The sequence below is a fragment of the Hylobates moloch genome, unplaced genomic scaffold (genome assembly GCF_009828535.3).
Source record: "Hylobates moloch isolate HMO894 unplaced genomic scaffold, HMol_V3 SCAFFOLD_17, whole genome shotgun sequence".
NCBI classification, from domain to species: domain Eukaryota; kingdom Metazoa; phylum Chordata; class Mammalia; order Primates; family Hylobatidae; genus Hylobates; species Hylobates moloch.
In genome coordinates this window covers 40,193,855-40,265,943 of record NW_026652292.1, presented here as the reverse complement: position 1 = coordinate 40,265,943, position 72,089 = coordinate 40,193,855, and the positions used below count along the sequence as shown (strand labels likewise).

General features: G+C 37.5%; 1 pseudogene; it reads right to left on the bottom strand.

The window, feature by feature from the left end:
• Positions 1-28,744: 28,744 nt before the first annotated feature.
• On the bottom strand, positions 28,745-30,351 carry LOC131381634 (syncytin-1-like; annotated as a pseudogene).
• Positions 30,352-72,089: the final 41,738 nt, after the last annotated feature.

The following is a 72,089-nucleotide window of genomic DNA, read 5'->3' as shown; positions in this document are numbered from 1 at the left end:
AGTGTAGAATACTCTAATTAAATTCAACTCACAGAGGAGTTCATGATAACACATAATAATAAAACTATCAAAAATGAAAGACAAAGGAAAAAATTCTGAGATCAGCAAGATATAAGAAACACATCACATACAAAGGATTGTCAATTTGACTATCAACGAATGTCTCAGCAGAAACCTTACAGACAAAAAGAGATGATATATTCAAAGTGCTGAAGGAAAACTACTGCCATCCAATAATATTTAACCCAACAAATATGTCTTTCAAAAGTGAGAAATAAAAATTTTCCAGACAAACAAAAGCTAAGAAAGTTTATTATCAGGAGACCCACCTTTTTGATCAGGAGACCCTTTTTGATAAAAGAGTTCTTTTTTTTTTTTTATTTTACTTTAAGGTTTAGGGTACATGTGCACAATGTGCAGGTTTGTTACGTATGTATCCATGTGCCAGGTTGGTGTGCTGCACCCATTAACTCGTCATTTAGCATTAGATGTATCTCCTAATGCTATCCCTCCCTCCTCCCCCCACCCCACAACAGTTCCCAGAGTGTGATGTTCCCCTTCCTGTGTCCATGTGTTCTCATTGTTCAATTCCCACCTATGAGTGAGAGCATGCGGTGTTTGGTTTTTTGTCCTTGCGATAGTTTACTGAGAATAATGATTTCCAGTTTCATCCATATCCCTACAAAGGACATGAACTCATCATTTTTTATGGCTGCATAGTATTCTGTGGTGTATATGTGCCACATTTTCTTAATCCAGATGGATTAAAGACTTACATGTTAGACCTCAAACCATAAAAACCCTAGAAGAAAACCTAGGCATTACCATTCAGGACATACGAATGGGCAAGGACTTCATGTCTAAAATACACCAAAAGCAATGGCAACAAAAGCCAAAATTGACGAATGGGATCTAATTAAACTAAAGAGCTTCTGCACAGCAAAAGAAACTACCATCAGAGTGAACAGGCAACCTACAAAATGGGAGAAAATTTTCACGATCTACTCATCTGACAAAGGGCTAACATCCAGAATCTACAATGAACTCAAACAAATTTACAAGAAAAAAACAACCCCATCAAAAAGTGGGTGAAGGACATGAACAGACACTTCTCAAAAGAAGACATTTATGCAGCCAAAAAACACATGAAAAAATGCTCATAATCACTGACCATCAGAGAAATGCAAATCAAAACCACGATGAGATACCATCTCACACCAGTTAGAATGGCCATCATTAAAAAGTCAGGAAACAACAGGTGCTGGAGAGGATGTGGAGTAATAGGAAAACTTTTACACTGTTGGTGGGACTGTAAACTAGTTCAACCATTGTGGAAGTCAGTGTGGCGATTCCTTGGGGATCTAGAACTAGAAATACCATTTGACCCAGCCATCCCATTACTGGATATATACCCAAAGGACTATAAATCATGCTGCTATAAAGACACATGAACACGTATATTTATTGTGGCACTATTCACAATAGCAAAGACTTGGAACCAACCCAAATGCCCAACAACGAAAAGGGTTCTTTAAGCTGAAACAAAAGACCACATATGAAAGTACAAAACTCAATGGAATAAGTAAAACAGAGCCATATTCATAATACTTTAGGTTTGTAATGTTTATGACAAGCAATTTTATATATAGTATGAGGGTCAAAAGCCAAAACTATTAAAAACAACTATAGCTGAAATAAATTGTCAAGAAATACACTTTACAAAATAATGTAAATTATGATATCAAAACTATAAAATGTAGGGATAGAGTAAAAAAGTGGAGTTGCTCTATGCAACTAATATTAAATTATTAGCTTAAGATACGCTGTTATAGGTATGTTTTATGTAAATCTCATGGTAACCAAACTACCTACACAAAAAGCACCTTCATAAGAACAAAAAATCAAGTAAGTGATTAGAGTACCTGATTCTAACATCATATTTTAAAAAGAGGCACTGAAGAGGGTAGGAAAGACAGTCTCGAATCACCAACACCACTCTTCCTCCCACTCCCCAGCAGTGGAATTGTCTATCACAGTGGTCAGAATCTGAGTTCTAGCAAGCCCCACCACAGCTGGCTAAAGTGCTCTGGGGTTCTAAATAAACTTGAAAAGCAGTCTAGACCATGAGGATAGCCATTTCTGGCAAGTCCTGATGTGCAGGGCTCAGAGCCAGTGGACTTGGGGTGTATGTGACCTAATGAGACACCAGCCAGGGAGGCCAAGAGAGTGCTTGCATCACCCCTCCCCCAACCCCAGACAGCGCAGCTCACAGCTTTGGGAGAGTCTCCTTCCTTACATTGAGAAAAGTAAAGGGGAGAGAAAAGAGGATTTTGTCTTGCTATTTGAATACCAGTTCAACCACAATAGAATAGGGCAACAGGCAGACCAGACCCCAGCTCCAGAATGACATACTTAGATATACTCTGGGCCATGCTTTGAAATGAAGGACCTGGTTCTGGCAGGATTCATCATCTGCTGACTAAAGAGCACTTGGTCCGGCACTAGTAGCTGGGCAATACTTACCGTGGGCTTTGGGTGAGACTCAGAGCTGTACTGGTTTCAGATGTGACCCAGAACATTCCCAGTTGTACTAGCTATAAGGCACCAGTGGCCAATACTGGAGAGAAAGAGATATGTGACCTTTCAGACAGAAAATTCAAAATAGCTGTTTTGAGGAAAGTCAAAGATATTCAAGATATTACAGAGAATGAATTAAAAACCCTATCAGATAAATTTGACAAAGAGATTGAAATAATTAAAAGGATCAAGTAGAAATTCTGGAACTCAAAAATGCAACTGACATACTGGAGAATGCATAAGAGTCTCATGACAACAGAATTGATGAGGAAGAAGAAAGAGTTAGTGAGCTTGAAGATAAGTTATTTTAAAATACACAGAGGAGACAAAAGAAGAATAAAAAAGAGTGAAGCACACCTACAATATCTAGAAATAGCTCATGAATTCTTTCTTCTTCCTCATCAATTCTTCTGTCATGAGACTCTTATGTACTTTTCAGTATGTCAATTGCATTTTTGAGTTCCAGAATTTCTGCTTGATCTTTTAAATTATGTCAAAAGGGCAAATCTAAGAGTTATTGGCCTCAAAGAGGAGGTACAGTGAGAGAGAGAGAGACCAGGTAGAAAGTTTATTCAAACGGACAATAACAGAGAACTTCCCAAACCTAGAGAAAGATATCAATATTCAAGTACAAGAAGGTTATAGAACATCAAGAAGCCTTAATCCAAAGAAGACTATCTAAAGACATTTAATAATCAAATTCCCAAAAGTCAAGGATAAGGAATTATAAAAGTAGCAAGAAACAGGAAGCAGATAGCATATAAAGAAGCTCAAATACATCTGTAAACTAGCGTCTCAGTGGAAACTCTACAGACTGAGAGAGTGCCATGACATTTGCAGTTTGTTTTTTTTTTTTTTTTTTGAGACAGAGTTTCACTCTGTTACCCAGGCTGGAGTGCAGTGGCGCAATCTCGGCTCACTGCAAACCCAAGAATGGGTTCACACTGTTCTCCTGCCTCAGCCTCCAGAGTAGCTGGGACCACAGACGCCCACCACCATGCCTGACTAATTTTTTGTATTGTTTTTAGTAGAGACGGGGTTTCACCTTGTTAGCCAGGATGGTTTCAATCTTCTGACCTTGTGATCCGCCTGCCTCAGCCTCCCAAAGTGCTGGGATTACAGGAGTGAGCCACCATGCCCAGCTGACATTTAAAGTTTTTATAAAACAAAAAGTTTTATCCTACAATAGGATATTCACTGAATACAAAAATTATGAGTAATAGTAGTGCATTAAAAAAACACAAAATAATCTAAAAATATAATTGTGTGTAGAATATTCATATCTTGAGTAGAAAGACTAAAAGATAAACCTATCAGAAATAATAACTATAATTCTTTGAGACATTGACAGTATAATAAGATATAAATAGAAACAATGAAAAGTTAAAATGTATGGAGCATGAGGGTAAGGTGTTGAGTTTTCTTTTTGCCTTTTTCTTTGTTTATGGAATCAGTGTTCAGTTGTCATCAGTTTAAAAATAATGAGTTATAAGATACTATTTGCAAGCCTCATGGTAACTTCAAAACAAAACCTTTAGCTAATCTAAAAAAAGGAGAAAAGATCCAAATAAATAAAATCAGAGATAAAAGAGGAGACATTAAAACTAATACCATGGAAATTCAAAGGATTATTACAGGCTACTATGAGCAACTACATTTCAATAAATTGGAAAACCTAGAAGAAATGGATAAATTCCTAGGAAAATGAAATCTGCCAAGATTGAACCCTGAAGAAATTGAAAGCCTATACCAACCAAAAACAAATAATGAGATCAAAGACATAATATAAAGTCTTTCATCATAAAAAAATCCAGGGCCTGATGGCTTCACTGCTAAATTTTACAAAACATTTAAAGAAAAACAAATACCAATTCTACTCAAAGTATTCCAAAAAATAAAGGAGAAAAGAATACTTGCAAACTCATCCTATTATCCTGATACCAAAACCAGACCAGGATACATAAAAACAGAAAACCACAGGCCAATATTCTTGATGAATATTGATGCAAAAATCTTCAACAAAATACTAGCAAACCAAATTCAACATTACATTAAAAAGATCATTCATCATGAAGAGGGATTTATCCCAGGGATGTAAGGATGGTTCAACATACACAAATCAATCAATGTTACACATTATATCAACTAAATGAAGTTAGAAAACCATAATCATTTCAATTGACACTGAAAGAGCATTTGATAAAAGTCAACATCCCTTCATGATAGAAGAAAAAAATAACTCAAAAGACAGGGTAGAGAAGAAACATATACTTCAGATGCACAGCTAGTATCATACTAAATGGGGAAAAAATGAAACCATTTCCCATAAGATCTGGAACAAGACAAAGACACACACTTTCAATACTGTTATTTAATATAGTACTAGAAGTGCTAGCTAGAGCAATCAGATAAGAGAAAGAAATAAAGGATATCGAAATTGGAAAGAAGTCAAATTATCATTGTTTGCAGATGATATGATCTTATATTTGGAAAAAACACAAAGACTCCATAAAAAAACTGTTAAAACTGATAAATTCAGTAAGTTTTCAGTATACAAAGTCAACATACAAAAATTAGCAGTGTTTCTGTATGTCAAAAATGAACAATCTGAAATATAAATCAAGAAAGTAATCTAATTTACAGTAGCTACAAATAAAATAAACTACCTAAAAATAAACCCAAATGAAGAAGTGTGAGATCTCTACAATGAAAATTATAAAACAGTGATGCAATAAATTAAAAAGGAAACAAAAAAATGGAAAAATATTCCATGTTTATGGATTGGAAGAATCACTATTGCTAGAATATCTAGCAAGCAATGGTAGAATACTGTCAAAGCAATCTACAGATTCAATGCAAAACTACCAAAATACCAGTGAAATTCTTCACAGAAATATAAACAATAATCCTAAAATTTATGTGAAACTACAAAAGAACTAGAGTAGCCAAAGCCATCTGGACCAAAAGAACAAAACAAGAGGAATCACATCACCTGATTTCAAATTATACTACAGCACTATACTAACCAAAACAGCGTAGTACTGGTATAAAAACAGAGAGACCAATAGAACAGAGTATAGAATCCAGAAATAAACCCATTTATCTACAGCAAACTCACTTTGAACAAAGATGCCAAGAACATATTTGGGGTAAGGACAGTCTATTCAACAAACGGTACTGGGAAACCTGGATATACATATGCAGAAGAATGAAACTAGGCCCCTATCTCTTATCATATACAAAAATCAAAATAGATTAAAGGCTGCAATCTGAGACCTCAACCTATAAAACTGCTACAAGAAAACATTCTGGAAACCTTCTGGAACATTGTTCATGGAAAAGATTTCTTGAGTAATACCCCACAAGCACAGGCAATAATAGCAAAAATAAACAAATGGGATCACAACAAGTTAAAAGGTTCTGCATAGCAAAGAAAACAATTAACAAAGTGATGACACAACCCACAGAATGGAAGAAAATATTTGCAAACTACCCATTTGACAAAGGATTAATAACCAGAATATGCAAGCAGCTTAAACAACTCAATAAAAAAAATCTAATAATCTTTAAAAATGGGCAAAAGATCTAAATAGACATTTCTCTAAAGAAGACGTATGAATGGCAAACAGGTGTATGAAAAGTTGCTCAATACTACTGATCATCAGATAATGCTAATCAAAACTAAAATGAGATACCACCTCACCCCAGTTAAAATGGCTTTTAACCAAAATTCAGGCAATAATAAATGATGGGGAGAATGTGGAGAAAAGGGAACCCTCAGACACTGTTGATGGGAATGAAAATTAGTAAAGCCACTGTGAAGAACAGTTTGGAGGTTCCTCAAAAAAACTAAAAATACACTGCTGGTAAGAATGTAAACTAGTACAACCACAATGAAAAACAGTGTGGAGAATCCTGAAAGAACTAAAGCAGAACTACCATTAGATCCAGCAATCTCATTACTGGGTATATACCCAGAGAACAAGAAGTCATTATACAAAAAAAATACTTGCACATGCATGTTTATAGCAGCAGAATTTGCAATGGCAAAAATGTGGAACTAGTCCAAATGCCCATCAATCAACAAATGTGTTCCTGTCCTTTGTAGGGACATGGATGAAGCTGGATACCATCATTCTCAGCAAACTATCGCAAGGACAAAAAACCAAACACCGCATTTTCTCACTCATAGGTGGGAATTGAACAATGAGAACACATGGACACAGGAAGGGGAACATGCCACACCGGGGCCTCTTGTGGGGTGGGGGGAGGGTGGGGGAATAGTATTAGGAGGTATACCTAATGTTAAATGATGAGTTAATGGGTGCAGCACACCAACATGGCACATGCATACATATGTAACTAACCTGTACGTTGTGCACATGTACCCTAAAACTTAAAGTATAATTAAAAAAAAAGAATGGCTATAATTTAAAAATCAAAAAATAATAGATGTTAGCATGGATGTGGTGAAAAGGGAATACTTTTACACTGTTAGTGGGAATGTAAAGTACTACAATCAGTATGAAAAACAGTATGGAGATTAAACTAAAAAAGACCTACCATTTGATCCAGCAATCCCACTACTGGGTATCTACGCAGAGGAAAAAAAAGTCATTATATGAAAAAGACACTTACACACGTATGTTTATAGCAGCACAATTTGCAATGTAAAAATATGGAATGAGCATAAATGCCCACCAGCCAATGAGGAAATAAAGAAAATGTGATGTTAAATAAAAAAGTAAATTGTGGTATATATATTTTTTCTTTATCCATTCATCTGTTGGAAATACATATGTGATGGAATACCACTCAGCCATAAAAAGGAACAAATTAATGGCATTTGCAGCAACATGGATGGAGACCATTATTCTAAGTGAAGTAACTAGGAATGTAAAACTAAACATCATTTGTTCTCACTCATAAGTGGGAGCTAAGCTATGAAGATGCAAAGGCATAAGAATGATACAATGGACTTTGGGATCTCTGGGGAAAGAATGGGAGGGGGTGAGGGATAAGAGACAGACTACAAATTGGGTTCAGTGTATACTACTTGGATTATGGATGCATCAAACTCTCACGAATTACCACTAAAGAACTTATTCATGTAACCACATACCAGTTGTTCTCCAAAAAACCTATGTAAATAAATTTTTTTAAACAAACAAACAAAAAACTACCATGATATTAATCAATTCCACTGCTAGGTATGTACTCAAAAGAAAGGAAATCAGTATATAGGTAACAGACATATGCACTCCCATGTTTATTGCAGCACTATTCACAGTAGCCAAGATTTGGAAGCAATCTAAGTGTTCATCAAGAGATGAATGGATAAAGAAAATGTGGTACATATACACATTGGAACACTATTAGTCATAAAAGAGAATGAGATAGTCATTTGCAATGACATAAATAAAACGGTAAGACATCGCATTAAGTGAAATATTTCAGGTACAGAAAGGCAAACTGCACAGGTTCTCACTTATTTGTAGAATCTAAAAATTAAAACAATTGAACTCATAAAGAAAGAGAGCAGAATGGTGATTACCAGAGGCTGGGAAAGGTAGTAAAGGAGAGTGGGAATGGCTAATTGGTGTAAAAAAATAGAATAAATAAGATGTAATATTTGATAGCACATCAGGGTGACTACAGTCAACAATAATTTATCGTACATTTTAAAATAACTAAACGAGTATAATTGGATTATTTGTTACACAAGAAGAGGATAAATGCTTGAGGTGATGAATACCATCTTATGTATTTATTACACATTTTGTGTTTGTACCAAAATAGCTCATGTACCCCATAGAAATATTATGCACCCACAAGAATTAGAGGTAAAGAAAAACAGTTCCAACAATATGCTTCCTACAAGAAACTCAACTTATTTTATGGATACACATAGACTGAAACTGAAAGAGTGAAAAGAAAAATTCCATGGAAATGGAAACCAAAAGACAACAGAGGTAGCTACACTTATTTCGGACAAAATAAGTTTACTTTTAAAATTGTTTGATACAAATTAGACATTATTTAACAATACAGAGGTCAATTTATCAAGAGGATGTAACAATTTTAAATATTTATTCCACCAACATAGGAGCACCTATATATACATAAAACATATTTAAAATGATCTGGGGGAGAGATTGACTACAACACTATAATAGTAGGGAACTTCAGCACTCTATTTTCAACAATGGACAGATTATCCAGACAAAACTTTAATAAGAAAACATTAGACTTGAACAGTACTTTAGACCAAATGGATCTAATAGACACAGGCAGAACATTGCAACCAATAGCAACAACCTACAAATTATTCTCAAACATACACAGAACTTTCTCTGGGATAGACCCCATATTCAGGGAACAAAAACGCCTTGGCAAATTTCAGAAGATTGAAATTATAACATGTATCTTTTCTGATTATGATGGTATGAAACTATAAATAAAATATAGAAGAAATTTCAGAATATTCACAAGTACATGGAAATTAAACAACATGCTCCTGAACAACTAATGGGTCAATAAATAAATTAAATGAAAAATTAAAATGTTGTTGAGACTACTAATAAAATAAAAACACAACATACCAAAGCTTATATGATATAGCAGAAGTAGTTTTCAGAGGAACGTTTATAGCAATAAATGTCCACATCAAAAAAATAAAGCTTTCAAGTAAACAACTGAATGTTATTCTTTAAACGTCTAGAAAAGGAACAAATTAGAGTCAAAGTTAGCAGAAGAAATGAAATAATAAATATCAGAATAAAAAGAAATGAACTAGAAACTAGAAAAACAATACAATTAATCAATAAAACTGAATCAGTTTTCAAACATAAAGAAACAACAAACCTTTAGCTAATCTAAAAAAAAAAAAGATGAATAAATAAAATCAGAAGTGAAAGAGGAGACATTACACCTGATACCACAAAAATACAAAGGATCACAAAAATTAGTATGAACAATTATACTCCAACAGATTAAACAACCAAGAAGAAATGAATAAATTACTAAAACATACAACCTACCAAGCCTGAATCAGGAAGAAATAGAAAATCTAAACAGACCAATTGTGAGTAAAACAATCAGATCTGTAATAAAAAATCTCCCATCAAAGAGAAGCTCAGGATCTGATGGCTTCATTTCAGAATTCTACCAAACATTTAACGAACTAATAACAATACTTCTAAAACTCTCTAAAAAAATTAAAGAGTAGAGAATACTTCCAAACTTTTTTTGGCCAGCATTACCCTCTGACCAAAGCCAGACAAGGACATTACAAGAAAAGAAAATGACAGGCCAATATATTCAATGAACATAGATGCAAAAATTAACAAAAAAAAAACAACTAGTAAATCAAATTCAACAACACATTATATTTTTTAACACAAATGTATTTTTTAAATGCTCAACATTGCTAATCATTACAGAAATGCAAAGGAAAATGACAATGAGATATCATTTCACACCGGTCAAAAAGCTGTTGTTAAAATATAGAAGATAACAAGTGTTGGCAAAATGTGAAGAAAAAGGAAACCTTTTACACTGTTGGTGGGAATGTGAATTAGTAACATTTGCATATGATATTGAATGCATACACTTTAAAGTATCAATCACATATGAAAATGATACTATAAAGTATCAATATTTACATCTCTTCCTCCCCATTCTTGCTATGATCACTTTATTGTTTGAGGCTAAAATAAATATTTTAAGTGATACCTGAAGGAAATGTCAGGTCTTGTGCTAGAACATAACAGTAGCTATAAATATATTTCTCTCAGTTTGCTGATTTGGCGTCTCTCATTTTAATTTTTTAAAATAGAGAGCATCGTCATCAAATTTTTTTTCCACAAAATTACAAAGCCCAAGCTTAAGGTTTGGGGGGATTTTTAAAAAAATGTTCTGCTGTGGAATCTAGAACTCTCTCTCTCTATCAAAAATAACAACTTTTAAAAGCAGTTAAGATGAGAAATAAATACAACTCAATCTCTGCATAGTAACTTAAAAATCTAAGGAAGAACACAAATTTGCATCACAATTATAAATGATTTTGCATTTTTCCTTTAAATTTTTACATATATTTACTTCCGACTTCCGGCATCATTTGAGACACAGAATGCTTAATTCATCAAAATAAGATTATCATTTTCTTCAAGTTAATAATGTATGAATCTCAGATCACATAAAGTGTATGTGCCTTACAAGGGAAAAACTAATATTCTTTTATATCTTGGACTTGGCTAACACAAACCAAAGATGTTGCAACAATGAGCCTAACTTCTGAAAATATTTTAAAATAACAGTAGTATTTCAGTCCTACTGCATGTCTACCTTATGGCTTTGAAAAAAGAATGGAAGGAGGAGAAAGAGGAAGATAAGTAGGAGGAACAGAAATAGAGCATGACAGTTGAATAAACATATTGTCCTCAACTGTCACTGGACCAAGAGTCAGACAACTTGAACTTACTCAAGAGTAAGCTCAAAAATTTCAGTAGACGTAACACACAATATTTGAAATAGATAATTCCCAAGGACATTTCTATTAGGAGACAATTCTCCATGGGTCTAATTGAGTGTCCAAGGACTTTCCACTGGGAGACAATTCTCCAAGGATGTCTCATGTTTATGCACATGGATATGGTTTGGATGTCTCGCTGGAATCGCACGTTGAAATGTAATCCCCAAAGTTAGTGGTAGGGCCTAGTGGGAGGTGATTGGATCATGGGGACAGATTTTTCATGAATGGTTTAGCACCATCCCCTTTGTACTGTCCTCATGATAGTGAGTGAGTTCTCATTAGATTTGGTCGCTTAAAAGTGCGTAGCACCTCCCTGCCCTCTCTTGTTCCTGCTTTCATCGTGTGAAGTGCTTGCTCCCACTTTGCCTTCCGCCATGAGTAACAGCTCACTGAGGCCTCCTCAGAAGCTGATCAGATGCTAGCATCATGCTTCTTGTACAGCCTGCAGAACCATGAGCCAATTACATCTTTTTTTTAAAAATCAATTACCCAGTCTCAGGAATTTATTTATAGCAATGTAAGGAAGGCCTGATACATAAATCTTGCAAGAATAGGCACTGTATTAATCTATATTCATGCTGCTAATAAAGACATACCTGAGACTTGATAATTTATAAAGGAAAGAGGTTTAATTGACTCACAATTTGGCATGGCTGGGGAGGCCTCAGGAAACATACAATCATGGTAGGAGGGTAAGCAGACATTCCTTCTTCACATTAAGAAGTGGCAGTAACAAGGAGAAGGGCAGAGTGAATGGGTGGGGGAAGACCCTTGTAAAACCTTCAGCTCTCATGAGAACTCACTCACTATCACAAGAACAGCGTGGAGGTAACAGCCCCCATTATTCAATTACCTCCCACCGGGTCTCTCCCACAACACGCAGGGATTATGGGAACTACAATTCAAATTGAGATTTGGGTGGGAAGACAGCCAAACCATATCAGGCATCAACAGACTTTGTTCCAGATTTTTTTTTTGTCAAGAATGTTTGTACAATGAACAGTTTTAAAGGATTATGATAGTATCTATCCCCAGAATAAAAAGGCAGTTTTGCTTATAGTCTGGAAGTAAGAGACAATGCCTCCTTTTGGAGAAATAGACAGAGAAATTTACTGCCCATTATTAAAGATTCAGGTTTTTTAAACTCAGGGTTCCTCCCTGTAGCACAATCCATACATGTATAGATATCACTGACCTTCCATGCATCACCCTGTAGGAATTTGGTTACAGGAATCTGGTACCAAAAAAATGTTGATACTCTGGCTACTACTATTAATAATGTCCTTTGTCTCTGACCCAGGAGCCTGGTGTCTTCTGCCAGTGTGCATAAAACTGTGGCAAGTCTAACTTGCTATCTTACAAGTACATATCTCAAGCTTTTCAGAGTTCTTGACACATTCAGTTCTCCTTTCTTTCACAAAAAGTAAAGACCAAACAAGGGTAACACAGATGTGTCAATTGTCTACAGGTGCTTGGCCCAGTTGCCACAATAATTCATTGGAATGCCAATAACCCCATTTAAACCAATATTGTCAGAGTTGTCTAATTTTTTTTGAGAAATTAAATTTTTGTTTTTATGAGTAGAACCTAAAATTTAAATGTTGGTTAATTCATCAAAAAATTCTAAAGCCTGTTGTGGGATCAATAAAATATGTCTATGGATCAGTACTGTCATGGGTATTGCTACCGTAGTCTAGATGTTACATGTCAAAAGTCAAAGGTCTAGATTCTTCTACTTGTAGACTGCATAAAGTAATTCATTTATAGACTTTCTATAGTTTCCCTCATTTTAAAATAAGTTTCTCATTTGTAGGATACATAGAGTGGTACTTTCACAATTTGTTCTTAAGAATCAACCAGACTTTTTGAGCAACTTTTGGGAGAGAACATGACAGGAACCTATAGGACAATAGAGAAATTCAGGAAAAAGAAACTAAACACTACAATTCTTAGAATCAGATATAATTTTGCCTCCATGATCTGCCTTTGCCGAAATGAGGCCTGCAGTTTCAGAGGAAATTAAATACTGTATCTTGTTTATTGGTTATTCAATCAGATATGCACCACTGAGTCTTTAACATTGTGTTTTAACTGCTCTGTATTTGCTGGCTAAAGATAAAGAAAAAGTATATTAAAATAAGATGTTAGTAAGAACATCAAAGGTTGAGTGAAAATTTGGGCTGCTATATTTTGCAGTATAAAAATGCCTAACTCTAGAATTTTCTCACAATTTGAATGTCCTATTTCGTATTGATGCTTTTTGTATAATCATCTCCCACATAACACATGGAAATATTTGAGAATTTCATGAAAACCTATTCAGACTCTCAATCTGTAGAATTTAACAAAAGTATGCTATCACTCTCCATGATTACTTATTTTATTCCCAAAGCCCTAAAGTCAAAAAGTGATATTTATAAAAAAATAACAAACAGGAAGAATGGCATGGGAAATATATAGTTTCCAATAAATGCTACCTACCTTAGGCAGAAAATTCAAATTCAGTGAAATTAAAGGTTTTGTTTTTAATATAATCTTGTGATCTGAGTTGTCATGTATATGAATGAACCAGCAAAATGGGCTTTTGAAAATACTTTCAAGTATACTTTTTTCCTTCCAGCTGCACAGCTGCTGTTGTACTCCTCCTTGAAATTTTCTTCTTTCCCCTCCCTACATGTGCCTGCTCTTCCTTCAGATCTCAATTCAGTCGAGATCCCTGTTACCAGAAAGTCTTCTCTGACTTCCCTTATCCGCCCAATGCCTTTAATTCTTACTACTCCCTGTCTTCTTTGTAGAACTTATCACAGTTGTGGTTATTGGAATAATGTCTCTTATTCTCTCTAGACTGTAAGACCCAAGAAGACAGGATTTATTTGTTTTGTTTCTCATTGAATCCTTAATTCTGAGAATTATTATTGACATATAGTAGGTACTCAATTCAAAGTTGTAAAATACAGAATATGAATAAGCAGAGCCGAGAGTCTAAGGTTCCAGTCCTAAATCTTCCACTAACAAGTGACCATGGCCAATCGCTAAGTGTCTTCAACTGAAAAATAAAGAGTAAAACAATAGTGATGTTTTGATGTGCATCAGCATTTTAAACAAGATAACAGTTGATGTCTCTTTAGTCTCAGGCTGATAATTATATTTTTATTTTGTTCCTGTTGAATGTTTTTAATATAATAGTGGTTTTATTATTTGCAACTAGTAAAAAGATTTTGCATTTATATTAAAATTCTAGGATACAGTTCTATCAAACTAATCCAGAAATTTGAAAGAGGAGTACTAGAAATTTTATACAAAATTAAATCACCTGACTATACTTTAAAACTGAATGTGTTTCTCAATTGGTTAATGTTCAATTTAGAAGTTCCGATTGAATAGGCCTTTCTGTTTAAATTGACATTTGGCAAAAATTACATTTTATAATATTATGAAACGTTCAATAAGGACATTTACTTCAGATATTCACTCAATATCATTATGTTTAGCATGGATTTGCATTTTCCACATCATCATTGATGCTCAGCTTGTAAGCATAAATGCAGGAATTGGTAACCTTATATTGTCAAATTAAACTCATTCATTTAAATTTTCAGCAAAGTTGTGTAACCATATTATGTTTTAAAGACATTTAATTTTAATCAGGAAAAAAGGTGTTTTTTTAGTATTATTTGAAGGGTTTGTACCAGCACCTTGCCTCAAGATAAGCTAATTAACTTCAATAACAACAACAAAAAAAATTACTCACTGTTCATATCATTAAACAATAACTGAAAGTCTCTGATTTAAAGTCATTCTTTAGTAAAACTGTCAATTAATTAAAGAAAAGTGAGCTGAAGGATTTGAGAACAAGTGCAGCCTCCGAACTTCTACACAAGTAGAATTGTGTGTAGAGGAATGGGGAGGTAGAATATCATTGGAAAAATGTAACCAGGGATTTTTTTCCTTGAATTTGCTTTCATATATCAAGTGTGTTTTTATTTGCATTATGTATTTACTTGAGAAAAAAATAATGGAGATGGGACTATTTTATCTTTCAAAAGCAACTCCATGGCTCTGGCATTGTACTAGTATCTTAATATGCCTATATTGATGAGACGTACTCTAGTGACTTGAACACATTGCAGTGAACTTTTAAAATAGCTTACAGATATAATTAACAAATAATATAATTCATCCATTTATGAAGTGCACGATTCAATGGTTTTTAGTATATTCAGAGAGTTGCATAACCATCACCATAATTTTAGAATTTTTGTGTCTCTATTTCCTTCAGTTCTGCTCTGATTTTAGTTATTTCTAGCCTTCTGCTAGCTTTTGAATGTGTTTGTTCTTGCTTTTCTAGTTCTTTTAATTGTGATGTTAGGGTGTCAGTTTTGCATCTTTCCTGCTTTCTCTTGTGGGCATTTAGTGCTATAAATTTCCCTCTACACACTGCTTTGAATGTGTCCCAGAGATTCTGGTATGTTGTGTCTTTGTTCTCGTTGGTTTCAAAGAACATCTTTATTACAACTCAACTCTGTTGTTTTTGTTGTTTGTTCTTTTTTCTTTTTCTTTTTTCATTTCCATAGGTTTTTGGGGAACAGGTGGTGTTTGGTTACATGAGTAAGTTTTTTAGTGATTTGTGAGATTTTGGTGCACCTATTACCTGAGCAGTACACACTGTACCCAGTGTGTAGTCTTGTATCCTATGCCCATCCCACACTTTCCCCCAAGTTCCCAAAGTCCATGGTATTATTCTTATGTCTTTTCATCCTCATAGCTTAGCTCCCACTTATGAGTGAGAACATATGTTTGGTTTTCCATTCCTGAGTTACTTCACTTAAAATAATGGTCTCCAATTCTATCCAGGTTGCTGCAAATGTTGTTATTTTACTCCTTTTTATGGCTGAATAGTATTCCATTGTGTGTGTGTGTGTGTGTGTGTGTGTATATATATATCTCACAATTTCTTTATCCACTCATTGATTAATGGTCATTTGGGCTGGTTCCATATTTTTTCAACTGTGAGTTGTTGATGCTATAAACAGGTTGTGCAAGCATCTTTTTTGTATAATGACTTCTTGTCCTCTGGGTAGACACCCAGTAGTGGGATTTCTGGATCGAATGGTAGTTCTACTTTTAGTTCTTTATGGAATCGCCATACTGTTTTCCATAGTGGCTGTATTAGTTTACATTCCCACCAGCAGTGTAAAAGTATTCCCTTTTCACTTCATCCCTGTCAATATCTATTTTTTTTATTTTTTTGATTATGGCCATTCTTGCAGGAATAAGGTGGTATTGCATTGTGGTCTTGATTTGCATTTTCCTGATCATTAGTGATGTTGAGCATTTTTTCATATGTTTGTTGGCCATTTGTATATCTTCTTTTGAGAATTGTCTGTTCATATCTTCAGCACAATTTTTGATGGGATTGTTTGTTTCTTTCCTGCTAAATTGCTTGGGTTCCTTGTAGATTCTTGGATATTAGTCCTTTATTGGATATATAGATTGTGGATATTTTCTCACACTCTGTGAGTTGTCTGTTTACTCTGCTGATTGTTTCTTTTGCTGTGCAGAAATTTTTAGTTTAATTAAGTCCCACCTACTTATCATTGTTTTTGTTGCTTTTGCTTTTGGATTGTTGGTCATGAAGTCTTTGCCTAAGAAGGGTTTTTCCAATGTTATCATCAAGAATTTTCATGGTTTTAGGTATGTCATTTAAGTCCTTGACCCATCTTGAGTTGATTTTTGTATAAGATGAGAGATGAGAATCCAATTTTACTCTTCTGCTGGTGGCTTGCCAATTATCCCAGCACCATTTGTTGAATAGGGTGTCCTTTCCACACTTTATGTTTTTGCTTGCTTTGTCAAAGATCAGTTAGTTGCAAGTATTTGGCTTCATTTCTGGGTTCTCTGTTCTGCTCCATTGGTCTATGTGCCTATTTCTATCCCAGTACCATGCTGTTTTGGTGACTATGGCCTTATAGTATAGTATGAAATCAAGTAACATAATGCCTCCAGATTTGTTCTTTTTGCTTAGTCCTGCTTTGGCTATGCAGGCTCCTTTTTGGTTCCATATTAATTTTGGGATTATTGTTTCCAGTTCTGTGAAGAATGATGGTGGTAATTTGATGGGAATTGCATTGAATTTGTAGATTGTTTTGGCAGTATGGTCATTTTCACAACATTGATTCTACCCATTCATGAGCATGGGGTATATTTCCATTTGTGTCATCTATGATTTCTTTCAGGAGTGTTTTATAGTTTTCCTTGTAGAGGTGTTTCATCTCCTTGGTTATGTATCTTCCTAAGTATTTCATTTTTTTGCAGCTATTGCAAATAGGGTTGAATTCTTGATTTCATTCTCTGCTTGGTCACTGTTGATGTATAGAAGAGCTACTGATTTGTGTACATTAATTTTGGATCCAGAAACTTAGATGAATTCTTTTATCAGTTCTAGAAGCTTTCTGGAGGAGTCTTTAGTGTTTTCTGTGTAAACAATAATATCATCAGCAAGCAGTGACAGTTTGACTTCCTCTTTATCAATTTGGATGTCCTTTGTTAGTTTCTCTTGTCTGATTGCTCTGGCTAGGACTTTCAGTACTATGTTGAATAGAAGTAATGAGAGTGAGCATCCTTGTCTTGTTCCAGTTATCAGAGGAAATGTTTTCAACTTCTGCCTGTTCAGTATTATATTGGCTGTGAGTTTTTCATAGATGGCTTTTATTACATTAAGGTGTTTCCCTTCTAGTCTGATTTTGCTGAAGGTTTCAATCGTAAAGCAATGCTGGATTTTGTCAAATGATTTTTTCTGTGTCTCTTGAGATGATCATGTAGTTTTTGTTTTTAATTCTATTTAGGTGGTGTATCACACTTATTGACTTGAGTATGTTCAACTATCCCTGCACCACTAGTATGAAACCCACTCGATCATGGTGTATTATCTTTTTGATATGCTGTTGGATTCAGTTAGCTAGTATTTTGTTAAGGATTTTTGCATCTATATTCATGAGGGATATTTTTCTGTACTTTTCTTTTTTTGTTGTGTTCTTTCCTGATTTTGTTATTAAGGTGATGCTAGCTTCATAAAATGATTTAGGAAGGATACTTTTTTATCTTGTGGAAAGGTATCAATAGGATTGGTACCAATTCTTTAAATGTCTGATAGAATTCAGCTGTGAATCCTTCTAGGGTTCTGGACTTTTTTTCTTGGCAATTTTTAAATTACAATTTCAATCTCACTGTTTCTTATTGGTCTGTTCCAGGTTTCTAATTCTTCCTGGTTTAAGTGAGGAGGGTTGTATATTTCCTAGAATTTATCTGTCTCCTCTAGGTTTTCTAGTTTATGTGCATAAAGGTGTTCATGGTAGCCTTGAATGATCTTTTGCATTTCTATTGTGTCAGTTGTATATCTCCCATTTTGTTTCTAATTGAGCTTATTTGGATCTTCTGTCTTCTTTTCTCAGTTAATCTCACTAATAATCATCAATTTTATTTATCTTTACAAAGAACTGGCTTTTTGTTTGATTTATCTTTGTATTTTGTTGTTCTTTTTGTTGTTTCCATTTCATTTAATTCTGCTCTGATCTTGCTTATTTCTTTTCTTCTTCTGGGTTTTAGTTGTGTTTGTCCTTGTTTCTCTAGTTCCTTAAGGTGTGACCTACAGTTTGGCTCTCAGGTAGCCACACCCCTAGGAAAAAAAGGAGAGTACTACATCAAGGGAGCCCCCCATTGGACTAAAGAATCTGAACAGCAGCACTTGAGCCCCAGATCTTCCCTCTAACATAGCCTACTCAAATGAGAAGGAACCAGAAAAACAATTATGGTAATATGACAAAATAAGATCCTTTAACACCCTTAAAAAATCACACTAGCTCACCAGCAATGAATCTAAACCAAGAATAAATGCCTGATCTGGCAGAAAATGAATTCAGAAGGTTGATTATTAAGCTAATAAAGGCAGCATCTGAGAAAAGTGAAGTCCAAATGAGGGAAGAAATATTTAGTGAAATAGCATAAATAAAAAACAATCACAACTTGTGGAAATCAAGAATACGCTTATAGAAATGCAAAATGCACTGGAAAGTCTCAGCAATAGAATTGAACAAGCTGAAGAAAGAACTTCAGAGCTTGAAGACAAGGCTTTTGAAATAACCCAATCCAACAAAGACAAAGAAAAATGAATATAGGCTGGGCACGGTGGCTCATTCTTGTAATACCAGCACTTTGGGAGGCCAAGGCAGGTGGATCACGAGGTCAGGAGCTCGAGACCATCTTGGCTAACATGGTGAAACCCCATCTCTACTAAAAATACAAAAAATTAGTCAGGCGCAGTGGTGAGCACCTATTGTCACAGCTACTTGGGAGGCTGAGGCAAGAGAATGCCATGAACCCAGGAGGTGGAGCTTGCAGTGAGCTGAGATAGCACTGCTGCAGTCTGGCCTGGGCAAAAGAGCAAGACTCCATCTCAAAAAAAAAAAGAATATAAACAAATCTACAAATCCTCCAAGATGTTTGGATTATGTTAAATGGCCAAACCTAAGAATAATTGGCATTCCTGAGGAAAATGAGAAATCTAAATGTTTGGAATACATATGTGGGGGAATAATTTTTAAAAACTTCCCTCCTATTGCTAGAGATCTAGACATCCAAATACAAGAAGCTTAAAGAACTCCTAAGTAATTTGTTGCAAAAAAATCATCATCTAGGCATATAGTTATCAGATTATTTAAACTGAAGAAGGAAAGAATATTAAGAGCTGTGAGGCAAAAGCATGAGGTAACCTATAATGGAAAATCTGAGATTAACAGCAGATTTCTCAGCAGAAACCCTCTAAGCTAGGAGGGATTGGGACCCTATCTTCAACTTCCTTAAACAAAACAATTATCAGCCAATAATTTTGTATCCAGCAAAACTAAGCTTCATAAATGAAGGAAAGATACAGTCTTTCTCAGACAAACAAGTGCTGAGACAATGTGCCACTACCAAGCCAGCACTATAAGAACTGTTAAACGGAGCTCTAAATCTTGAAGCAAATCCTCAAAATACATCAAAATGGAAGCCCCTTAAAGCATAAATCTCATAAGACCTATAAAACAACAACACAATAAATTTTTAAAAAATGCAAGGTATTCAGACAACAAATAGCATGATGAGTAGTACAGTACCTCACATCTCAGTACTAATGTTGAATGTAAATGGCCTAAATACTCCACTTAAAAGATACAGAATGGCAAAATAAATAAGAATTCACTAACCAAGTATCTGTTGCCTTCAAGAGACTCACCTAATTCATAAGGGCTCATATAAACTTAAGGTAAAGAGGTGAAAAAAAGACATTCCTTGCAAATGGACACCAAAAGCAAGCAGGAGTAGTTATTCTTATATCAGACAACACAAACTTTAAAGCAATGGCCGTTTAAACAAGTCAAAGAGGGACATTATATAGTGACAAAAGGCCTTGACCAACATAAAAGTATCACAATCCTAAATATGTATGCACCTAACACTGGAGCTCTCAAATTTATACAACATTTATTGCTAGACCTAAGAAATGAGATAGACAGCAACCCAATAATAGTGGGGGACTTCACTACTCCACTGACAGCACTAGACATGTCATCAAGACAGAAAGTCAACAAAGAAACAATAGATTTAAACTGTACCCTAGAACAAATTGACTTAACAGATATTTACAGAACATTCTACCCAACAACAGCAGAATATAAATTCTATTCACCAGTGCATGTAACATTCTCCGAGATAGACCATATCATAGGCCACAAAACAAGTCTCAATAAATTTAAGAAAATTGAAATTATATCAAGTACTCTCTCTGATCACAGTGGAATAAAATTGAAAATCAACTCAAAAAGGAACCTTCAAAACCATGCAAATACATGGAAATTAAATAACCTGCTCCTAAATGATCATTAGGTCAACAATGAAATCAAGACGGAAATTAGAAAATTCTTTGAACTGAATGATAATAGTGACAAAACCTATCAGAACCTCTGGGATACAGTAAAGACAGTGCTAAGAGAAAAGTTCATAGCCTTAAATAATTTCATTAAAAAGTCTGAAAAAACACAAATAGACAAGCTAAGATCAACCCTATTTTTCAACATTAGAGTAGCCACTCCAACTTTTTATCATTGCAGTTTGCATGATAAATCTGTTTCCATACATTTACGTTCAATTTATTTGTATTTTTGAATCTAAAGTGTGTCTCCTATGGAAAACATATTGTTGGATCTTGATCCAATTAATTTGGTCTCCTTTACAAGGATTGTTTTTGAGGTTTCTTATAATTTAAAGAAGGCTTTTTCTAGCAGCATAATCCCCTGGTTTTCTTTGGTAAACTTTCTGGCCCATGGTTTAGCTCATATCTCTGATGAAGCTAACAGTCTCATCTTAATGCTTTTTCCCACAAAATCCACTGTTTTGAGAGCATCCTTAGGCTTGAATTTTCTCACACTCTGTTGCAAATAATTTCAGTTCCTTTGGAACAGCTGGAGCTCTTTGTCTGCCTTCCCCCTATGTAAAAATGTCTGGCTCACAAATCTGGACCTGGGAGCAAGGAAAACAGCACATTGCTCTGAGTGACAACCCTACTTTAGGAAGTGGGCACTAAATATTGGAGAGTAGTGGTGTCCTCTGTTTTTTCAGCTTACTTCTCCCAGCATGAAACCTCCACCATAAAAACAAGCTGAGGACAGAGAAATCAGGTCTCATTATTCTTCACACATGTGCCCAAGTTACAGCCTGCATTATATGAATGAAGGCTGGGTAAAAAAGAAGAAAGCCTACATCTTTTAGTGGCACTATCCAGGAACAAACTCTACAATAAGTAGCTGGGGATTGGGAAGAGAAATACTGATGTTCTGTCCTTTTTTTTTAGGAATATGCTGTAATCCTCCACAGGGCCTTATGTTCTTGGCTGCATCCACCTGGAGGGGAGTTTCTCTCCCATTGCTCTTAAAGAGGTGAAGGAGGGAGTGGGTTGTGATTCAAATGCCACAGGCTTGCTATTTCTGTTTTAGTTGATATTTTTGAATAAATATTACTTCACTTGCTGTATTCCCATAAGACCATTCCAGAGACCTTAACTGATTGTATTTTTCATAGTTTTAATCAGTTTCTCTGGTGAGTGAGTCTGTGATTTCCTTGTACTGCCAGTTACAGAAGTGGAGCTTACAGTTAAGTTTTATTTCCTTTTTTTTTTTTTTTTTTAGAGAGAGTGAGTCCTTAGTTGCCTAGGTTGGAGTGCAGTGGCATGATCTTGGCTCACTGCAACCACTGCCTCCCGGGTTCAAGCAATTTTTGTGCCTCAGCCACCTGAGTAGTAGTGTCTAGGATTATAGGTGTAAGCCACCATGCCCGACTAATTTTTTGTATTTTTAGTAGAGTTGGGATTTCACCATGTTGCTCAGGCTGGTCTCAAACTCCTGGAATCAAGTGATCCAATTGCCTCAGCCTCACAAAGTTCTGGGGTTACAGGCATAAGCCACCACACCTGGCCCACAGTCAAGTTTTCCATGACTCAAAATATTTGTGGTTCTCCTTGTCATCATTTATTGTACCATCAGTACAGATGATTACCAACTTATTTAAATACTAAGAATTTTACTTTTCATTTGTATGTATTTCAAATGTTACATAAAGAATTATTTTTCTTCACAGTTGTTTTCATGAAAATTCTATACCATGAAAATTTTAAAGCATACAGCTGCCAAACATTAAAATTTCAAATTATCTTATTCTTCAATGCATAAAATACATGGATGTGTATTTATTCTGGCATTTGACTGTGTTATCCTATGTATTATGCAATGGTACTAATTAAATTTTGAAGTAGCTTATGAGATGGGAGTGTTCCCTGTTCCCCTGTGGAATTTGCAACTGGTGGGTGTCAGTCCTGAGAACCCGAACCTGCACATATACATCCAGATGGCCTGAAGCAACTGAAGAATCACAAAAGAAATGAAAACGGCCAATTCCTGCCTTAACTGATGGCATTATCTTGTGAAATTCCTTCTTCTGGCACCACTACCTACACAAATCCTATAAAACTGCACCACCCCTATCTCCCTTTGCTGACACTCTTTTTGGACTCAGCCCACCTGAACCCAGGCGATTAAAAAGCTTTATTGCTCACACAAAGCCTGTTGGTGGTCTCTTCACAGGGATGCACCTGACATTTGGTGCCATGACTCAGATCGGGGGACCTGCCTTGGGAGATCAATCCCCTGTCCTCCTGCTCTTTGCTCCGTGAGAAAGATCCACCTATGACCTCAGGTCCTCAGACCAACCAGCCCAACGAACATCTCAGCAATTTTAAATCAGGTAAGCGGCCTCTTTTTACTCTCTTCTCCAACCTCTTTCACTATCCCTTAACCTCTTTCTCCTTTCAATTTTGGCACCACCATCCAATCTCTCCCTTCCCTTAATTTCAGTTCCTTTCCTTTTCTGGTAGAGACAGAAGAGAAGCATTTTATCTGTGAAACCAAAACTCTGGCGCTGGTCACAGACTCGGGAAGACAGTCTTCCCTTCATGTTTAATCACTGCAGGGATGCCTGCCTGATTATTCACCCACATTTCAGAGGTGTCTGATCACCTCAGGGATGCCTGCCTTGATGCTTCACCTTGGTAGCAAGCACCATCTCCCCTGGTGGCAAGTACCAACCTCCCCTCTCTGCCGTGCCTCTACCCTCTCTTTTCTCTGGGCTTTCCTCCTTCATTATGGGCAAACTTCCACCCTCCCTTCCTCCTTCTTCTCCCTTAGCCTGTGTTAAAACCTCTTCAACTCACACCTGACCTAAAACCTAAATGCCTCATTTTCTTCTGCAATCCCACTTGACCCCAATAAAAACTCGACAATGGTTCCAAATAGCCAGAAAACAGCACTTTTGATTTCTCCATGCTATAAGATCTAGATCATTCTTGTCATAAAATGGGCAAATGGTTTGAGGTGGCTGACATCCAGGCATTCTTTTTTACAGTGGTCCCTCCCTAGTCTCTGCTCCCAATGCAACTCGTCTCCAATTTTTTTTCTTTCTCTCCTGTTGGTTCCTTAGTCTCCACCCCAAGCTCTGAGTCCTTTGAATCCTCCTTTTATGGACCCTTCTGACCTCTCCCCTCTTCCCCAGGCTGCTTCTCACCAGGCTGAGCCAGGTCCCAATTCTTTCTCAGCCTCTGCTCCCTCACCATATAATCCTTTTATCACCTCCCCTCCTCACACCCAGTCTGGCTTATAGTTTGTTGTGCTACTAGCCCTCCCCCACCTGCCCATTGATTTCCTCTTAAAGAGGTGGCTGGAGCTGAAGGCATAGTCAAGGTTAATGCTCCTTTTTTTTTTGTCCGACCTCTCCCAAATCAGTTAGCATTTAGGCTCTTTTTCATCAAATATAAGAACCCAGCCCAGTTCATGGCCCATTTGGCAACAACCCTTTACCGCCCTAGACCCAGAGGGACCAGAAGGCCGTCTTATTCTCAATATACATTTTATTGCCCAATCTGCTCCCAACATTACAAAAAGTTCCAAAAATTAGATTCCATCCCTCAAACCCCACAACAGGACTTAATTAACTTCACCTTCAAGGTGTAAAATAATAGAGAAGAGTTGCAATTACTTGCCTCCACTGTGAGAGAAACCCCAGCCACATCTCCAGCACATAAGAACTTCAAAACACCTGAACCAGAGTAGCCAGGCATTTCTCCAGGACCTCCTCCCCCAGGATCTTGCTTCAAGTGCTGGAAATCTGGCCACTGGGCCGAGGAATGCCTGCAGCCTGGGATTCCTCCTAAGCCATGTCCCAGCTGTGCAGGACCCCACTGGAAATCAGACTGTCCAACTTGCCTGGCAGGCACTCCCAGAGCCCCAGGAACTCTGGCCCATGGCCCTCTGACTGACTCCTTCCCAGATCTTCTAAGCTTAGCAGCTGAAGACTGACACTGCCCGATCACCTCAAAAGCCTCCTGGACCATTGCAGACACTTTAGGCAACTCTTAAAGTGGAAGATAACTCTTAAAGTGGAAGGTAAGTCTGTCCCCTTCTTAATCAATACAGAGGCTACCCAATCCACATTACCTTCTTTCAAGGGCCTGTTTCCCTTGCTTCCTTAACTGTTGTGGGTATTGACGTCCAGGCTTCTAAGCCTCTTAAAATTTCCCAACTCTGGTACCAATTTGGACAACATTCTTTTATGCACTCCATTTTAGTTATCTCAACCTGCCCAGCATCCTTATTAGGTCGAGACATTTTAACTAAATTATCTGCTTCCCTGACTATTCCTGGGCTGCAACCACACCTCACTGACACACTTTTCCTGAGTTCAAAGCCTCCTTCACATTCTCCCTTTGTGTCTCATACATTAATCCACAAGTATAAGCTACCTCTACTCCTACCTTGGTGACTGATCATGCATCCCTTATCATCCCATTAAAACCTAATCACACTTATCCCACTCAATGCCAATATCCCATCCCACAGCAGGCTTTAAAAAGGTTAAAGCCTGTTATCACTCACCTGCTACAGCATGGGCTTCTAAAGCCTATAAAGTATCCTTACAATTCCCCCATTTTACCTGTCCAAAAACTGGACAAGTCTTACAGGTTAGTTCAGGATCTGCACCTTATCAACAAAATTGTCTTGCCTATCCACATTGTGGTGCCAAATCCATATACTCTCCTATCCTCAATACCTCCCTCCACAACCCATTATTCTATTCTGGATCTCAAAGATGCTTTCTTTACTATTCCTTTACACCTTCATCCCAGCGTCTCTTCACTTTCACTTGGACTGACCCTGACACCCATCAGTCTCAGCAACTTACCTGGGCTGTACTGCCACAAGGCTTCAGGGAAGTACTTACTTCAGTCAAGTACTTTCTCATGATTTACTCTCTTTCCATCCAACTACTTCTAACTTTATTAAATATTTTGATGACCTTCTACTTTATAGCCCCTCCTACAAATCTTCCCAACAGGACGCCCTCCTACTCCTCCAACATCTATTCTCAAAATGATATCTTGTATCTTCCTCCAAAGCCCAAATTTCTTCCTCATCAGTTACGTGTCTTGGCATAATTCTTCATAAAAACACACATGTTCTCCCAGCTGATCATGTCTGGATAATCCACCAAACCCCAACTTCTTCTACAAGGAAACAACTCCTTTCCTTCCTAGGCATGGTTGGGTACTTTTGCCTTTAAATACCTGTTTTGCCATCCTGACTAACCCATTATATAAACTCACAAAAGGAAACCTAGCTGACCCCATAAATCCTAAATCCTTTCCCCACTCCCCTTTCCATTCCTTAAAAAAACAGACCTAAAAGCTGCTTCCAAACTAGCTCTCCCTAACTCATCCCAACCCTTTTCATTACACACAGCCAGAGTACAGGACTGTGTGGCCAGAATTCTTACACAAGAGCCAAGACTGCACCCTGTAGCCTTTCTGTCCAAATAACTTGACCTTACTGTTTTAGCCTAGCCCTCATGTCTGCATGTGGTGGCTGCTGCTGTTTTAATACTTTTAGAGGCCCTCAAAATCACAAACTACGTTCAACTCACCCTACAGTTCTCATAACTTCCAAACTCTGTTTTCTTCCTCACACCTGACACATATACTTTCTGCCCCCTGGCTCCTTTGACAATACTCACTCTTTGTTGGGTCTCCCACAATTACCATTGTTCCTGGCCCAGACTTCAGTCTGGCCTCCCACATTATTTCTGATACCACACCTAGCCCCCGTGACTGTATCTCTTTGATCCACCTGACATTCACTCCATTTTCCCATATTTCCTTCTTTCCTGTTTCTCACCCTGATGACACTTGGTTTATTGGTGGCAGTTCCACCAGGCCTAATTGCCACTCACCAGCAAAGGCAGGCTATGCTATAGTATCTTCCACATCTGTCCTTGAGGCTACTGCTCTGTCCCCATCCACTACCTCTCAGCAAGCCAAACTTATTGGCTTAACTCAGGCCCTCACTCTTGTGAAGGGACTATGCATCCATATTTATACTAACTCTAAATATGCCTTACATATCCTGCACCACCATGCTGTTATACAGGCAGAAAGAAATTTCCTCACTACACAGGGGTCCTCCATCATTGATGCCTCCTTAATAAAAACTCTTCTTAAAGCTGCTCTACTTCCAAGGAAGGGCCATCAAAAGGTATCAGATCCCATCACTCAAGGCTATGCTTATTCTAATAAGGTAACTAAAGAAGCAGCTAGCCTTTCAACTTCTGTCCCTCATGGCCAGTTTTTCTCCTTCTCATCTTTTCACTTTACATTTCCAGCTTTGCCTTACAAAAGGTCTCTTCTTCCTCTGTGACTCCTCCACCTACCTGTGTTTACCTGCTAATTGGACAGGCACATGCACACTAGTTTTCCTTCTCCCAAAATTCAATTTGCAAATTGAACCGAACAGCTTCCTGTTCCCCTCATGACACCAACACTTCACCATTATTTTGTTTTATTTTTCTTATTAACATAAAAAGACAGAAATAGGCCTCGACTTACTCACTGCTGAAAAAGGAGGACTCTGTATATTTTTAAATGAAGAGTGTTGTTTTTACCTAAATCAATCTGGTCTGGTATATGACAACATAAAAAAAAAAACCTCAAGGATAGAGCCCAAAAACTCACCAACCAAGCAAGTAATTATGCTGAACCCCCTTAGGCACTCTCTAATTGAATGTCCAGGGTCCTCCCAATTCTTAGTCCTTTAATACTTGTTTTTCTCCTTCTCTTACTCAGACCTTGTGTCTTCCGTTTAGTTCCTCAATTCATACAAAACTGCATCCAGCCCATCACCAATCATTATGTTACTGGGGGATCCTTGCCCCCAGAGCTCCCAAGATGGTGGCAGGCCACTTCCAAGATGGTGACAAGCCTCACATTCTCTGACCTGGGGTTCTTGACCTCACAGATTCCAAGGAATGGAATCTTGGACCATGCGGTGAGTGTTATAGCTCTATTAGAAGCTGTGGGTCATGGAAGAGAACCGTGGAACCCAGTGACTAGTGTTCAGCTCTATTAGGACAAACCCAGGCACTTAGCCATGCAGGAACAATGGCAAGCCTTTAGCCTGATCGGGAGTGGCAATGGGTGCCTCGCTGGATCAGGAGCACAGTGGACACCCTGCTGAATCCAGAGGGATGGAAGTCAGCGGCGGGTCTGTGATGGCAGCAAACAGCAGTGGTGGGTGGCAAGCAAAAGCTCAGCTCAAGCCATAACAAACACGGGCCAGAAGAGTGCAGTTGAAAGATTTAATAGAGTGAAATAGAGTGAAAACAGAGCTCCCATACAATGGGAGGGGACCCAAAGGGGGTTGCCATTGCTGGCTCAAATGCCTGGGTTTATATCCTGATCCTTGTCCTTCCCACTGTGCTCTCAGGCAATAGATGATTGGCTATTTCTTTACCTCCTGTTTTTGCCTAATTAGAATTTTAGTGAGCTCTCTGATTGGTCAGGAGTGAGCTAAGTTGCAAGCCCTGTGTTTAAAGTTGGATGCAGTCACCTTCCCAGCTAGGCTTAGGGATTCTTAGTCAGCCTAGGAAATCCAGCTAGTCCTGTCTCTCAGTCCACCCTCAACAGGAAAACCCAAGTGCTGTTGCGGAGGTTGGCTGACGACTGCTCTAACTGCTTCCTGCTGAATTGGATTATAGTAGGGGTTGTGCAGTTGAGGTTTCCTTGGGAGGGGTGCCTTCGATGTCATTAACATCAGAGCATGGGCTAGCAGGCTGGTCCAGGGGTCCATGGTAGATTTTAGTCATGGACTGCATCTGGGGTTCCATTTGAAGAACGATTTGTAGCTTTACAGCTTCAATTCTGGAAGAGACAAACTTAAAAAGGAGGTTAAAGATACAGGGTTCAAAGAGGAGTAAAAATATTATAGCTGCTAGAGGTCCTAAGAACCCAGGGCATCCATTGGCTGAGGAGGCCCCAGTGTCCAGTGTTTTGAAGGTCCTCTGCTCTACATTATATTCGATCTGAAATTTCTTTAACTTTCTCAGTGACGATTCCGGATTGATTAACATACTAACAGCATTCTTCCCCTAAAAATAAACAGGTTCCCCCTCTTTTGGTGACTAGCAAATCTAAAGCTCTTCGATTTTGAAGGACTACTGCTGCCAGGGAGTTCATCTTGCAAAGTAGCCAGGGAGTTGGTGACCTGTTCCATGTCACCATTTAGTTCTTGAGATGGTTTGTAGTAGAACTGAGTAGAGGTTGCGATACCACCAATCCAGTACCTAGTCTACCTAGCACTCCTGCTCCAATAACAAAAGGAAGAATGGGTACTCTTTTGTTGTAAGGCTTAGGTATGACATTATTGTATAAATCTTGTTCAGTGTAGATGGTCATAGGGGCCAGTAAGAATGAGAGGAAGCACACAGATTCTGAAGAGTCATTCAAACAATGATAGGCTGAGGTACCACAGACAAAAAAATATTCCTGAAGGTAGGCAGACTGTTCGTGTGGGAGGAGTTACCCACCTGATGCATTGGGAGTTGGTTGTGTCTATAGTATTGCTAAATTTTACATAGGTGAGGTTTGAGGTATGGGTTATTTCCAGATTGGAAACAAGAGATCCTACTAAAATGGAAGTGGTGTTTATTTCTGGGCTGAAGTTGTTCTATTGTTCAGGTACAGGGATTGAAACTTACGACCTGAAGTTCAGGTGGAGGCACATCCAAAAGTTAGTAGGGTTTTGGGCCGAGACCTCATGGACCCCAGTGAGAGTGGTATTAAATAGGCTTACCAGGCGAGTATGGGTATGGAGAGTTTCATGTAGTTTTGAGAGATCTAGTCCTTTGTAGGGGCTAGGGGTGATATGTACCCAGGTCAGTTGGGAGATTATTTCCTTTATGTGTTTTTCTCTTGCCTGATCTTGAACTCCACCCCCATCAGACATACCAGTATGAGTCCAACTGACAGTGGCTCCAAGTCCTCCAGGACAACCAGGATTAATCATTTTTCCCGTCCAATAATGAGTATTTGCATACAGGCAAAGAGTGTCATAGTTACAGCAGTTGCAGGGCATATGGGTGTGGGCAGTGAAGGTGGGGGTTCCCTTAGATAAACTCCTATACAATGAGGCATCAATATTTCCAGGACGCTGCATTCTCCACAGAAACTCTTGGTAGGGGGAGCTACTGGTCATACAGCAGCATGCAGTTGGTGCAGTGAGAGTGAAAGGGGGTAAGAGAACAGTGAAGAGAAAAATATGATAAGGGAGGGCCATGGGGATTTACGATTTTAGTTACTTTCCTCCTGGTTGTCATTTGAAGAGCAGGCACAGATCCTCTAGAGATTCACAGGAAGAGCTAGCATTGTCTCCTGGATATTCGGGTTCCTTTTGCAGTATCCAGGGTTTGACTCAAGTGTGATGTATCCAAAACTCCACTCCAGCCACTTTAACTGTGGTTGGGGTAGAAAAAATGACGGGTAGGGTCCTTCCTAGGATGTATCTAGGGATGGGGAATTAGGGGGAAGGGACTTGACTAATACCATGTCACCAGGGTGGAATAGTTCCTTTCCCTCTTCTCTGGGAAAGGCTCCTTGTAATGTTTTAAGAACTTGTTGACCTTTGGCTAAGGAGGTGATGTCTGCAACTAAGCTGGCCATCTTTCGGTCAAGCACAAGGTCATTGGTTAGGAAGGGCTGTCCATACAGCATTTCATATGGGCTAAGTCCTGCTTTTTGGGGAGAGTTTTGGATTCTTAGTAAGGCTATAGGCAACAGAGCAGGCCATGCGAGGTGGGTTTCCTGGGTTAGCTTTTTTAGATGTCATTTGAGTGTTTCATTCATTTTCTCGACCTTCACTGAGGACTGTGGCCTCCAGGCTCAGTGTAAGTGATATTGTATACCTAACACCTGGGATACTCCCTGGGTTACTGTAGCCTTGAAAGCAGGGCCATTGTCACTCTGTAAGCCTCAGGGAAGTCCTAATCTGGGAATTATTTCATGAACTAGTGCCTTTATTATCTCTTGGGCCTTTTCTGTCCTACAGGGGAAGGCCTCTGCCCAACCAGTGAAGGTATGTACCCAGACTAGTAGATACTGAAATCCCTGAGATTTGGGCATGTGGGTAAAATCTAGTTGCCAGTCTTCTCTTGGGTAATTGCCTGTTCTTTGTTCTCCTGAAGGAGCTTGGCGATAAGGCAGGGGATTATTTCTTTGGCACACTTCACAGGCCCTGACTATCTGCTTGGTAGTTTTGAAAAGGCCTGGTCCAGTAAATAATGATTTGGCCATCTGATGGGTTCTGTCAATGCCTAAGTGAAAGGTTTGGTGAAGGGTTTTAAGTAATTTCCACTGGTTAGCTGCAGGCAAAAGTATTTTCCCTTCTTCAGTGGCTAGCCATCCTGAGGGGAGAAAACTATGTCCTCGTGAGGTTCCCCATTCTATTTCTCCTGCTGAGTACTGGGGCTTGGTTTCCTGGAGGGGATTACCCTATACTAGGGGTCCTTCTATAAGCATTTCTAATGGAGGGTCCTGCCTTGTGGCTCTTTGGACTTCGATATCCCCTTGGCAGTTCCCTTCTATTTCTCTCTCCTTTCCTTTCTGATGACCCTGGCAGTGTAACACCGCCACCTCTTTAGGTTTCTGTACAGCCAATAATAATCTCCTAATGGCTTCCTGATGTTTGATAGGTGTTCCCTCAGAAGTTAGGAATTCCCTTTCTCTCCATATTGCTGCATGGGCATGGAGGACTAGGTAAGCATACTTAGAGTCTGTATATATATTTACCCTTTTTCCTTCTCCTAATTCTAGTGCCTGAGTGAGGGCTATTAGTTCTGCCAGCTGAGCACTAGTTCCTGGAGTGAGGGGATTACTTTCAAGTATTCTATTATCACTGACCACTTCATACCCCACTTTTCAAAGTCCTTTTTCTACAAAGGAGCTTCCATCAGTATACAAGTTGAGGTTGGGATCAGTCAAGAGAACCTCTAAAAGGTCCCCTGAAGTGGCATAGGTTTGAGCAATTACTTGCTGACTGTTATGCTCTATCTTTTCTTCATTGTCTGGAAGAAATGTGGCTGGGTTAAGAGTTGCACAAGTGCGCAGTCACAGCACTCACTCTTCAAGTAATAGAGCCTGATATTTAAGTAAATGGTGGTCTGACAGCCACAGGTCTCCTTTAGCAGTGAGTATGCCATTCACATCATGAGATGTGCACACAGTAAGATCTCTTCCCTGTATTATTTTAACTGCTTCAGATACTAAGACTGCTACTGCTGCCACTACCCATAAATCACCTGGGAGGAACCATCTATCATCCTGTCCTGAAGGGAGTTCCTCCTAGGTCTGGTCAGACCCTTGTATGGTAATTCAGATTTAAATCCCCTGTTAGGAAATCTGCTGGGTTAAGGTAATTATCAGTGGTTGGAGTTACAGTACCCTTTTCTAACAGAATAGCCCATACTTTAAGATTTTTGAGTTAGTAAGCTACCTTTTTGCTTTTTTTGACTTAGAATAATTCTGAACTGGTGAGGTGTGCTCACAATGAGGTTTCCTCTAAAAGTTACTTTTCTACTTTTAGCAAAGCAGTTGCCGCTACCGACTGAATGCATTTGGCCCCTCTATGGGTTACTGGGTGAAGGATTTTTGATAGGAAAACTACGATTTGTCAGTGGCCTCAGGTGCTTTCAGGCTATGCCCTTATTTACACTGACAACAAAGTGGTATTGGAGTGTTATAGGGTCATGGACAAGACTTTCAATTATCAGTTACAGGTTTTAAATTTACTCTGGCTTTTAGAGGAATAGGGCACACTTCTTTTTTACTATTTCTATCTTTTTCTTTCTTTTTCTCTTTGACTCCTTCTTTGTCTCTCTCTCCCTCTCTCTCTCTCCATCTCTCTCTCTCCATCTCTCTCTCTCTCTCCATTTCTTTCTCTCTCTCTCCATCTCTCTCTCTTAGCCATTACAAACTTGGGGCCCTGGCAAGGGTGGTGGGGAACAGGTCGCACATAACTGCCCATGTCGAGAGCTGTATACCTAAATAAGGAGAGACACCAGGGATAAGACCCCTGGGTTATAGCCTAGGTGCCTAAGGATGCAGCGTAGAGCTTCCTTCAATCCTTTTGGAGATACAATTTGCTTGAGGAAATGAAAGTCTGAACCACTAGTATCTCAGAGGCAGGGATCAGAGGAAGTAGATTCAGAGGTAAGGAGAATTTCGGGGCTACACTTTCAGGAAAGTCATGGTCGAGATCCAGGAGGTATGGGTCAGAAGGAAAGGTAGGGGTGCACACACGGGTGACTGTTGAGTAGAGGCTTCTGACTGTTCCATGATCGCAACCGGCTACTGCGGGGAGTTTGGGATGACAGCTTTCTGCCTCTAGTCAGCCCTCAGCTTCCCCAAGAAAATTGAAAGTGGGAGCTGGCTCCAGGCAGACCAACATCCCCAACCCAGAAGGGTTGAGTGTTGTTAGAAAGCCCTTCCCCAAATAGCCTCACACCTGAGTCTTAAGTCCAGCGGCCACACTAATCGTTTTTAACTGGCCGAAAGGTGCCTGGTATTTTCCTCCAGTTCTAAGGAAGAATAGGACAGAATAGCAAGTGAAAGTGGCCCAATATTACTCATTGCTTTGGAGGTCCCTTCATGGTCACCAAAATGTTACTGGGGGCCCTTGCTCCCAGAGCTCCCAAGATGGTAGTGGGCCACTTCCAAAATGGCAGTGGGCCACTTCCAAGATGGTGGCAAGCCTCATGTTCTCTGACCTGGGGTTCTTGGCCTCACAGATTCCAAGGAATGAAATCTTAGGCCATGCAGTGAGTGTTATAGCTCTATTAGAAGCTGTGGGTCATGAAAGAGAACTGTGGAACCCAGTTACTAGTGTTCAGCTCTATTAGGATGAACCCAGGCACTTAGCCATGCAGGAACAATAGCAAGCCTTTAGCCCAATTGGGAGTGGCAATGGGTGCCTCGCTGGATCAGGAGCACAGTGGACACCCTGCTGGATCTGGAGGGATGGAAGTCAGCGGTAAGTCTGTGACGGCAGCAAACAGCAGTGGTGGACAGCGAGCAAAAGCTCAGCTTGAGCCTTAACAAACATGGACCAGGAGAGTGCAGTTGCAAGATTTAATAGAGTGAAATAGAGTGAAAACAGAGCTCCCATGCAAAGGGAGGGGACCCAAAGGGGGTTGCCATTGCCGGCTCGAATGCCTGGGTTTATATCCCAATCCTTGTTCCTCCTGCTGTGCTCTCAGGCAATAGATGATTTGCTATTTCTTTACCTCCTGTTTTTGCCTAATTAGCATTTTAGTGAGGTTTCTGATTAGTCGGGTGTGAGCTTAGTTGCAAGCCCCATGTTTAAAGGTAGATGAGGTCACCTTCCCAGCTAGGCTTAGGGATTCTTAGTCAGCCTAGGAAACACAGCTAGTCCTGTCTCTCAATTGTATATGACAAATGCTCCTTATAACAACCCCACAGTATCACCCCTTACCCCAAAATCTTTCTTCAGTTTAATCTCTCCCACTCTAGGTTCCCACGCTGCCCCTAATCCTGCTCGAAGCAGCCCTGAGAAATATCGCCCATTATCTCTCCATACCACCCCCAAGAATTATTGCCACCCCAACACTTCACCATTTTGTTTTATTTTCCTTATTAATATAAGAAGACAGGAATTTCAGGCCTCTGAGCCCAATCCTGCACGTATACATCCAAATGGCCTGAAGCAACTGGAGAATCAAAAAAGAAGTGAAAATGGCCAGTTTCTGCCTTAGCTAATGACATTATCTTGTGAAATTCCTTCTCCTAGACAATGAGTCTAAGAAGCTCCCTGCCGAGCACCTTGTGACCCCCACCCCTGCCCACCAGAGAACAACCCCTTTGACTGTAACTTTCCACTACTTACACAAATCCTATAAAACTGCCCCACCCCTATATCCCTTCACTGACTCTCTTTTCAGACTCAGCCCACCTGCACCCAGGTGATTAAAAAGCTTTATTGTTCACACAAATCCTGTTGGTGGTCTCTTTACATGGACACACATGACAGTGGGGGTGGGAGGTGGTGGCTCCTTTCACTCTGCCAGAGCTCAAACCCTTTGCAGGATGGTGAGCATGCAGGTGAGTGGGTACAGGAGCCCAGGAAAGTGCCTTTAGGTGCCAGCAGGAACAAATCCCATATGGCCCACAGCATCGTCTAGCACTTGCTCTTGACTTCTGAAGCCCCACAGGGCATGTGTTACAAACAATGGTCTTTTAGCAGTTACCATCCATAGATGGCTAAGGGTTAACCAGTTCAGTGGAGAGTCAAGGTGACAGCCTTTTACACCCTGCCATCTTGGTACCCAGTTCTTGTTCAGTGTCCAGAAAGAACCACGTTGCATGAACAATTTGAAAGGTGGTGAATGTGGAGGATTTTATTAATCAGTGGAAGTGGCTGTCAGCTGAAGGGGAGCTGGAAAGGGGATGGTGTGGGAAGAAAGTGATCTTTCCCTGAAGCTGAGCTGTCTCCTCCCAGGCACCTCTCCAAAGTTGTGCTGTCTGAAGTTAAGTCATGTGTGTCTATAGTCTCTGATGTTCAGTTGCTTATTCTCCACTCAATGTTCAACTGCTTCTCTCTCTGCCAGCTGAGGTCTGGGGTTTATATGGGCACAGGATGTGGGGAGGGGCAGGCTAAAAATGTAACATTTGGGCAGGAAAACAGGGATACATGTTCTCATTTAGAACTGTGGCTTCCAGGCTTGTGGGTGGGGCTTTTGCCAGGGAACGACCCTCTTCTACCCAGTATTTCCCTGCCTCCTGTCTGTATCACTTACATGTTTAAGATATTTGTAGCAAAGTGATCAGTTTAAGATAACTGCCTTTGTTATATCTGTGACTTACTTTGAATTTTTAAAAAAATTTCATTGCCATATTTAAATTCTTGATGATAGTAAGCTCTTCAGTTTACAAAGAAAGAAGCTGTGAAATCTGCTTTTATGCATTCTGTTTTGTTTCTAATTGAAATTGTAGTTTTGGAGCAAATGACCTCAGAATTATTTTGCAAAATTTTGCTGCATGAAATACACGAAATAATTGGCTATTTGATTATATAATAATTGACCTACAAAAATGAACCCCACACACAAAGTGAAAATTATCTTTGACTTTTGCATGATACATTTTTTTTTAATGGAGTGTGGATTGGTTGGTTGATTTTGTTCCATTTTCTTGTTGCTGTTGTTTTGTTTTGTCTTGACACAGAGACATTATTTTTTACATGGCTGTCAGTCTGGTCCACACTAATTGAAGAATCAGTTTATCTTGAGCTGATTAGTCATATCACATTGACTTTCTAATTTTTTTTCAAAGTTCCTCTTCTTAATCAGTTTTCCATTTATAAATTGAAAGGTATTTTATCTCACTTGAAATAAAATAAACATGCATAAACAAAATGAGACAAAAATAAAAAATGTGTAACCAAAAAAGATTAAAAGACAAACAATCAAATAAAGAATGAGCAAGGGTGGCTGGCAAGATGGCCAAATAGAAACAGCTCCGGTCTGCAGCTCCCAATGAGATCAACACAGCAGGTGCTTGACTTCTGCATTTCCAGCTGCAGTACCTGGCTCATCTCACTGGGACTGGTTAGACAGTGGGTGCAGCCCACAGAGGGTGAGCAGAAGCAGGGTGGGTTGTTGCCTTACCCGGGAAGCACAAGGGGTTGGGGAACTCCCTACCCTAGCCAAGGGAAGCCATGAGGGACTGTGCCATGAGGAACAGTGCTATCCAGCCCAGATACTATGCTTTTCCCATGGTCTTCACAACCTGCAGACCAGGAGATTCCCTCACGTGCCTACAACACCAGGGTCCGGGGTTCTAAGCACAAAACTGGGTGGCCATTTGGGCAGATGCTGAGCTAGCTACAGGAGTGGTTTTTTTTTTCATATCCCAGTGGTGCCTGGAATGCCAGCAAGACAGAACCCTTCACTCCTCTGGAAAGGGGCTCAGTGGATCCCACCCCCAATGTAGCCCAGCAAGCTAAGATCCACTGGCTTGAAATTCTCACTGCCAGCACAGCAGTCTGAAGTCAACCTGAAATGCTTGAACTTGGTGGGGGGAGGGGTGTCTGCCATTACTGAGGCTTGAGTAGGCAGTTTTCCCCTCACAGTGTAAACAAAGCCACCAGGAAGTTCAAACTGGGTGGAGCCCACCCCAGCGCCTCAAAGCCAGTGTAGCCAGACTGCCTCTACATTCCTCCTCTCTGAGAAGGGCATCTCAAAAAGAAAGGCAGCAGCCCCAGTCAGGGGCTTATAGATAAAACCCCCATCGTCCTGGGACAAAGCACCTGAGGGAATGGGTGGGTGTGAGTGCAGCTTCAGCACAATTAAACCTTCCTGCCTGCTAGCTCTGAAGAGAGCAATGGATTTGCCAGCACAGTGCTTGAGCTCTGCTAAGGGACAGACTGCCTCCTCAAGTTGGTCCCTGACCCCCATGCCTCCTAACTGGGAGACACCTCCCAGCAGGGGTCAACAGACACATCATGCAGGAGACCTCCAACTGACAAATGGTGGGTGCCCCTCTGGGAAGCTTCCAGATGAGAAAGCAGGCAGCAATTTTTGGTGTTCTGCAGCCTCTGCTGGTGATACCCAGGAAAACAGGGTCTGGAGCAGACCTCCAGCAAACTCCAGCAGACCTGCAGCAGAGATGCCTTACTGTCGGAAGGAAAACTAACAAACAGAAAGCAATAGCATCAACATCAACATCAACAAAAAGGACATCCATGCAAAAACCCCATCTGAAGGTCACCAACATCAAAGACCAAAAATAGATAAATCCACGAAGATGAGGAAAAACCAATACAAAAAGGCTGAAAATTTTAAAAACCACAGTGCCTCCTCTTCTCCAAAGGATCACAACTCCTCACCAGCAACGCAACAAAACTGGATGGAGAATGAGTTTGATAAATTGATAGAAGTAAGCTTCAGAGGGTGGGTAATAACCAACTCCTTTGAGCTAAAGGAGCATGTTCTAACCCAATGGGAGGCAGCTAAGAACCTTGATAAAAGGTTACAGGAACTGCTAACTAGAATAACCAGTTTAGAGAAGAACATAAATGACCTGATGGAGCTAAAAAACACAGCATGAGAACTTCATGAAGCATACACAAGTATCAACGGCCGAATTGATTAAGTGGAAGAAAGGATATCAGGATTGAAGATCAACTTAATGAAATAAAGCATGAAGATAACTTTAGAGAAAAAAGAATGAAAAGGAATGAACAAAGCCTCCAAGAAATATGGGACTATGGGAAAAGACCAAACTTACATTTGATTGTTGTATCTGAAAGTGACAGGGAAAATGGAACCAAAATGGAAAACACACTTCAGGATATTATCCAGCAGAACTTCCCCAACCTAGCAAGACAGGCCAACATTCAAATTCCGGAAATACAGAGAACACCACAAAGATACCCCTCAAGAAGAGCAGCCCCAAGACACATAATTGTCAGATTTACCAAGGTTGAGATGAGGAAAAAATGTTAAGGGCAGCCAGAGAGAAAGGTCAGGTTCCCCACAAAGAGAAGGCCATCAGACTAACAGCAGATCTCTCTGCAGAAATCCTTCAAGCCAGAAGAGAGTGGGGGCCAATATTCAACATTCTTAAAGAATTTTCAATGCAGAATTTCATATCCAGCCAAACTAAGCTTCATAAGTGAAGGAGAAATAAAATCCTTTACAGACAAGCGAATGCTGAGAGATGTTTGTCACCACCAGGCCTGCCTTACAAGAGCTCCTGAAGGAAGCACTAAATATGGAAAGGAAAAACCAGTACCAGCCACTGCAAAAACATACCAAAATGTAAAGAACATCAACACTATGAAGAAACTGCATCAACTAATAAGAAAAATAAACAGCTAGCATCGTAATGACAAGATCAAATTCACATGTAACAATATTAACCTTACATGTAAATGGGCTAAATGCCCCAATTAAAAGACACACACTGGCAAATTGAATAAAGAGTCAAGACCCATCAGTGTGCTGTATTCAGGAGACCCATCTCATGTGCAAAGACACACATAGGCTCAAAATAGAGGGATGGAGGAATATTTACCAAGCAAATGGAAAGCAAAAAGAAGCATGGGTTACAATCCTAGTCTCTGATAAAACAGATTTTATACCAACAAAGATCAAAAAAGACAGAGAAGGCCATTATAAAATGATAAAGGCATCAATGCAACAAGAAGAGCTAACTATCCTAAATATATATGCATCCAATACAGAAGCACCCAGATTCATAAAGCAAGTTCTTAGAGACCTACAAAGAGATTTAGGATCCCACACAATAATAGTGGGACTTTAACACCCACTGTCAATATTAGACAGATCAATAAGACAGACAGTTACAAGGATATTCAGGACTTGAATTCAGTTCTGGACCAAGCAGACCTAATAGACATCTACAGAACTGTCCACCCAAAATCAACAAAATATACATTTTTCTCAGCAGCACATCATAGTTATTCTAAAATTGACCACATAATTAAAAGTAAAACACTCCTCACCTAATGCAAAAGAACAGAAATCATAACAAACAGTTTCTCAGACCACAATGCAATCAAATTAGAACTCAGGATTAAGAAACTCACTCAAAGCTGCACAACTATATGGAAACTGAACAACCGGCTCCTGAATGACTACTAGGTAAATAACGAAATTAAGGCAAAAGTAAATAAGTTATTTGAAACCAGTGAGGACAAAGACACAATGTACCAGAATCCCTGGGACACAGCTAAAGCAGTGTGTAGAGGGAAATTTATAGCACTAAATACTCACATGAGAAACCTGGAAAGATCTAAAATCAACACCCTAACATCACAATTAAAGGAACTAGAGAAGCAAGAGCAAACAAATTCAAAAGCTAGCAGAAGAGAAGAAATAACTAACATCAGAGCAGAAGGAGATAGAGGAATAAAAAACCCTTCAAAAAAAAAATCAATGAATCCAGGAGCTGGTTTTTGAAAGATTAACAAAAGAGATAGACTGCTAGCCAGACTAATAAAGAAGAAAAGAGAGAAGAATCAAACAGACACAATAAAAAATGATAAAGGGGATATCGCCACCAATCCCACAGAAATACAAACTATCATTAGAGAATACAATAAACTTCTCTATGCAAATAAACTAGGAAATCAAGAAGAAATGGATAAATTCCTGCACACACGTACCTTCCCAACATTTAACCAGAAGTTGAATCCCTGAATAGAGCAATAACAAGTTCTGAAATTGAGGCAATAATTAATAGCCTACCAAACAAAAAAAGTCCAGGACCAGACGGATTCATGGGCAAATTCTACCAGAGGTACAAAGAGGAGCTGGTACAATTCCTTCTGAAAGTATTCCAAGCAATAGAAAAAGAGGGACCCCTCCCTTACTCATTTTATGAGGCCAGCGTCATCCTGATACCAAAACCTGGCAGAGAGACAACAAAAAAAGAAAATTTCAGGCCAATATCCCTGATGAACATTGATGTGAAAATCGTCAATAAAATACTGGCAAGCAGAATCTAGCAGCACATCAAAAAGCTTATCCACCGCAATCAAGTCGGCTTCATCCCTGGGATGCAAGGATGGTTCAACATATGCAAATCAATAAACATAGTCCATCACATAAACAGAACCAATGACAAAAAGCACATGATTATCTCAATAGATGCAGAAAAGATCTTCAATAAAATTCAACACTCCTTCATGCTAAAAACACCCAATGAACTAGGTATTGATGGAACATATCTCAAAATAATAACAGCTATTCATGAAAAACCCACAGCCAATATCATACTGAATAAGCAAACACTGAAAGCATCCCCTTTGAAAACCAGCACAAGACAAGGATGCACTCTCTCACCACTCCTATTCAACATAGTATTGGAAGTTCTGGCCACGACAATCAGGCAAGAGTAATAAATAAAGTGTATTCAAATAGGAAGAGAGGAAGTTGAATTGTCTCTGTTTGCAGATGACATGATTGTATATTTAGAAAACCCCATCATCTCAGCCCCAAAACTCCTTAAGCTGATAAGCAACTTCAGCAAAGTCTCAGGATACAAAAGCAATGTGAAAAATCACAAGCATTCCTATACACCAATAATAGACATAGAGAGAGCCAAATCATGAGTGAACTCCCATTCACAATTGCTACAAACAGAATAAAATACCTAGGAATACAACTTACAAGGGATGTGAAGTCAGGAAACAACAGATGCTAGTGAGGCTGTGGAGGAACAGGAATGCTTTTACATTGTTGTTGAGAGTGTAAGTTAGTTCAACCATTCTTGAAAACAGTATGGTGATTGCTCAAGAATGTTGAACCAGAAATACCATTTGACCCAGCAATCCCATTATTGAGTATATATCAAAAGGGTTATAAAGCATTCTACTATAAAGACATATGCACACATATGTTTATTGAAGCACTATTCACAATAGCAAAGACTTGGAACAAACCCCAATGCCCATCAATGGTAGACTGATAAAGAAAATGTGGCAGATTTATACCATAGAATACTATGCAGCCATAAAAAGGGATGAGTTCATGTCCTTTGCAGGGACATGGATTAAGCTGGAAACGATCATTCTCAGCAAACTAACACGGGAACAGAATACTAAACACCACATGCTCTCACACATTAGTGGGAATTAACAATGAGAACCCATGGACAAAGGAAGGGGAACATCACACTGGGGCCTGTTAGGGGGTGGGGAGAAAGGGGAGGGATAGCATTAGGAGAAATATCTAATGTAGACAACTGGTTGATGGGTGCAGCAAACCACCACGGCACATGTATACCTATGTAACAAACCTGCACATCAGCACATGTATCCTAGAACTTGAAGTATAATTTTAAAAAAAATTAAGGCAAAAGCCTTAATAGGTGCCTTACAAAAAAAGGTATGGTATACAAAATGTCATATGCTCACATGCAAATGCTCAACATTATCAGTCAGAGAAAAAATGCAAGTTAGAACCATGAGATACTAACACATCCTCAAAAATGGCTAAAATCAAAACATTTATTTGACATAATAAAATGCTGGCTAGGGTGTGGAACCACCAAAACCCATGTATATTTCTAGTGGTAGTATAAACATTTTCTAACACATGTTCACTTAAAACAAATTAACAAACATTTATTTAGCAAAACTTATATGCCAGACACCATCCTGGTCATTGAGAATACAAAGTTAAAACGTTGACTTTAGGGTAACAAACAAGATAGAAATAAAAACATGTGGTAATAGTATAGATTGATAAGTTCTGTGATGTGGTGAGTATAGGAGATTGTGGAAGCTATTTTCTGGGGAAAAATGCTTAAGATTCATCCTAACTATCACTTAAATGTTTGATAGAATCCCCAAGTAAAGCCATCTTGGGTTTGAAATTTTTTTTGTGGGAAGATCTTTAATTACAAAGTTAATTTCTTTTAAAACTAAAGGAACTAAAGAGCTATTTGGATCTTTCTACATTCTATTATATAAGTCTTGGTAATTTGTATCTTTTAAGAAACTTGTTTACTTTAACTAAGTTATCAAATTTATTATAAAATTTTTCATAATGTTCCTTATTACCCTCTATGTCATTAGCTCTAAAGTGGTATCTCTTCTTTTATTCCTGCATTACTAACTTATATTTCCTTACTTTTTATTTATATCTGTCTAGCTAGGAGTTCTCTAGAACTTTCTTCTTTGATAAATGGCTTATTTAGAAGTGTGTTGTTTGATTTTCAATTATTTGGGGATTTTTCGTATGTCTTTTACTATTAATTTCTAACAACATCATTGTAAGAGATTTCAATCTTACAGAGCATGTTCAATTCACTAATGCTGTTAGTGAATGTTTCACTTGAAAAAAAAAAACATATTCTGCAGTTGTGTGGCTGCAGTGGTTTATGGCAATTTGGTTGAGCAGGTTGATTATGTTGTCCAAGTCTTCTATATACTTACTAATTTTTTTTCTACTTCTTCTACTAATTACTAAGAGAAGAATGTTAAAATTTTCAACTGTAATTTTGGATTGTTTTATTTTTCCCTTCAGTGCCCTCAGTTTTCCCTTTGTGGATTATACAATTAGAATTATTATATCTTCTGGATGAATTAGTATAGTCAGTCTCTTTTTTTAACATTAGTGTTTGTATGGTGTATATATATATAATTTACTTTTTACTTTTAATCTGTTTTTTTTCTGTTTAGTGGGTTTATCTTATAAACCACAAATAATATGGCATTTTTTCAAATTAAAATGTCTTTCTTTTAGTAGGAATGGCTATGTCATTTACATATAATGCAATTATTGGCATTTATTTAAGTAACACTATGTTGAAATTTGACTGTAATTGTCTCAGCTATTCTTTATTCCTTTTTTCTCATTTTCTGACTTTTTTAGATTAATTGAATTATTTATGTATTCCATTTTATGTTCCCTATTTATTTTTAAACTGTACCTTTTTGTGTCTTTGTTTTAGTTATTATGCTGAGTTTCACAACATATATCTTAAATGTATCATAATTTACCTTCAAATAATATTATATAACTCTGCATGTAAGAACTTTGTAATAATACACTTTCATTTATCCCCTCCCCATTCATTTTGGTAACGTTTTTATAATTTTTTTCTACACATGAGATAAATCTTATACTACATTGTTACACTAATTATCTATTAAAGAAATTAACAACTCATACAAATATGTTATTGCCTGCATATTGACTATGTCTGGAATTATTTATTCCTTCGCGTAGTACAAGTTTCCATCTGGTATCACTTTTCTTCTGCCAGAAAAACATTCTTATTTTTGTTTTTGTTTGTTTGTTTTGTTTTGTTTGAGACAGGGTCTTGCTCTGTCACCTAGGCTGGAGTCTAATGGCATATACCACCACACCAGGCTAATTAAAAAAAAATTTTTTTTTGTAGAAATGGGGTCTTCTTATATTGCCCAGGCTAGTCTTAAACTTATGGGCTCAACTAATCCTCCCACCTTGGCCTCTCAAAGTGCTGGGATTACAGGCATGAGCCTTTACTCCAGGCCAGAACTTCTCCTTTAACATATCTTTTAGTGTAGCCCAATAAGAAAAAAATCTTCACAGGTCTTGTGCATTTAACTATGTTCTTATTTCAATCTCATTTTTGCAAATCATTTTTGCAGAAAACAGACTTCCATGTTGACACATTTTTTTTTCCTTAGGACTTTAAAAACTTATTATCTTCTGGCTTGCATAGTTCTTGATGAGAGGTCAGTGGTTATATTTACTGTTATTCTATTCTGCATAATATATCTTATTTCTCTAGCTGCTTTTAGGATTTTTATCTTTGTCACTGATTTTTAGTAGTTTAATTATAATGTACATTTTTTTAGTTTGCTTTGTGTTTATGCAGCTTGGAATTTGTTGAGATTCTTGAATTAGTGAGGTTAGTTTATAGTTTTCATCCAATCTGGAAAATTTTAGCCCTTATTTCTTCAAAAGAATATTCTGCTACAATCTCTGTCCTCATTTTCTCATTGCAATTACAGATACAATATATGGCTTGAGATTGTCTTATGGGTCATTAAGACTTTGTTAAGTTTTTTTCAGCCTCTTTTCTCTCTGTCATTAAATTTGGATCATTTCTGCTGCCGATCTGCAAGTTCAATATTCTTTTCTTCTGCAGTGTTTAATCTAGTAAAAATGTCAATTCAGATATTGTTTTACAGTTCTAGAATTCCCATTTAGTTTTTTTATTATATATAAATTCCAGTTCTGTACTGAGATTTCCTATGTGCTCTCTTATTATTTTCATGTTTTCCCCTAAACCCACGGACAAATTTAAAGTCTTATCTTCTTACTCTATCATTTCTCTCATTATTTCTGAATCCATCTTTATTGACTGATTTAATCCTAAGATTCATAATTTTCTGCATCTGCCTTGTAATTTTTTAGTAGTTACTGGATGTTATGGTGCTACATTGTTGAGTGTCTGGATTTTTGTGTTTCTTAATGGAGTGTTCTATTTTGTTCCATCAGGCTAACAATTTACTTACACATCAGCTCAATCCTTTCAAGACTTGTTTTTAACTTTGTTAATGTAAAATTAGTATAGGTTTTACTCTAGGGCTATATTAGCTCTACTATCTAGGTTTTGTCTCTCTGGGACTCTACTAAACACCAAGCATTTTTAATGATGATTCTTCACTCATCCAGCCTTGTTTGAGCTCTATAAATTGTTCTTCATCACTCCTCAGTGGATGTTTTTTACTCAATACTAGGCTCTTTCCCTGGCCTCATGCTACCTTACCCTGTGTATGCAGAGCTTAATATTCAGCCAAAGACTCACTGGGTTCTCCTATGTAGATTTATAAAGCTTCTTCTTATCAGAGCTCCTTTATCCTCACTACCTTGCCCTGCAAATTCTAGCTGCCGCTGTGGCCTGGAAGTCAGATCTCTGGCTTCATCTTGGTGAGATTACTATATTCCATTTGATGCCCACTCCCAGAAATTTTCTGTAGGTAAAAAGCCAGATGATCATGTTGCTTAGCTCATTTGTTTTTCTCCTCTCAGAAATTCCAGTCCCTCACTGCCTGTTGCCCAACATCTTAAAACATAATTTGTTGTCAAGTTTTCTACTTACTTAAGGGAAGGGCATAGTTGGGTAGTAGTTACGTCTTCAGGCCCAAAGCCAAAGTCCCTTGAATTGTGTTGTAAGAAAACTAAAGAGCCTGGTAAACTGGGTGAAAAGTCTGGATTTCCTCTATGAAAACAGGGAAGCCCCAACCAGGGCTTCAGGCAGGGAAGAGACATGAAATTACTATATTTTAAAAATATCAGTCTGTTACAATAAGAATGGATTACAGATGAGAAATCATGGAAGCAAATAGATCAGTTAGAAGGCCACTTCAGTATTCCAGACAACATATTGTAGTTTTAGACTTTCTTTTTTTTTTTTTTTTTTTGAGACAGTCTCGCTCTGCCACCCAGGCTGGGGTGCAGTGGTGCGATCTGGGCTCACTGCAACCTCTGCCTCCCGGATTTAAGTGATTCTTCTGCCTCAGCCTCCTGAGTAGCTGGGATTACTGCTACTATACCTGGCTAATTTTTGTATTTTTAGTAGAGAAGGGGTTTCACCATGTTAACCAGGCTGGTCTCGAACTCCTGACCTGAGGTGTTCTGCCTGCCTCAGCCTCCCAAAGTGCCAGAATTACAGGCATGAGCCATCACGCTTGGCAGGCTTAGACTTTCTAATAGTAGTGGTAATGAAGAAAAATGATGATAGTTGAGAAATAATTTGCTGATAGTTTCTATGTGGAAAATAAGGGAAAGGAAAAACTCAAGAATGATTCTCAGGTTTTTGTTAGCCAACTAAATGGAAGGTGGTGCCATCTACTGAAATACTGTTGTACATATTTCTATATAAAATAAGAACTGTGTTTTATGAGCATACTTAGTTTACCAGGACAGCAATAAAGTATCACAGACCAGGTGGCTTAAACAACGTAAATATATTGTCTCACAGTTCTGAAGACATTCCTTCTGAGGGTTGTGAGACAAGAATCTGTTCCTGGCCTCTCTGCTTGGCCATTTTCTCCCTATGCCTTTCCACATTGTTGTCCCTCTATGCACGTCTCTGTGTCCAAATTTCCCCTTCTGTTAAGGACACCAGTTCTATTGTATTAGGGCCCATTCTAATGACTTCATTGTAACTTGATTACCTCTAGAATGAACCTATCTTTGAATAAGGCGATATTCTTAATACTAGTAGGACAGTCTTCAATATATGAATTTGGAGGAGCACAATTCAATTCATAACAATAGATAAGTCTGAAAAAAAGACCCAAAGCTAAAATGTTTCTAATTAATGACACTTTATAAGATATTCAAACATATGGACACTGATGGCAATAAAAGCCTTTTTCCAAGGTCTGCAGAATACAAAACATAATATATACATTAATATTCACTACGTTAAAATTTTGTGTATGATTTTATATGTGACTGTGTGATATTTCTAAATTATAATGTGTGGTGTATATGTGTGTATATTAATAACTGACTCAAATGTCTCTTGGTAATATTCTTGGTGATTCATGCTAACACTAGATTTCCAAAAGCATGTTTAAAAAAACATCTCAGCAAGGAATTTGTATGGGGATGCATAATGAACTAAGATTGCATAATTCAGGTGAAGAGAAGAAAAAGAAGATCTTGAATACAAAAGGAAAAAATAACTAAAAATTCTACATGATAGCAAACAAGGAATTGCTTTCATGAGCAGAGTCTTTACATAATGAGAAAAGTTATACAAATGGGAGAAAAAGTATTTCATGCTTGGTAGTAATAAATACATGAGAATGAACAACACTCAGAAAAAGAGACCACACAAGGAAAAATGTCACTAAATGAAAATGTGTCTCCCAATCTTCAATGAGGGGGTGGTAGCTTTCTGAACGAATACAAAGAAGTGATGATTAGCCCTATAAATTTTTCTTATACACTGAAGCTGTAATATAAATAAATATCTTGAGAGCAGACAATACCCTAATATGTTTTACGTATGTTCCAACTTTAAGTTATTACAGATAATAATTTATATACTTAAAACTCCTCATAATCATTAGTTTATTATTCATTCAGCCAAAAACCTTGTGAGATTTCCCAATTTAGAGAAGAGAGAAGCAAGACAGGAAAGCATGAATTCATTACTAAATCAAATACGGAATCAGGTCTCTACAATGTCAATACAGAGCTTTATGTTAAGATTCTCATTCCAGGATTTAGCTCACCCAGACATTTTTTCCCATTATATGTTTTCAAGCACTTTATGTTACGCATGCTTTTAAAAACATATTACTGTGGAACTATATAGTAAATTCTAATCCTTCCAAGTCTATTTTTTTATTCCAAGAACTTTGAGGTATTCATGTTTCCTCAATCAAAGACCCAGCTCTTTGGAAATAAGAAAGAAGATCTTGTGTTATACTTATTCCATGAGCCTAAATTAAATATTCCAAAATTCTTTAGCTTCACATATGTTATTTCATTTGATTCTCACAACAACCTTTGAATCAAAGTTATCATTTTTTTATAGTTCAGAAAGAAATTCAGAAGATTGAGCAATTTGCACAAAAGAAGCCAGTTCTAACTAAGTAGAACTTAAATTAAACCAATGTATTAGGATAAAGGCAATGTCACAAAGACAAGGAGGCTTACTTTTCCTTTTATCCTTTTCCCTGCCCCAAATAAAATAGGTGACTTAAAGAAGATCAAATCTACTTTTCTCATATAACAATCCAGAGGTTAATGGTTCATGAACAGCAGGATGGCTTAGAGCCTTAAAGTCTATTTTCTACTCTTAGTTCAAGATTTCAATTGTTTCCTTTTCTCAGTCATAAGGAAGGGGAAAAGAGGAGATAGCAACAACTGCTTTATTTGTAAGTGTTTTATTTTTAACACGGCTATACTCCAGCTCATAGTCCAAGAACCAGAACATGATCATACCTAATTGCAACAGAAAAAATTCTAGTTTTAGGCCATGTATTCGGGAATGAAATATAATCAGAGTTTATTAGTAGATGCAGAATGTGTTAAGTACAATAATTTAGAGAAACGTATGGGGATCAGCCAGATGATGTGCAAAAAAAAAATATGGCAATAAGGAGGGGACTAAATAGTATCTACTTCTTTGCAAAATGAGAGTTTCATGAACCAAGAACTTGATTGAGAATGTATCAAGTAAAAATGGGGTAAATGCTGTCCTTCACATGCACCATTCCCAGTTACGTAGCAAATATGTTCCCTTTGTGGTAATGATGTTATATTAAGAATATTTTATGCATACAGATTATAGCAAGCAGAGGATGATTAACAAGTGAGCTCCTTGTTGGAAGAAGATCTGGGGAGGGTTTTGAGAGAGGCTTTAGCATCTGGCAATGATATGACAGCTAACAAGGGACTTAATTGTAGATAAAAGAGACCTTCTTGCATTCTGCAGAGTTGTTAAAATGCCCTCTGACTAGTTCATGGTCCAAACAAATGTAGATTTTGCATTGCCTTCAAGAGTGTTATTGCTGCATGGCAGAAAGTCCTACAGTGAGCACATTTAGGAGAGTTGCATAAGCCCATTTGTTCCAAAAACAATGAAAAAAAATGCTCTGCCAGGTAGATCATTATAGAACACATAGGTACTTAAGGTTCTCAAATGCAGCTTAATATTAATTTGACATTAAACACAGACTTAACTAATCATCAGTTTGGATTTGATTTACAAAGGCTTGCTGGAACCAATTGCTTTCATTAAGATCTGAAAGTATGTGCCTGAAATATACAGTATAAGGAAAATAAAGCTACAACATGCATCCTAAGAGGGAATTTCAGAAACAAAGAACATATGCACTAGAAGTAACAATGTACGCTCAAAGATATTATCTCAATTCTAGTCAAGGAATATATTCAGAAGAAATAGGGATATAGTTGAAAAGGAGGAGAGCTGTTTGGTGAAATAACTTAGATTGAGTATAGATGAAATCAATTAGGTAATAGGTAATCTCAACAGGTTTTGATGAAAGCATTGCTTGAAGCAGATGTGCTATGGACTTAAATATAAGTAAATGTATCATTTATAACTATAATTCAAGTAGCAAAAGTCCCTTTTACCTCATCTCATTTATGCTACTGAAAAACTCACCATTTTTATATTTATGGTCAATAGTATTCACAGAAGTGCTTTCCTTGTCTTCACATATCACCCATTCTGCCATTCTGATGGCAGAGCTACTTATTACCCACTTTGCTTTTCTTTCTGATGTACATCCCATTTATCCAGCTAAGTGACACTTTACACCTGAAAGATTTCAGACTCTCAAGCTCCTTGAGCTTTTGGATACACTTTCTTTCATAAGAACAGGTGAGCATTGTCCATTGAGTGGCAGGAATCAGGAAGAGAATGTGCAGCAAAGAGGTAAGTGCTGGGAATGGATAGACGAAGAAGTAGGTATTAAAGATTGTATTAGCATGGTCCGTGTAATCTGTCAAGTGAACAAATACTTATAGAATGTGTATCACGTGTTGGAACCAAAAAGTTATTCCCTTAAGGGGTTTAGAACAGATGTATTAGGCAGAGATAGCTAGTTGCCTATCCAATATCCCTTCTTCACTTTTTCATTGGTAGCAGAAACCATGTATATCCAAAGTGGTAATATTCCTAGCCTCATTTGCAACTAAGAATGGCTTTAAGATTAAGTTCTTGCCAAAAAGATGTAATTAAAAGTTTTACCTTGGTGCTCTAAGATAGCTCCTTTAAAGAACCACAGATGATTGTTGCATGCCCGTTTTTGCTATGCTCCCCTTCCTGCCAATTAACTGGATAGCTGATGTGATGGATGGACCTCTAGCAGCCACATTAAACTGTTAGGCAACCATAGGAATGGAAACCACATGTTAAGGTTGAGAAAGGCAGAATGGAAAGAGAGACAAATTTAGACCCTGATGAGCTGTCATGCCAGTTCTGAACTATCTTCACACCTATCTTACTTGAGAGATTATTGCTCAAGTCACTTTTCCAAGTTACTGTTAAATGTGTGGAATTTAATCCTAATACAATATAAACTCTTTTCATTAGATTATTATAGGGGAGATCAGAGGGAAGGGAATCCAATAAATTAAAGATTCTACAAAGCCAATGGTAATTATTTAAAAGTTTACCAAGGCCCGTATTATTGTAACTTGTTATATTTTCCATATTTTACTTGTGTGATACACTGTCGCGCTTACTCAAGCACTAATTTATCTTCTTAAGTTTTCTTCTTTGAAAGATAATTCTCACTCTTCAGAGGCATTATTCTTATATCTACTTTTCAACATTATTACACAAATGAAAGATAAAAATGGGCAAGGAAAATGTTTATAAAAGATTGTTTTATATTAAGGCTGGGCATGGTGGCTCACCGCCTGTAACTCCAGCACTTTGGGAGGCCGAGGCACGCAGATCACTTGAGGTCAGGAGTTCGAGACCAACCTGGCCAATATGGCAAAACCCTGTCTCTACTAAAAGTAACAAAAATTAGCCAGATGTGGTGGCACACACCTGTGGTCCAGCTACTCGGGAGGCAGAGACAGGAGAATCACTTGAACCAGCATGTGGAGGTTGCAGTGAGCTGAGATCACACCACTACACTCCAGCCTAGGTGACAGAGCGAGACTCTGTCTCAAAAACAAAAAGAAAAGTTTTTTTTTTTTATTAAGAAGAAAGTGTTTTATTTATTTTGTTTTGTGTTTATTATTGTAGGTGACTACTTGCTGTTTTGTTTCAGAAATAATTGAGCAACCAACCTTATCAAATTTTATAAAACATAAAATTACGATTTCTTAAAAGAATTATTTTACTCAGAAAGCATAATTCTGAAGGAACTGTAATATTTGTGAACAAAGAACTCAGTTGGATTCTCATTGTCCAAATATGACACACACTTCTTGAACATCTTTTAGTCCTCAAAGTAAACATTGAAATAATGTGACATTATTATGTCCACAAACTGCAAATACCTGAAAACTTTATAAGAGAGGGGGAATAAAGCATTTGATCTCCAGTGGCATATGTTTTGAATTGTACTACATGAATTAATGTTTGCAAACAACTTTGAATAAGTAAAGAGATTGGGGAACGAAACAATATAATCTACACTGTAAAAACATACATATCCTAAGGCCGAAGAAAAAAGTTTTCCTTTTTTTGTACCATAGCAGAAATATTTGATGTAGGAGGTGAGTTTTTTGCCATTGGGGTTTTTTCCTTGCTCCGTTCTCACAAGTGGCTTATTTTCTATAATGTACATCCTCCTCCTCACCACAAGACACAATCAGTGCATTTCAACAGCTTGAAGAAATTACCTTCTCTCCTGCATTAAATTCAAAATTTTTCTCTTTCTTCCTTCTTCCTCTTTCCTATTTAGAGTCATGTGTTATGAAATTGGCAACTGCTAATGAGGGATAAGCATCTTGGCCATCTTATTAGGTCTAAAAACTGGTCAAAGTCACTTGAGTTTGAGTTGTTTCCCATATTGTCATCAGGAGATGCCCCAACCAGAAGCACATCCAGTAGTGAGCTCCCCAACCGGCTACTTATGAATTCTCTCCTGCACGTTCCTTTTGCTGTGTGTCTTGTCCTCAAAATATTTTCTCAAAGTTCCACTTCAGAAACATTTTGAAACACTACTTTATCCAATAAAAAAGTCAGGAAGTACAAAAGTTAAGGTTCTCACAACATCCATAACTCACACATATTGCACAGATTGTATATATTAAGCTTGAATTTTTGTCACCTAACCTGTGACCAAAAATATTATATGCATTCAATGTTGAAGAGCTAATGTTTCTCTGACATTCTATAATACCCAATGTTTCTATTAAAATTTAGTCTTTATATTCTTTCAACATTCAAAGTAAAAACAACATTTTAAGATTAGCAGAATTAGTTCATCTATATCTATGACTCCTTTTTCCAACACAAAAATGGTAGTGAAAAAAAATTGTTTTTCAAAGTACTATTCCAGTGTTGTTCCTGAATATTTGCTTGACTAAGAGTAGGTATTTTTATAAGCTGTGGTTTGTTTTTGTTTTTGTTTTTTAAATAAAGATCATAGGTGTTTTGAGTCTCATACCAAAAAAAGAAAATTTTTTCTCCTACCCTTACCTTGAAAACAAATTTTCAAAAATGCAGATTTTATGTTACTAATCTACACTGTAAAACATACATATATATTATGTATTATGTCCAGCATCTAATTTCAATGTCTGTTTTTTTTTTCCCAATATGCTTTATTTGACCTGTCCTCAAGGAGCATAAAACATTTTCACAGTTCTGAGAACTGCTCTTAGTATTATAGGATGAAAACACTGAAGTGAAATATGTGGTATCATGTAAATAAAGTCATTTTTCAAACTTCTTCCATCCCTTATATACTTCTTCTATCATATATTTTATGAATATATAAATTTATTTTTATTTTAATGAAATACATTTTCTTAAACAGATAACTAATGGTTTACAACAATTAAAAATGTTGTCTTATAAAAAAGGTAATGCTTGAGACTTAATTAAAATTTGTAAATTTGAAAATATAGTTTTCTGCCTATCAAACTGACAAAGATTTTCAAAATGTATGCTAAGCTGTGTTGATGACGTTGTAGAAAATTTGATATTCTCAAATATTGCTGCTAAAAAATAATTGCTCTAGTTTTTCCAGGGGGGCAATTTTCTAATTTCTATTAGAAAAGTGGATAAACAAATTGTGGTATAACCACGTATTTTAATATTATATAACAATTAAAGATCATACTTCTAAAGAATATTTAATAGGTAAGTTCTCATACTATAATTCTATAAGTGAAAAATGCAGGATACAGGCTGGGCATGGTGGCTCACGCCTGTAATCCCAGCACTTTGGGAGGCCGAGGCAGATGGATTGCCTGAGGTCTGCGGTTCAAGACCAGCCTGGCTAACATGGTGAAACCCCGTCTCTACAAAAATACAAAAAAATTAGCTGGATGTGGTAGTGCACACCTGTAGTGTCAGCTTCTCAGGAGGCTAAGGCAGGAGACTCACTTCAACCCAGGAGGTGGAGGTTGCAGTGAGCTGAGATCGCACCACTGCACTCCAGCCTGTGTGACAGAATGAGACTCTGTCTCAAAAAAAAAAAAAAAAAAAAAATGCAGGATACAAAGCTGTATATAGATTATAGCCAAGTTTATTTTTTTGTAGTGTTTGCAAAAATGGCCACAATAAGTGCCTTTCATATTGATGACGTTTGAATCATATCTTCCCGTCCGACTCTGAACTTGGCCATAAGACTTGCTGTGGCCAACTAGGCATTAGCTCATGAGAAGAAAGCAAAGGCTTAATAAGGGCTGGCATGTGTAAATTCACCTTCATACTGCTTTTTGGAACTTTGGGACCACCATGTAAAGAAGCCTGAGATCATGTTCAGGAAAGTGGGAGGCTCTATGAAACAGAGACAAGCCATCCCAGCCGCTGCTCCTAGAACAACCAGAAGCCAGTGCCTAGCACAGGAATGAGGCCACCCAAGGGCGGCCAGTCACCTGCCAACTTGCCAGTAGATTGAAAGAGTTGTGAGCTAAAGGACTATTTTTGTTGTTGTTGTTGTTGTTTGTTTGTTTTTGTTGTTGTTTTTTAAGCCACTAGGTTTTGGGCTTGGTTTATAACAAAGCAAAAACTAGACAGTAAGACGACTACAGACATTGATCTTTTCCTTTCACGCCTTCAAAGTTTTCTAAACAGAATATAATTAGTGTGACCTTGGTTTATAATCAGAAGATTATCTTAATTTATAATGAGCAAAAAAATAGATCCAAACAGATCAACTAAAAATGGTTGAAGAAAAATTAGAAAAAATGAGTTATATTTCTTATGAGTCCTCCTCAGTTATCAGCTTTCCCATACAGCAGTGTGGTCAGCTCTGGGAATGCTTTTTTATTAAACTGTTATTTATATATTTTCTTTTTGGTTTCATTCCAGTGACTGGTTTTATCATAGCTCCTCTCTGTGGTATTGGTGTCAGTAACAGACAAGTTTAAAGTCACCATTAAAAGTCTCATTACAAAAATCATTAGGCAGAAAATGACTAACCTATTATCTTCTTTTGTTAAAAAAATGCTATCATACTCACATTAATTATAGAATATTTTCAAGAAAATACCATTAGAAAATCAACTATTGTGTAATTTTTATCGTTTAGTATATGCTCAATGTAGATTTTATAGAAATTGAGATTAACATGATTACAACCAAATATTCACAAATATCAACACAGGTTCTGTGTAATATGTATGTTAAAAAAAGACACATTGTCTTTTTATAAAAGTAACTAGATGAAAAACAAATTTGGCTTAAAAAACTTTACCTTTTACAGAGTTAAATATTTATTTGGTAGAGGTAACTTAATAGCTAATCAATAAATTCAGTGTTTATTTGGTAGATAGAATTCAGCAGATATTAGAAGATAGTTGGTAAACTGCTACACATGATGCTAGATCACCGCATATGCTAAGTGACAAGGAAGAGGAAGAATAGTGGGGAGACGGAGGAAAAAAATCCAGTGCAGATGGTGACATTCTGTGTATTGCCCTGTGAACCTTCCTATAATTGACCCCACATATTCACACTGCTTCCTCCCCTCCACTGTCCATCCCACATACCATCCCTCACCTATAAAACATTAGTAAAATTCTCCTGAAACTATCCAGTGCTTGATATGGGAGAAACTTTTCAATAAAACTGGGTTAAATAACTGCATGTTACACCAAGGTAAAGTGGCAGATCCAGATGCAGAAGCCAGATGGACGGTGACATCTGCAAGGAACATTCACCTGCAATAGCATACCCAATGAGCTAACTGCAGGTGCAAACACAAAACTCACTAATCCCCAAACTAGCCCCTTCTTTGCATCAACAACACAGTGGAATCAGCTCACTACAGCTTGTCCTCTCTGGCCTCATTTCTCCAAGCAGGGAAAACGAAAAACAGCCAAGCTGAAAAAAAAGTCTCTGGGGAGAAGACCAAGGGGAAAGCTAGGAAGCACAAAAAGTTTTCTTGGGCAGCTTTCCCTACTTGTGCTCGCTCAGTGGCATGCTCCTCCTGCCCCACGACCTGTGTCCCTGCCACTCTGGCAGAGTGATTTTTTTTGTCCAATTTTTGCCTCATTTCCCCACCTGCATCAACTGGAAGTCTTGACCCTTCAGTTCTCAGTGTCTGCAAAATGATTTATGTTAGATTTTTGTGCTTTTCTGGGAAATCATTTTTCCTCTTATTGTTCCTAAATACCCTGTTTCCCCTTTCCCTATAGGCATGCTCCAGCTGCTTCCTGATGAAAGAAAGCTTCCAGATAGATGCTTGCTGAAAGCTGAATCCAAAGAAGCTGACACCACTGTCCTTAGACTAATAGCAAGCCAAAAATTAAACTTTCTCTTCCCTGAACTATGACCAAGGCCCTCTCACAGTTTGGAAATTCTTAAAACCCCCAGATCCAGACTCTGTGTGTTGGAAATTGCACCATATAATCACTGGGTCTCCAGTAGAAACCTAACTTAGGTCAGTGGGATAAGGTTTATCTTCCTCCTAGCCCTCTGTAGACGGACCTGCTGACACCCTGAGTAGGAAGGCCGCTAGTAAACCTTTATACTCCACCCATACACATCAATCCCTTTACAACCCAAATGGCTACCCCAGCTGGCCTCAGAAATATTTGTAGAACTGTATGAATTTACTGTGAGCTAACTTTATGGCAGTCACTTTTTCTGCCATAAGAACAAGAAATTCACATGTATTAGCATCCTTACAATAGCCTCATGAAGTAGCTATGATTTTGAAGACACAAAAAGAGAAAATTAGTGGAGCTAAATAATTTTTCCAAGGCTCCCTCAAAGATTAAGTGGCGGTGATGGGATTTGAAACCCAGCTATTTTCCCCAAAGACAATACTAATTCAACTGCTTCATCTCACAGTTAAAAACTAAAGGTCCTAAATGTATAATAATGTGTTAAAAGAAACATGGCCATTTTAAATATGTGTTGAGATATGTCTCAAATACTAGAAGCTATAATATATCTGCATTATTGAAATAAGATTTACACAGATATAAAAGCCAAGATTAAAACCAAAACCCACTTTTTTTTTCCTGATCCATGATGCTTTTTTTTTTTTTTTTTTGTCACCAACGCATATTTATTTTCCAGCTCATGGAACATGCTCAGGATAGATTTGTTGAATGATTAAATGAATTATGTTTGAATAATTTGATTTAATGTCATTCCATTCCTGCAGGAACTTTGAGTTGGTAAACTTGATTCCAAAGAGTCTCTGCTCTTTAAGGATGGTTGGGCTGCATAACTGCTGTTCAGACAACATGGCCATTTGTTCAGAACTTTAAAAGTTCTTGGGAATGTGGTATCAAAAAGTGCTAATGTGGACACTGATTGTGTGGCTATCCGGAATGGTGATAAATATGCTCCTTACATATCTGTTAGAATCAGCCCCGCCCAGTGAGAAAACATTCCTGCTCTGTATGTGCTTTTCTCAACCATATAGCAACATTACTTAACAGCTCTCTAAACAGTTTTAAGAGACTTAGCTCTGCTCTCCCAGACCACAGGGAAGAAAGCCATGTTCCTTGGGCAGAGCAACCCTTCACATGTTTTTTACTCTCCAGTCTCACCATGAGTCTGGAGAGAACTTATGAACAACGCTGGGTTGTTCCTTCGTCACCCACAGGAACATGTTGCTCACACGCAGCCCTTCCCTGCTAAAATCTGCATTGCCTTGTAAAGTCCAATTTTCTCTTAACTGCATCATGCCATGCACTATAAATCACATTTGCATCCCATTTAAAACATAAACCACAATAGACACTGAAGAACAAAAGGAACCACAAGCCCAGCTTTTTTTGACAAAACTCCCACACATTGATAATTGGAAGCACATAAATATGTACACAGATGAGGTCTGAAAGTGCTGCCATTGCCTAGGTTACATGTCTCTCGGCCTCATCCACTTTCAATTCTGCCACCAAATTTCCTAGAAGAGTATGAAGGGCAAGAAGAGACTAACAGAGTGAATACAGTCATTAATAACTTAACTGAACATTTTTAAATAACTTAAAGAGTGTAATTGAATTGTTTGCCACCCTGAAAAAATGCTTGAGGGGATGAAAACCCCATTCTTCATGATGTGCTTATTTCACACTGCATGCCTGTATCAAAACATCTCATGTACCCCATAAATATATACACCTACTGTGTACTCACAAAAATTAAAAATGAAAACAAGACTATCAAAAAGCTTTCTTGAAGCAATAGAAATTAAAACAAATAACATGGATTGCCAGACAGATTGTGCTCCCGGAGTCTTCACTTAACCATGATTGCACCCTTTCTGGTTGCTTGATGGCATATAACTCCCATTGTTAGAATTCAAACTTTAAGTTGGTTCTAAAACATTAGCTGGTTACTAACAGGTTAAATATATCTTTGGGTAAATAAGGCTTATTCAAGAAGTCCAAATTATTTTAAGAACTATAAAAAAATAATTTTGCCCCCCAGCTTATATAAACAGCTCCCATGAATAGTGTAGGATTTTCTGTGTGTGTTTAATTACCCATCAAAATTCCATGGTTCTAAACTAGACCGAATTCCTTTATAATATGGCCTCTAAATTTAATTACTATTTAAGGTGCAAATCTAATGGAAAGTGAAAGGCCTTTCACTATGATGTGAAGCAGCTGATTCTGATTTGCTGCTGGAAACAATTTTGTCTGTTATATACACATAGGTATATTAGGTATATTACACAGCCAATAGACCCTCTACTTTAGGGTGATTTTAACTTCTTAATAACTAGAGATAACTAACATTATCTCCTGTTAAAAATAAGTAAGAAGGCAAAACTAATTCTCGCAGATGATCATCCTCCAGGGAACAATCTAAATATTAAAACAGGTCAACTTCTATGTCTTAATTGTCAGAAACTGCTTAAATTCATCATGATTTGCTACAAGAAGTTGAATGAGTGTCTGACTTGAAATAGTCTGGCAGCAAAAGTAGGATTTTAATTAGATTATCAAGAGTTATTTGTTAAATTTTGGAATGCTGATAAATTTTTAAAAGCCCTTCTAATCTGGAGATAATTACCTTTAATCATTAAACTTGTTCTTGATTAAGAATTTGAAAATGAGCCTGTTAAGCCTTCAGCGAAATAGTATGCCCAATAAAACACTGAAAATAATGCTGCCCAGCTACCAGGAAACTCAAACCGCTACTAGTCCTAGAATGTGCGTAACTGGTGGAAACTAATGCTCAAAAAGAGACCAATGCATCTTGAATGAATTCTGACCTTGGGTAAGCTTTTGAGACCTGATTCTGAAAAAATCAAAAGATATATACTTGTATAAACCTTTGAAAAGTGCCTAGAGAAAAGAACTTTCTTATACTTCAAAGTGACAGAGGTGATAAAGGACAAAGGATAATGTTGATTTAACTCCTCAACACAGATCCTAGATATTTAAGAAACTGGTTACAGCAAAAAAATAGGGTTAAATATAACATATGTGCAAGATTGATAACTATTAACATTATACCTGAATGGTAATTGCAAGACTTTCTGCTTATAACATTTCCTCTGGAATCTCCAACCTTGACTAGCTGGGAAGTCAATCAGTGGGACCACTAAAGGTCATGTGGATGTGTTCCATTGTTTCAAAAGTAAAAGATGGCAATATTGAACACTGTTAAATGGTAATGACCATTTAAGGCTTTCTTTATTACATACAAAATGTTTTTCTTTCTTGTATCTTGATAGGAATTATTACTGTTGGCCTAACAGTAACCATCACAGATTAAAGCCAAGTGTTACTAATTATCTTATTACATAGTAAGAGAAACCAGGTATAAAAAGACTATCCGGGCCAAGTGCAGTGGCTCATGCCTGTCATCCCAGCACTTTGGGAGGCCGAGGCGGGCGGATCACCTGAGGTCAGGAGTTTGAGACCAGCCTGGCCAATATTGTCTTTACTAAAAATACAAAAATTAGCCGGGTGTGGTGGCAAGTGCCTGTAATCCCAGCTACTAGAGAGGCTGAGGCAGGAGAATCACTTGAACCCAGGAGGTGGGGGTTGCAGTGAGCCGAGATCATACCATTGCACTCCAGCCTGGGCAACAAGAGTGAAGCTCCATCTCAAATAAAAAATAAAAATAAAAAAAATAAAAAAAAAAAGAGTATCTGACATTCCCAAGGTTTTATAGTAAGTTTAGAGGAAAAAAAAATTAACGAAAGCCACATTCTGCCAATATCTAAGCTAATCTGTGTTCGGAACTAGTAGATGCTCTTTGACTCAGACTATCTACAACCTATTTAGTAAGTTGTTGCCAAAATTATGTGCTGCTTAAAATAGTTTACAAAGACCTATGAAATGGCTTTGGCACACATTTTTTCTATAAATTATTAAGCACCTACCATGTGCCAGGCATTGTCCTAAGTATTATACCATATACAATGAATGACACAGAAAAAAAAAATCAGTACAAGTACTGTTGAAGTTTTATCTTAGTGTGGGAGAAGAACAAATAAAGAAACCAATAAATAAAATAATCCTAAATTGTCTTTAGTATTATGAAAGGAACTGAGACTCAATTGGGGCAATAATACTTTCTTCTTAGGAGGCATCATGGGTTGTCAAATGACTTAGAAGACTAATGGCATTTACTGTCAGAGCCAAGGATGTTAAAAATGTTGCAATATGGAGAAAGGGAAGGTGGCAGAGAGTTAAGTCCCACAAAACAAATATCTGTCCAATCCAAAGTGATGATAGTGCCCCACTGAGAAATCATATGCCTAGTTGAATTATCTAATACAGTAAATTCCCCAGTTAAAGATTCCTGCTATGAGAGGATTATTGTACTGGAAAATATAAAGGAAATAGAAGAAAACAAAAGATGGATTTTCCCCCCTCATAAGCCTGGAAATTAGGCTGAAACTACAAGCAAAATTATACAAATATACAGTAGCTGGAAAAGCAGACAGGGCAACAAATGCAGAATGATGTAACATTAATAAAGCATTTGCTGGTATACAACTTCATAGCTCGAGGATATTTTGAGAAAAGGAAAAAACTAAGCCAAATTTTAAGAGGGTATGAACTGGCAATATATGAGGAGAAAGGGGTTTTCTAACCAAAGAAAGAGACATGTAAAAACAGACATAAAGTCAAATCCTATGTAATTAACCTACCATAAGTGTGGTAGCCATCTGTGAACAATTCTTAGTTGTGCATTCCCTAATTTTGTATGTAAATTTTCCAATCTGTCAAGGTGAACTATGTTTCTAAAAGCACCTGATTTTATTTCTGTTCTTCTTACTATTCCATTTTTCCTTATTTTTTAAAAGTTCTCTAGATACTCTTGATTCTGCTTGTTTAAGGCCATAAGTAGACTTTATTAACTTTCATATAAATGGTCCCCAGGAAGGATTATACACATATCCTCTGCAATAAATTTAATTTACAAATGACCACAGGAGGCAAGTTCATTTACAGTCATTACAATTCTTGGGCAGTCTAAGAAATAAATATCAAGTTTTTTTTTTTTCTTTCCATCATCCAGCAGTAAAACTTAAAAAAAATCACTGATTCTGGAGGAGCAATATTCAGACACAACAAAAACACATTTTTGTAAAATGTTACAAATCTCTCTCCCTTTCTTTTATAGTAAAAGTCTCAGAGCTTTTACACTGAGTCTTTCCTGTGGTTACCCAATGAAAACCTCTACTGGATAGGATATTACCACATTTCTATGCACAAAATGGAACATGAAGCACTATCCAAAAGAATGGGGTTTGGAAGTGCCCCATGATGTAGTCAATCAATGGTTTATGGAAAGAAAATTCAAAGGTATTTAAATTATATGTAACACAGATGCTTTAAGCCATTAAGATTGCTTAGCAAGCCACACACATACAAAAAGATATGTTTGTTACAAACCAGTTTAGAAGTTGATCTGAAAATAATGACACTATACTAAGATTCTTATGTCAACATTTATTTAAGTTTTATGAGGAACTAATCCAAAACGTTTGTGCTTATACAGTTAAGGACGGTCAGGTTCCCTAGGATTTGCAAGGATTTGTTGTATCTTTTACTTATTTTTGAGGATTTTTTTTTTTGAGGCAAAGCTTGTATCCAGAGCAACAGAAAAGCAGATGAACTTTAAAGAATATATTCAATATTTTCTCAGAGCCAAGCACTGATATGAAAAATTAGAAAACCTAAGGAAGTGGAGGCAAGATGGGCTTCTAAAATATAGCCACTCAGTAACTGGCTTGCTGCCAACTTGAAACCTGGAAAGACATCTTGAAACCTTTAAATACCATAATTTTCAGCTGTAAGGAATTCTCTCTATGTTATCAATGTACTAAAAAAATGGTATCCTTTTATAGATTTCCAGATGCAAGGTTAAAATGCATTTTAGGAGATGTTTATTTGAAAGTATTTTCTGCTTTTCTAAAGAGTCCATTTCAAGTAAGATGAGGTCAAATGGAGTTCAGATGAGTTTGTACTAGTAAATGTATGAATGAAGCAAACCAAAAATTTCTACCTCAGTGTAACAAAACATGGTTACACAAGAAGTATTTTTCATAAATAGTTTATAAATTTTATTTTAATCATTACTGTTTAAATATCCCAATTATCACTAAACAAATTACAAAACAATTGAGTTTCAAAATGCTTTTAAGGAATTTTAACTGAACGTATTTTCTATAGCTACATGGATTTTTTGGTCATATCAGAAAAAATATGTCATAAAGATGGAAACCTTCATGAATATATTTATTCTGCTGGAACATTTTATTTAACTTAAAGTGATGACAACATAGAGACTTGTTTAGCTAGGGATTAATGAAATCAAAATTTCCTTACTTTTTAAAAAATCCTGAATAACCCCTAGCCCGTTCCCTTCATCGTGGCTTCACTGATAAAATAATAATAATTGCAGCTCTAGTTCACACTTGTATCATAGCTGGCAGCTAGTAACAGATTCCAGGAAAAATCTCAGGCCCAAATGGCTGGAAGATAAACAGGTATTAGGGCAAATAATGAACATTATAGAGGGCTGAATAGATAGTAAGGGATCAAATGTTGGGACAGGACACCTAAAACCAGTTGAGTGGTACACAAAGAAGCTGTACATCAGTACCAACCAGATGAGCATTAGTTTGAAACCTGGGATGACCAGAGACAAAGACTCAAACCAAAGAGGACACCAGGAGCCTCAACACCAAGGACAGTTAGCAGCATGGAGTCCAAGGAACTGTCTAGCAATCAGGAAAGCCACTCTCCACACATCCTATGTTACAAGCTGGCAAATCCCATCGGTAAAATCTTCAAAATATATTCAGAATCTGGTCACTATTTATCATATGCACCCTAGTTCAAGCCTCTACCATATCTTGCCTGGATTTTTAACCTAATCTTTTTCAATGTAATCTCAGCACAGAAGCAAGAAGTAGTCTTTTAAACTTCAAGTCTGATCCACTTCTCAAATCTTTTTATGTAGCCAACAGACATACGAAAAAATGCTCATCATCACTAGTCACCAGAGAAATGCAAATCAAAATCACAGTGAGATACCATCTCACACCAGTTAGAATGGCAATCATTAAAAAGTCAGGAAACAACCGATGCTGGAGAGGATGTGGAGAAACAGGAATGCTCTTACACTGTTGGTGGGAGTGTAAATTAGTTCAACCATTGTGGAAGACACTGTGGTGATTCCTCAAGGATCTAGAACTAGAAATACCGTTTGACCCAACAGTCTCATTACTGGGTATATACCCAAAGGATTGTAAATTATGCTACTATAACGACACATGCACACGTATGTTTATTGCAGCACTATTCACAATAGCAAAGACTTGGAACCAACCCAAATGTCTGTCAATGATAGATTGGATTAAGAAAATGTGGCACATGTACACCATGGAATACTAGGCAGCCATGAAAAAGGATGAGTTCATGTCGTTTGCAGGCACATGGATGAAGCTGGAAACCATCATTCTCAGCAAACCATCACAAGGACAGAAAACTAAACACCGCATGTTCTCACTCATAAGTGGGAGTTGAACAATGAGAACACATGGACACAGAGCAGGGAATATCACACACTGGGGCCTGTCAGGGGGTGGGGGTCTGGGGGAGGGATAGCATTAGGAGAAATACGTAACGTAAATGATGAGTTGATGGGTGCGGCAAACCAACATGGCATATGTATACTTATGTAAGAAACCTGCACGTTGTGCACATGTACCCTAGAACTTAAAGTACAATTTAAAAAAAAAAATCAAGCCTGATCAAGTCCTCTGCTTAAAACTCTGCATTGGATTCCCATCTTACTCAGAATAAAATCTAAAATCATTACAACTAATAAGGTCCTATAGGGTTGTTCCCCATCCCCACTGGCTCTCTGAACCCATCTGCTTCTGCATCATCCCTGATTCCTCTAGGCACTGGCCTCCCACATGTTTCTAGCATGTCCGCAGGTTGTGCACTTGCTCTTGCTGTTACTTCTACTTGGAATATTTTTTTCCCAGATAACCTCTTGACTAATCCTCTTATCTATTTCATGTCTTCACTCAGAACTTACCTTCTCAACAAGGCCTTCCCTTATCTATCATCTTATTTAATACTGAGAATGTATTCTCTTCTCCCACACTGACTCCTAATTCCCCTTGCTGCTTCTAATTTTTCTTCTGTCCATAACACTTAGCTGTCCATAGGCATTAATATGGGCCTATTTATCAAGTTTATCGTTCATTTTGTATCTCTCCTTGATAGAATGCAAGCACAATGAGGGCAGGAATGTTTCTCTTTTCATTAACTGATCCATCCGAAGTTCCTAGAACAGTGTCTAGCCCATAGAAAAGATCAATAATTATTATTTGTTCCATGAATGAAGGCATCCACAAGCATGAAATAGTTTTGTTTTGCACCAAAAATTGTTTTAAGGTCATTTATTAGCTTAATTTTGTAACATTTTGTAATTATCATTAAAACTCCCTTTTTATTTTCAATTTAGGATGATACTCAAGCTCCTATATACAAAAGTATTCTTCGCAAGAGAATTCCTCGGCTTCTGAATCTACTCTCCCTGGGCTTGTGTTACTGAGTCATACTTATTGCCTCTTTGAAAATTCTTATTAAACATTTCATACACTTCTATGCACATAAACTTATTTGATTCACTAAAAAGGAATTACTATTACCAAAAGACTTTTTAGTTTCATGGTTTAAATTTAAATATATCTATTATACACACACACACACATATATATATATATGCTGATATAAACAATTTAAATATATATATGCCCATATAAACCATTTAAATATATATATATATATATATATACACACTTAGGTTAAAATACATATATTTAGGTTTATATATTATTTAAAATATATATATATATACACTTAGGCTAAAATATATATATATATTTAGGTTTAAACCAAGAAACTGAAAAGTCTTTTGGTAATAGTAATTTCTCTTTATTGAATCGAATAAGTTTATGTGCATAGAAATATATTACAAAGCTATAAATTGCTAAACAAATGTTAATTGTATGTATATATGTTATATACACACACACACACACAGAGTCAGTATTTGAATTATATTTTAGAGATCATAAACATATAAGATTTACTATTCATCCATTCATGGTTACTTAGAAAATGTGACGTGTTTCCAGTTGCCTACACTTCACATATGTTTCTATTTATATTATTTTGTAAAATATTTGTAAGGTTAAATCACCAGGGTAAATAATAATATAACTGTAAGTAGTTTAATTTTCCTTGCTCAACTGAAAATAAGTAATGTTCAGTCTTAGCACTAGGAGACTATTGTTTCTAAATTCTAATTCTACTTACTTTACACTTTTGATTAAACAACAATGTACATGTGTGTTACGCATATTCCTAAGTCACTTAAACATCTCATCACAAATGCTCACTCAATTAAATTTCCATTTCAAAAAACACACACTGGGTAAGAGCTATAACTGACAATCAATGTAGACCATAAAGGAAATATGAATTACCAAATAAACCTTTGATGAAAAGTACATTCCTCCCCCTCTAGAAAAATATAAGCCCTTAAACAACTGCTAAGAAATCATATGGGCAATAGCAGGAGTTGACAAAGTTACGACTAGGAAGCTACATTATGCACTCTTCGTCTATCTTTGGTCAAATCTCTCTTTTAGACAGCTGGCTAGCCTTAGCCATCTCCCCTCAATAGAATTAGTAAGCTATGACTGTTGCAGACAACCACGAAAGACATCCCTATTAAGATACAGTTTTTTCATTTGTGCAAGTTAACACATACAAAAGAGTCATGGTGGAAATCACAAACAATTGAATATATTTTCTAAAGTCTATTGTGCTCTGAAGACTATGTTTTTATTAAATAAAATGCCTGAAAAAGAAAATACAAGGGGCTGAAAAACATTTAAGCAAACTTCATAACTTACTAGTCAAAGAAATGCAAATCAAAACAGGATTCCATTTTCCATCACTTAAGTGATAATAACTAAAGCTGATCAGACAGTCAAACTTGAGGATGCTGGTAGAAATCTAAATTGGTATAATCTTTCTAATGAGCTGATTTGCAATATATTATCAAGGCCTTCATAAATACTTGTATTTTTCCAATATGGGAGACCAATCCTGAAGAAATACTCTGAAACATTATATATACATATATAAAATATATATAAACATATGTTTGTTAAAACATATATAATATATAATGCATATTTATATATTATATATGTATATAATATACATTATATATAATACGTATTAAAACATTAATTGGAATGGAAAAAATGATCAGCAAACTATTGTCCAGTAACAGGAGATTACCTAAGTATATTAAGACAATTAGAATGTTGTCTGGCTGTTTAGCTTAATGTTTACAGAGTTTTAAATAACTCGAGACAAGATAGGACTTCTGAGAAAGCCAACGAACTAAGTGACTTATAACACCCTCTAACAGAAATTCACAATCCAAACCAAGGGAACCATGAGGAAAAGAAAAACAACTTCATCACAAGGGAAATGAAGAAATTATGTCAACCACATACGTTAAAGTTCTATATCTAGCACAAGTTTAACCAAGTTGACATTCTCGGTACATTAATGTAGTATTACAGAAAATATGTAAAGGAAAATGTATCAAATCTTATTTACATGCCCCAATTTAGAGAAAGGATTACAGTACAGGTAAATAATCGCAGAAACCACAAACATTGGAAAGGAAGGCAAGGACTCTTAGTGCCTTGGATTTCTCAGACACATCTTCTGAATAGTTGTTTTGGCTATAGCCACATGAAAGAAACTCAACCCTAATTTGAAAATGTGCTTGGTGGAGGCCAAGAAAAAGATGGAAGAGGCGTGAAACATTCCACTTAGATCTACTGACACATTTGATACAACAATATCAAAAGCAGGTTCAAAAAAAAAAGCACCTGTGTCTCGCCATTCTAAGGCAGGAGGGCGGTGGGCTTCTCCCTAACTGGAGTTTGCCATAAGAAACTCATCTCAAAAAGGGGAAGAAACCACACATCCCTAACAAGGAAATCACTGTCTCTCCTTATTAAGCCACTGCTTAGTAAAATTCCTTAAACTTAATTGAGTTTGCTTATACCAGTTGTTTCAGTGATTCAAAAGAATCAATTTTACAGAAAGAAAGATCCTTGGAGTTACCTATCTGATCCTCACAGTTGAGGCAGATGGATGACCATACTGATCAACGTAAACCTATGCCATCGGCCCTCTAGACTGGGTTCTGACGGGAGATATCTGAAGGGCATCACAAGTAGGGCCAGGTCCATGATTTATGGAGCCCAGCGCAAAATGAAAATGTGGGGCCATGTTCAAAAGCAGAAAAAGGTGCCTTTTAAGGTTCTAAAATAGAAAATATTTTTCTGGTTTCTCTCTCAAACTGCATCATTTTGTTTTGTTTTGTTTTTTTCATTTATTATACAATATCATGCTTGCTTGGGTATGAGAATGGTATCTAAATGAGTTCAGACCCTCATAATCACCCTGGGGGACCTAGTCCCATGACTCCTCACACACAACCCATTTACTGCTGAAGCTGAATTTCCCCATCTGTCAGTCACCCCGCCAACACACTGTGCCCAGCCTATGATGCGGAAGTAAACCTCTGCTTCCCACAGGCTGCCATTCCTAACATGGTGCTGCTAGCTTGGGCAGATTTGGGCACTTCCATGCCCCATGGCCAGAGGCTACACAACACACATCACCTGAGCCTTAACTGACTTTGACCTTCCTCATGTCTATGTCCAGGCACCCACTAAAGGGGAAAGGAGGCAGTGGTTACAGAGCAGGATAGAAGATAAAGTGAGGGAGGAGAGAAACAAGTGCACAAAATGGCCAAGAGCAGAAGGCCAAGACATGAAGGCAAGATTATGTGTGATCTCAGGTTTCATGTATTCTTCACTGTCTTATTTGACTCCACTTAACAAAATATAGATCCAAAGATAAAATTGCTAAAAATTTTAAGCTGGCAACTGCAGAGTATTAAACCCTAAACTTCTGAGTAGGACGCTACGTACAGCTGCACTGGTCTCAAGGCCATGTAGTCAGCTCTACCCACAGACACAGTTCAAGAAGTCAATGAGAAGCACATACATGATTTGGGGGACAAATAACAAGTCCCCAAAAGGCTTTCCTTGATGACAAATCAGACACAGAAGAATAAAATAAAATAAAAAAAGACCTATTAAAAAGTCCAAAGTTAATTACTGTTAATATATTGCAGTATATCCAAGTCTCATTTCTAAGCATTAACACACACGTGTACTTATTATACATATCTAGATTTTTCCCTGAATGGATCATTATAAGCACAAGTGATTAAAATATGAGAGTTTCTCATATTTTCTCAATTATGTTGAAATCTAGACATCATCTATTTAGTAGGAATGCCCAGGGAGATAACAGACAGAACTGAAGGGAAGAAATAATCAAGCAAACAATTAAATAAAATGTGCAATAACTGAGACTTCCTGTTGACAAGGTCTTTGAGAACCATGAAAAATAAATGTTATATATGCCTAGACAAATTTTTAAATGATTAACTTGTAAAACATCAAGAGATGAAAGAGTGATTTTCCAGTTATTATGATAACTGCTCACAAAGCAGTAGGTAGAGATAATAGCTGAAGTTGTATTCCCTTTAATGCCAGTTGCACAGAGATGGAGAATTCAATTTATTATAAGGCATGTTTATTTTGTTTCATATATTTGCACTTTTTGATGTCACAACTAAACTAGAGCAAGTTTAATATTTTAATTGCTTAAATATTTGGCTTTATTTTTTTCATTGGAGGATCAGAAAAAGAATGGAGCTTGTTTCATACAGAATGCAAGAAGCTATCAATTACCTAAAGCATATATAGGGATCTACAAAAAAAGAAAAGAATGTATTATTTTTAATTTATCTGAAAATTAAGAAAATACAGCTAGCTGAAAAGCTTACCAGAAAAAAAAAAAAGTTAAATTGGAGAAAACCGTATAATTCTAAGTCAACATAGGGTATAGAATGATCAACAAGGCTATTAAAGTTATCTAGCCAACCAATCTCCTTTAAGAATGAATTCGCAATTGAGACACAGCTGGAAGCCATAGGACCAACGTGGCTTAGGTAAAAAGGAACAGATGGATCTGTGTAGTGTGAAGTTTCTAAAGACAGAAGAACTCATTTTATGATCATTGTTGATCACAATGCAAGACACATGAGTGTGGAGAAATGAGCTAGCATCATCAGACAAAAAGCAAGCTGTTCCTGACCATGAATGAAGAATACTGCCTGAAAAACTTACCTTTTATTTCACAAATAGTGCCCAAAATAATTACCTTTAAATAGAGAGGACAATGATATTCTTCAAAGAAGTCTTATAATAGTCTTCTGTCTAATGCTTCACTCCCGGTAAGTGAACATCTTGTTGAGCACTGAGTGCACTTTAAGAGCTCACAAAATAAATATTTTAAGTCTCTTAATATCTTGTTTCAGTTGCTACATAAGAATTATTAACCCACACTTAATCTCAGAGTTGGAGAGGACCATCAAGTTTATCTCTTTAACCCTCAAGTTGATGTATGAATTTCCTCAGCACATTCCAGCGAAGTTGTCAGCCAGCTTCCCAGCTTCTGCGTGGGAACTACTACTACTACGATCTACTCATTTAGGACAGTACTCTCAAGACAGCCTTTTCCATTTTTCACATTTCAAACCAATAGAAATAAACCGATTTTTTAAATGTGTTCAAATTAAATTTTCTATAATTGTCACTTTTTTGTCCTAATCCTATCCTCTGAAGCGGCCCAAGATTAAGTCTTAGGCCTCTGCTGCATAGGAACCATTTAAATAAATGAAAGTTTGCAGCAAGTCGCTTCTCTAGACTAATCAACCCTGTTTCCTCAACTGTTCTCCAGAGGGAAGACACCATGTTTCCTGCCTATCCTGGTCACTGTTCTGTGTGCCCACCCCAGTTTGCCTCACCCCTCTTAAAGAAAACACAATTTTTCTATTTATTTATGTATTTATTTTTCATTTATTTAGTTATTTTTGAGACGGAGTCTTGCCCTGTCACCCAGCTGGAGTGCAACGGCATGATCTCAGCTCACTGCAATCTCCGCCTCCCAGGTTCAAGTGATTCTCCAGCCTCAGCCTCCTGAGTAGCTAGGACTACAGGTGCGGCCATCATCCCTGGCTAATGTTTTTTTTTTTTTTTATTTTAGCAGAGATGGGGTTTCTTCATGCTGGCCGGGCTGGTCTTTAACTGCTGACCTCAAGTGATCCACCCGCCTCAGCCTCCCAAAGTGCTGGGATTACAGGTGTGAGCCACTGCACTCGGCTAAGAAAACACTACTTTCTTGAAAAAAATTTTTTTTTTTTTTGAGACGGAGTCTTGCTCTGTCGCCCAGGCTGGAGTGCAGTGGCGCAATCTCGGCTCACTGCAAGCTCTGCCTCCTGGGTTCACGCCATTCTCCTACCTCAGCCTCTCCGAGTAGCTGGGACTACAGGCGCCCGCCACCACGCCCGACTAACTTTTTTGTATTTTTAGTAGAGTCGGGGTTTCACCGTGGTCTCTATCTCCTGACCTCGTGATCCGCCCGCCTCGGCCTCCCAAAGTGCTGGGATTAGAAGCGTGAGCCACCGCGCCCGGCCTTCTTGAAATTTTTTTGAGGCAACCAGCTAAGGATGATTACTTCCCTTGTTCTTGATTACATAAGACAAAATAAAACAACAATAGTAATAACAAAAAGAGACCATGACGACGTTTCAGTATAAGTAAGTAGAATCCCTATCCCTTGGAAGATGATTTTATATTTCAGATTAAGAGTAGGCAAATTTGCTGGGTGCAGTGGTTCACGCCTGTAATCCCAGCACTTTGGGAGGCCGAGGCGGGCGGATCACGAGGTCAGGAGATCGAGACCATCCTGGCTAATATGGTGAAACCCCGTCTCTACTAAAAATACAAAAAATTAGCCGGGCGGGGTGGGGGTGCCTGTAGTCCAGCTACGCAGGAGGCTGAGGCAGGAGAATGGCGTGAACCCTGGAGGAGGAGCTTTCAGTGAGCTGAGATCGTGCCACTGCACTCCAGCCTGGGCGACAGAGTGAGACTCCATCTCAAAAAAAAAAAAAAAAAAAAAAAATTGCATAAACCGTGGTTTTCAAGAGAGACGCTAGATTTATCTATTCCTCCTTCTTCTTTTTGCTCAGTATGTAGCAGGGAATAACTGCAAATGGATTTTAGGAAATTACATAAATCAGTGAAAACTAGCAGTTAAACTTCCATAACAATATGCTTAAAAGTTGGGAATGAATATCTCAACTGTACATAAAGCATATTGAACTCCATAATGTCAGGAAAAAGACCTGGGCACCAGGACATGATGTTCTCAGAGATACCTGGCCAATGTATTCCTACAAGCAAAAAAAAAAAAAAAAAAAATAACAGTGTTGATAATGTTCAATTTGGAAATGAAATCAAAAGAAAAAACCACTTCCTTACCTTTGTATAAAATCATGATGCAGATCCACTAAAGATTATCATGTGTAGTTCTGGTCATCACAGAGCTCAAGCCTATAAGGGCTGTCACGAATGCTCTCCACACATGCTCCATTTTACATGCCTTTAATCATGCTTCCTCTCTTCATCTGTAATCAGAAATATAGCCCCAATACTCCATCCAAAAAGATATTAGCACAATTTTTCAGCAAAACTAAACGTCAAGGAAGTATTCTTCTTCTCTATTTTCTGGGCATCTTATCTTCTTGCTACTCTGCACATTTGTGATATCAACCAATGTGGCAATTGACAACCAGTGGGGCAATGAAAGCAACCAATCTGGAATTTTT